Source organism: Heptranchias perlo, chromosome 1, assembly GCF_035084215.1.
Source record: "Heptranchias perlo isolate sHepPer1 chromosome 1, sHepPer1.hap1, whole genome shotgun sequence".
In the NCBI taxonomy this organism is placed as follows: domain Eukaryota; kingdom Metazoa; phylum Chordata; class Chondrichthyes; order Hexanchiformes; family Hexanchidae; genus Heptranchias; species Heptranchias perlo.
The window spans coordinates 167717495-167789583 of NC_090325.1; positions in this window are offsets into that span (position 1 = coordinate 167717495).

The window sequence follows — 72089 nt, forward strand, 5'->3', positions numbered from 1 at the left end:
AGGCCCCAGCACTGATCCCTAAGGCACCCCACTAGTTACAGATTGCCATTTTGAAAATGACCCTTTTATCCCGACTCTTTGTTTTCTGTTAGTTAGCCAATCCTCTATCCATGCCAGTACATTACCCCCAACACCATGAGCTCTTATCTTGTGCAGTAATCTTATATCGAATGCCTTTTGGAAATCCAAGTATACTGCATCCATTGGTTCCCCTTTATCCACCCTGCCCGTTACTTCCTCAAAGAACTCTAATAAATTTGTCAGACATGATTTCCCCTTCATAAAATCATGTTGACTCTCCTTGATTGTATTATGAGTCTCCAAATGTCCTGCTTCTACTAATAATACTACTACTAATACTACTAATACTACCTGGTCGAAGGATTAGAGGGGAGTTGAGGGGAAATTTTTTCACCCAGAGGGTGTTGGGGGTGTGGAATTCACTACCTGAAAGGGTGGTAGAGTCAGAAACCCTCATCGCATTTAAAAAGTATTTGGATATGCACTTGAAGTGCTGTAACCTACAGGGCTACGGACCAACTGCTGGAAAGAGAGATTAAGCTGGATTGCTCTATTTCGATCGGTAAAGACACGATGGGCCAAATGGCCTCCTTCTGTGCCATAAATTTTCTTTGTTTCCATGTTTCCATGACACAGCTTTAAGGTATTTGGCAAAAGAAGCTGAGGCGATATGAGAATTTTTTTACGCAGCGAGTTGTTATGATGTGGAATGCAATGTTTGAAAGGCTGGTGGAAGCAGATTCAATAATAACATTCAAAAGGGAATTGGATAATACTTGAAGGGGAAAAATTTGCAGGGCAATGGGGAAAGGGCAGGGAAATTAGACTAATTGGATAGCTCTTTCAAAGAGCCGGCACAGGCACAAAGGGTCAAATGACCTCCTTCTGTGCTGTATCATTGTATGACTGCATGATCCTGTCCACTAGTTTTTGGTGATTTCTGTACATGGACCCCTAAATTGCTCTGCTCCTCGACAGTTCCCAGTTTCTCACCATTTAGACAGTACTCTGATCTATCTATCTTAGGTCCAAGGTGGATGACCTCACACTTTCGCACGTTGAACTCTATCTGCCACAGTTTTGCCCACTCACTTAATCTATCAATGTCCCTTTGTAACTTTCTGCTCCCATCTACACTACTTACCGTGCCACCTAACTTATTGCCGTCAGCAAACTTGGATATATGGCCTCTATTCATTCACCTAAATCATTTATAAATATAGTGAAAAGCTGAGGCCCCATCTCTGAGAGACATCTCTAGTCACATCCTGCCAATTGGAATACATACCCATTATCCCTTCTCTCCGTTGCTTAATCAATTCCCTACCTAAATCAAAAGGTTGCCTCCAATTCCATGCACTTTCACTTTTCCTAAAGTCTCTTTAAATATGCAAACTAGGCTCTGATGACATCATTGGGGCCGAATCTGTATTTTAACATAAGGCCTGAGCAGGGGAGCAGTAATGGCTTTCCCATTAGGCCAAACCTGTCAGGAGCTGCATTGAAGACCAGAAGAGATCTAGTAAGGTAAGTTTTAAAAATGTTATTAAGTTTTCTTGTGGGCCAGGAGAAGCAGGAGGAAACCTTGGGCCTCCTTTGCCCCGGGCTTCCCCCATCCCCTGATCATGAACCTTTCTGGACACCCCTCCCCCCAGTAGTTGCTGTAAACTACTTAACATCATTGGTAGATCTTCCATGGCTTTGCTCAAAGATTGTCAAAGAGAGTCAGAATGGATTTATGATGGGTAGTCCACATCTGTCTAACGTAGTAAAAAAATTTGAGGAGGTCACTAACATGGTGGACAGGGAGTGTCAATGGATTTTGTCTATATGGACTTGCAGAAGGCGTACATACGAGCATACGCATTAAGAGCAGGAGTAGGCCATTTGGCCTCTCAAGCCTGCTCTGCCATTTGATAAGATCATGGCTGATCTGATTGTGACCTCAACTCTGCTTTCCTATCTACCCTCTATAACCTTTGACTCCCTTGTTAATCAGGAATCTATCTAACTCAGCCTTAAAAATATTCAATGACCCTGCCTCCTTCGCTCTCTGGGAAAGGGAGTTCCACAGACTCACGACCCTCTGAGAGAAAAAATTTCTCCTCATCTCGTCTAAAATGGGAGACCCCTTATTTTTAAACTGTGGCCCCTAGTTCTAGTCTCTCCCACAAGGGGAAACATCCCCTCAGTATCTGCCCCTTCTAGTCCCCTCAGGATCTTATACGTTTCAATAAGATCACCTCTCATTCTTCTAAACTCTTTGATAAGGTTCCACACAGGAGATTATTAGCAAAAATGAGAATGCATGGAATTGGAGTAGCCTTGTGACATGGGTTGGTAATTGGTTGGGAGATAAGAGACAGAGAGTAGGGATAAAGGGATTGTTCTCTGATTGGCGGGATGTGACGAGTGGGGTTCCCCAGGGATCTGTACTTGGGCCTCAGCTTTTCATTATATTTTTCAGTGACTTGGATGAAGGATTAGAGAGCCATATGTCGAAGTTCACTAATGACACTTAATTAGGTGGCACAGTAGTAGTGTAGATGGGGATGGAAAGTTGCAAAGAGACATTGATAGATTAAATGGGCGGGCAAAACTGTGGCAGATGAAGTTCAATATGTGAAGCACGAAGTCATCCACTTTTGACCGAAGAAAGTTAGATCAGAATATATCCTAAATGATGAGAAACTAGGAACTGGAGGACAGGTTCAAAAAATAATTTTAAAAGTTAATGGAATGTTAGCTTTTATCTCAAGGGGGCTGGAATACAAATGGTTGGAAGTTATGTTACAGTTGCATAGAGCTCCAGTTAGTCCGCATCTGGAGTATTGCTTTCAGTTCTGGGCACTGCACCTCAGCAAGGATATATTGGTCTTGGAGGGGGTGCAGCGTAGCTCCGTCAGATTGATACCAGGGCTTAGTGGGTCAAATTATGAAGACATATTGTATAGACTAGGCTTGTATTCCTTCGAGCATAGAAGATTAAGGGATGAACTAATTGAGGTGTTTAAGATGATTAAAGGATATGATAGAGTAGATAGAGACTAACTCTTACATCTGGTGAGCAAGTCCAGAATAAGTGGCATAACTTTAAAATTATAGCTAGGCCGTTGAGAGGTGATGCCAGGAAGTACCCCTTCACACAAAGGGTAAACCTGGAACTCTCTCCCTCAAAAAATTGTTGAGGTTAGGTCGATTGAAAATTTCAAGAATTAGAGTGATAGATTTATGTTAGGTAGGGTATTAAGGGAGATGGAACCAAGGAAGGTCGATGAAGTTAAGGTACAGATCAGCCATGATCTAATTGAATATCAGAACAGGCTCGAGTGGCTGATTGGCCTATTCCTTTTCCTATGTTCCTACATATATCAAGGGATCTGGATCGAAGGCGGGTAATGGAATTGAGGTACAAACCAGCCATCATCTAAATAAATGGCAGAACAGGCTCGAGGGGCTGAATGGCCTACTCCTGTTCCTATGTTCCTATGTGTATCAAGGGATATGGATTAAAGGCGGGTAAATGGAGTTGAGGTACAAAGCAGCCATTATCTAATTAAATGGTGGAACGAGTGCAAGAGGCTGAATGACCTACTCCTGTTGATGTAAATGTATACAACCACTTAACATCATTGGTAGAAGGCAAACAATCCCATCATTCCCTATTGCCCGTGCACCCTGTTCTCTGGGTCGTAACCACATGGAAACCTGTTATTTTATTCTAGCGCATCAAGTCATTGTAACCTAAATGAAACCCAAGGGATTGCCGTCTACACTACTTATTATGCCACCGGCCTTTGTGTCATCAGCAAATCTGGATATATGGCTCTCCATTGAGTTATCTATATCATTAATAAATATAGTGACTACTGGAGGCCCCAGCACAGATCCTTGTGGGACACCACTAGTCACTTCCTTCCACTTTGAGCACATACCCATTATCCCTGCTCTCTTGTCTTCTACTGCCTAACCAATCTCCTAATCGGGTCAATAATTTACTTTCAATTCCATGAGCTTTAATTTTAGCTAACAGTCTCTTGTGTGGAATCTTATCAAATGCCATCACTGCCCATTGCCCACGCACTCTGTTCTCTGGGTCATAACCACATGGAAATCTATTATTGCATTCTAGCTCATCAAGTCATTGTAACGTAAATGAAGGCCAAGGGTTTGCCAAACACTGTTTCATCAAGGTGAGCCTCCTTTAACTGGACGGGTCAAACCGTGACATCACAGGGCAAGTCTCACCCTCACACTGTGCATCACAGTGAGGTCAGACATCACAATAGGTTTGTAAACTGGGTAAATTTGAGGCAGGAGGCTGCACAACCAGCTTAAGTAAAGGAAAGGGAGCTGCACTGACTGTAACTAACTGGCTGATCTATCTAAGAGCGAATGCGGTGGGGTGGAAGATCTTAACAGCTTTGCTTTGTGAAAGGAGCATGAACAATGGAAATATCGCCAGCCAGCTGACACTTAGAAGGTTGTTGCTGTAGAAGGTTTGTTTATACCCACAGTTCCAGCTGGTATCATTTCCTGCGGGAGTCAGACTGAGTTACAGTAAAATCCGCAGTGGTGAACGTGCAGATGAAAAGAATCAAATCCTGGAAACTGAAACCAATCTGTACAAAATGTGCAGGAAAACAGCAGTGGGAACGAAAATCACAATTCCACAGCTACGGAATCCCAGCCTGGCCTCAGGGCAGCCTCAACCAATTTTCCTGAGCCACAAAACTCAAAATTAATTTTCCTCATTGGAAAACCACCTACAATGGTTCCACTGAGCCAGCAGAGTGGAGAGAATAGAACATTTGGAGAGGGAGAGAAGACATTGATAGGGAATAGATAAAGAGAAAAAGAAAAGAAAGACAGACAGAGAATATGAAGAGAGCTCAGCTATTGCAACAAATAGGTACTGTACCAATTTCTTCCATTCTTTTGAGCTGTGGGCAATATTTTAAACACAGAAAATACTGTATTCTGGGGTGGGGTGGGGGGGCGGGGAGATAGTGGCTGTTTTAAACAGAAAATGGAAATATTGCTCCTGAATTATTTTGTTCTGGAAAAGTTTATTTCATTTGTAAAAAATATAGACCTTGGACTTAGCCTCAGACAATGATATTGAAGGAGTCGGGGAGAGATTCTCGACCCAGGTGTTACTGGTGTCGTCTGGCCTTGCGAATCCCTGGGTCCAAGCCAAGGACCTCCCAGGTCAGCTGGCTCAGGTACTGCCTAAAGTACTCTGATAGTGTCAGACAGCTCCTTTCGTGCCAGTGATCCTGGTTCATTCACTTCATGGCATTGCAGCCATCCTGGACCTTCTCTCTGATTCTGAAGAAGGTGTCAGTTGTCCAACTCCAGAATCAGTGGAACCGTCTGCCTTTAATACTTGGGTGGCATCATAATCTGTGGCCAGTAAAGTTACAAGAAAAGAAACAAGTCGATAAGTTTTGCACCCAGAATCTGCATTAAGTATTTACTGGTTAAATGGTTTATGGGAGTTATGAAATGCCTATAGTTGTCCTTGTTGCAAACCAGTATGTTTGTGTGTAATATCTTCATCTGCCGCAGGTACTTGTTGGTACCAGGATGAGTGAGAGGAAATGTTTTTTTTATTAAACTACCCACAGACCAAAGTTGTGAGGAATAAAACCACAAAGACAAGATGATCTCATACAAGAGAAAAACAGTAGAGATACCGCATAGGAGGGAGCAGTGCAACTGAAATTCTCCTCACGCTATCCCTGTATGTCCCATCCATTTCTCAGTGCCAACTCTACATCGTTTTTTAATTTGTTTTTTATTGACGACCAACAACCAACCCTCCACAGACCCATCTAAATGCACAGCCAATGGATGAAGATTGTGTTAAAGCAGTCTCTCCCTTTTCATTCTTTTCCATTCCAGATACACAGTTCTAGCAAAATTTAAGGGTCAACCCACCAGGTCTACTTTGCGCACCTCCCAGGATAAAATGATTAAAATAGATTCCAAAAAATGAGCAGAATCAAATAAAACAAAAATTAACACTACAAATAGATGTCAGAGTAAGGAACTAATTGCAAAATTTAAAGTTGGGAGCTGGTTTATTGGTTCTGATAATTCAAGCTGATTAAGTGCCCAGAGAGAATCTTAACCCCTTTCTCGATTGATTATGCCTCATCCTCAGGCCCATCCCCCAATCTCATCCAGCTGTCAGCGCTAGGACTATTTCAACTGGAGCAGAGGAGCCAAGGGGAGATTTAATTGAGGATTTTAAATTATGAAGCGTTTTGATCAAGTGAATAGGGAAACACTATTTCCTCTGGTTTGAGGAGTCACTGATTGGGTGGGGGGATGGGGGGCAGCAATTTAAAATGATCACTAAGGGTGAGAAGAGAGGTTAGGAGAAATTTCTTTAGAGTTGTTTGGAGCATGGAATACTTTGCCACAGGGATTAGTTGAGACAAAGACCATTGCATCTTTTAAGAGAAAATTGGTAAATATTTGAAGCAGTGGAAGATACTTGTTAGCCAGATTGCAGGGGCTCACAGAGGCCGCCAATAGTCCGTGGGTTGGAGTTTTGGACACTAAGGTCACTGGATCCTTCATCTCTGCCACAGTTTCGCCTTGACTTATTCTGACATCTATTTGTATTGTTAATTTTAAAATTTGACCCCTCCCCCCCAGGCTCATGTACCTGCATCGACATCAAACACCAACCCTGCTCCAACTCCAGGCTCAGTTCGGCACTGCTCAGGGTTAACTGCACTGACACTGGTTAGGGCCCAGTCCATACAGTAATCTCCAACCGATGTCAGCTGGGGGTCCACCTTGGTACTGAACAGGAAAGTCTCAAGGGTGTATGCTCCTGTTGTTGCCTCGATGGTACAGAGTTGGACGAGCTAGTTAAAGTCACTCACCAACCAGTCCCTGCCATCCCCATCTACACCATTGGGTGAAGCACCGGTACCAACTTGTACCGAGGACTCCCAGACTAAAGAGGAAGAGTCCTCCTCTGGCACCAGCTGGCTTTGAAGGGTCCTTGCCTACTGGCACCTGAACGAGATTGTTTCCCCCAAGCACCGCCAGCTGCTGTTCGTGAGTTCTTCATCAGAGGCATCAGTCATCCCTTCTGGTGACACCAACCCAGCCTCAGGACATTGGTCTCCAGTCGGCGTCAGCTCATTTGGGGGCACTACCATGAGGACTCAACCCTGCCCAGGATCACCTATGCTGCGGGTGAGGGCAGTTGCAGGTCTCTGTTCGCTTTTTATAGATCTGTCTTTCACCCGCCCCTCACCACTATGGAGCCACCTTCAGGCACTCACTCCCAGGGAGTTTATGTGTGATGCAGTAGCACCTCCCTGAGTGGCAGGGGCTCTTGTCTTGAGGGTTTAACTCAATCAGCTTTTGTATTCATGAGCTTGTAGCTAATATAGCCGTCCTCACCCCTGCTCCAAGGCCATCCGTATCAAACCTCCCTGCTGGTTCAGCCCAAGGAAGTTGCCCGGAGGTTTCCCTCCTTCAAAAGCCAAGTTGGGAGCCTGAGTCAGACCACGACCACCAATCGCTGAGGCTTTTTCATGTATTCAACACAAGGGTGACCCAGAGTCTGAAACTGTTGGTTCCAGAAGTCAGTTATGGCCAAGGTAGACAGGATCCATAGTGCCACCGCCAATCTGCTTCACACCTTCCAGTTCGCTGTCCCAACTGGTGAACTTCAGTCATGAAAGCATCAGAAGGAAGGTTACCTCCCAGGAAACTAGTCCTGTTCCACCCACCAGAATCCAAATGGTGGAACATGTGGGTCTGGTGGACCATCCTGCAGAGTTTGGCGCATGTCTGTATTCCCTACTACCAAATCCACTGGGGCTGGCCATTCCTGACAAAATGACGTATTGTTTCCCATTGTTGCTTGAACCCAGGGTGATTTTTCTTGGTGCCACATTTGGCCAGGGTGAACAACACAACAGTTGGCACACTCAGCTACTCTGTAGTCAACCCTGATGATTGGATGATCCACACTGAGACAGTCCAGAATATCTTCAGGACTAGGGGAGTTACCAAATCAATCAACTTGCTCGCATCACCAGACAATCACCAATCTGCTTGAGGACCACAGGCAGTCAGGGTGGAAGCTGGGACAATCTTTCATTCTTTTGTTTCTAGATTCTGTTACTCAGGTTTATCTGATCTCCAGGATGCTACAGAAATTTGCAGCAGAGAGTGGTTCTGGCTTCAAACTGTGCTTCTCAAACACCCTGGTGTTGAATACTGCCAGTCTGACTTCAGGAGCCCACCAGAGAACGCCAAGTTATTTGAAGAGTAGAGACGAGTAAATCTTTATTCTTCATTCCTACATCTTCCACACACTGCTGGACACTGTCCAACTGATACTCTGGGTGAGAAGGGCCGGTCCTGCAAGGAAACAGACTCTGGTTCCCAGGACAAATAGATCAAAGTGAGTGTAATTCACGGGTGCTAGATCCAAACAGTAAGCTGAACCATCAGGATCTGGATCTGGATCCTGCCAGCTTCTAATTGATGGCCTGGCTGTTGAGATGGAATGCCTGTCAGATTAGGGTATACCAACAGTGTGACAACTAAAAAAAAGTCTTAAAAGGAAGATTATGCCTTAAGAAATTTTCCCCAGACAAATTGCATTGATGCATCCCCATGATTCAATTCACATTCTGACTCATTTTGCCTGTCAATGTTTTGGAGCTGATGTTTCACCCAATCACTGCTGGCTCAGTAATTGAATTACAATCCACTGAGCACAGCATGGCCTAAAGGAATGGGATCAGTTCCTAGTGAATTAAAGGAATGGGATCAGCTCCCAGTGAATTAAAGGAACGGCACAGCTCTCAGCGAATTAAAGGGTGTTACTGTTGGCATTTTAAAAAAAGGATTGGGACAGTTTTTGTTCAAGCTGTAACGACACAGAACAGGGAACTCTGGACAACCCACCGACCGGTTTCAAGTCATCACCGAATGCCCCGGGGACTGTCTGCTGGTACAGAGCTGGACTGGCGATCATTGGAGACCAGGCTCTGAGGCCCTGTGTTCAGATGGTGTCCACAGATTTGGAGTGGAAAAGCAATCACCTTGTAATGCATGGCCTTATCAGGGCCAGAGTGATCTCCTGGACTAGTTTCGATCACCCAAGGGGATCGGAGAGGAATTTCCCAGATTTTATTTTTCCCAAACTTGGTCTGGGTTTTTAATCTGGTATTTTGTTTCACCCAGGAGATCACACGGTCTCAGGTGGGATGGGGAGTCTATATATTGTGATGCACAAGGCATCACAATTGTGTGGGACAGGCTGGATCAACCAGAGGGTCTTTTCCTGTCAATCATTTTTCATATGTTCATATGTTTTAAGAGTCACGTTATTTCAACAACTTAAATGTGAGAAATCTAACATCTGGAAACAAATGTGGAAGGAAAACTAAGTAACTGTGTTTTCTGATTTGTGCATGGATCATAGCAAGGAACAGAAAGGGGGAGAGATGAGTTTTTCAGTGGGAGATTGCAGACTGGGGATTGTCTGGGTGAACTCTCTGAGCCACACACCAGCCCGGGCCCAGATACAATCCCCAGTCTGCACATACAAATGTACAAAAAGAAGAGCAAGTAAAGACTTCTAGGCTAATCAAGCTCGCCCCATCCAGTAGACAGTATAACCTCGCATGCTGCCATCCCATCTCCTAGTAACACTATCTGTTGAAACAGACGAATAAACATGGCCAATTCAGGATAAACTCTGGGCAATTCCTTTCCCACTCCCTGAGGTTCCAGGAGAGACACATCACAATCTAAACTACCCACTAACTCCCTGTAACTGTCAATGTTCTCTCAAAAACTTGTCAAATTCCCTTTTAAAGGGCTGTAGTGACCCCACACTCGCCACATGTTGCTTACATTTGTTCCAGAGGGTGATGAATCTGTAGCAATTAATGCCATCTGGTATCTATAGGCACAGCCTCCAGTCCTACCATCCCTTCCATTCCAAATATCCACATTGCATCCAATCCCTTCATCATTTTAAAAACATCAATCATATCCCCTCTCAGCCTGCACTTCACCAAAGTAAATGACCCCAACTCTCACAGCCTATCCTCATAGCTAAGAGCTCGAAGATTTGGTATCATCCTATTACCCCTTCTGCTTCCTCTTCAATGTCTCAATATTCTTCATCAAGTACAGGGTCCAAAACTGGTCGCAATATTCCAAGTGCGGATGTAGCAAAGCCTTGTGTAGACTAAGTACAATATTCTTCATTTGCCCTTAATGGTCCCACCAATACTACTACTACTACAACAACAACAACAACAACAACAACAACAACAAACAACGACAACAACTTGCATTCATATAGCGCCTTTAATGTAGTAAAACGATCCAAGGCACTTCACAGGTGAATTATCAAACAAAATTTGACATCGAGCCACATAAGGAGATATTAGGATAGATGACCAAAAGCTTGGTCAAAGAGGTAGGTTTTAAAGAGTGTCTTAAAGGAGGAGAGAGAGGTAGAGAGGCAGAAATGCTTAGGGAGGGAATTCCAGAGCTTAGGGCCTAGGCAGTTGAAGGCAAGTTTGCCAATGGTGGAGCGGTGAAAATTGCAGATGCGCAAGAGGCCAGAAGTGGAGGAATGCACAGATCTCGGAGGGTTGTAGGGCTGGAAGAGATTACAGAGATAGCGAGGGACAAGGCCGTGGAAGGATTTGAAAATAAGGATGAGAATTTTAAAATCGAGGCATTGCCGGACCGAGAGCCAATGTAGGTCAGTGAGCGCAGAAGTGATGGGTGAACAGGTGACCCCCAATTCTCACAGTCTATCCTGATAACTAAAAGCTTGAAGATTTTATATCATCCTGTTACCCCTTCTGCACCCTCTCCAATGCCTCAGTATCCTTCATCAAGTACGGGGTCCAAAACTGGTCTCAATACTCCCAAGTGCGGATGCCCTCAGTAGTCCCACCAATACAACCTAAAACACAGTTTCCTTTCCTTAATAGCGACCTCACACTGTTTGTGCACCTTTAACACCGATCAACTACTACCCCTAGACCTCTTTCCTGATCTGTTTCATTTAGTGGATACCTTTGCACAGTATAGTCATTCCTGGACTTTCCTAGCCCCATTTACATGAAATTGCACTTATCCATAAGTAATTAAAATTCTGAAGAGGTTCAATAGGGTTGACGTAAAGAAGATGTTTCCACTTGTGGGGAGAGTCCAAAACTAGGGGCCATAATTATGAGATAGTCACCAATAAATCCAATATGGAATTCAGGAGAAACTTCTTTACTCAGATCATGGGGAGAATGTGGAACTTGCTACCACATGGAGTAGCTGAGGCGAATAGCACAGATGCTTTTAAGGGGAAGGTCGATAAGGAGATGAGGGAGAAAGGAATCCAAAGTTATACTGGTAGGGTGAGATGAAGTAAGGTGGGAGAAGGCTCATGTGGAACATAAACACCAACATAGACCTATTGGACCAAATGGCCTGTTTCTGTGCTGTAAATTCTTTGTAAAGTAACATCTGTCCCACACGGGCCCATTCACCAACTAATCTAAATCCGCCTGCAAGCTATCGACTCATCAACATTGAATTTTAGAATATTATGTTTAGTCCTCTTCTGGATCAATATTAAACAACAGTAATAGATCCTCAGGAACTCCACTCATAACCGGGACCCAATCAGATTCATGGGGGGTAATTTTAATGTTTAAGAACGGGTGGGTTGGGGGCGGGTGGGTAGTTAAAATCATTGGCTTTTGTAGCGCAACCGCAACCCGGCTCCAACGTGCCCACCTCCGGGTTTAACGTGGGCACATTTGAACGGGCACGTACAGCCGAAACCCAGAAGTCACATCCACAATTACTGCCGGCGGGTGGGTAATAAGTGCGTCAATTGAGATTGTTGAGGTAGTACAGGTAGGTATTTTATAATTGATCCTTCAACAGAAACAAATTTAACATCTCCTGCATGGGTTTCCCGGGCCGTCTGAATCTCGCCAGTGAAACGGAGGTGAAATTCAGCCGAAGTTGATTTGGGCTTTCAAACCTGTGATTGACACATCTCATTAAGAGTTCAGGGATTGCAGCAGGTCTCTCACTTCTCTCAGACAAATGTTTTTGGCTGAGAGTTCTTGTGTTGAGACTAGGAGTTCTTTGTTGAGACTGAGAGTTCTTGCATTGAGACTTCTTCAGCAAAATTGTAGAGCGTCTCAAATGGACAAGATCAGGATGGGGTGATGCAATGGATGTATTCCAGAGGACATCTGAGAACCATGTCATGCTGTGTTGGGATCTTCAGGTGTGCAAGAGAGTGGTGCGCAACAAGGATCTGGTCGAACAGCAGAGAGGGGACCAACAGAGGGGCCGACATCACAGGAGGCACTATCATGTGAGATGGTATACAGGCAGAGGCTCAGCTTCCTGGACCTCTCTGAGCAACAGTGCCTACGCAGGCTCAGATTGAATCGGCAGGTGGTCGCACACATCTACAGCCTCCTTACGAAAGAGCTGCTCCCTGCTGGACCTGGTGGCCATGCATTGCCCGTTGCAGTAAAAGTAACCACTGCCCTCAATTTCTTTCCCTCCAGATCCTTCCAGGGCACCACCGGTGACATCTCCATGGTGTCTCAAACGTCTGCACATGAGTGTATAAGGCAGGTGACGGATGGGTTGTTTGCCAGGGCGTCTGATTACGTGAAGTTCCCTTGTGACGACAACAGCCAGAATGAGTTCTGGCTGGCTTCCCACGGGTGCAGAGTGCAATCGATTGCACACAAGTGCAATTGATTGCAATTCGAGGACCACCACTTGTGCCAGGAATCTTCATAAACCGCGGTAAAGGGTTGTCACTCCATCAATGCACAGCTGGTATGCAACCACAAGAAGATATATATGCAGGTGTGCGCCAGATTCCCTGGCGGCTGTCATGATGCATTCATGACAACATTCCAGACCTCTTCCAAACAGGAGATAGACTTAAGGGCTGGCTTGTTGGATGCAAGTGATACCCTCTGCAAACTTGGCTCATGACACCTGTGAGGAACCCCACCAATGAGGCACAAGTGCGATACAATCAAAGCCACATGACCATCAGGTGTGTTATTGAACAAGCCACAGGCATGTTGAAGCTGTGCTTCAGGTACCTGGATAGGTCTGGAGATGCCCTTCTGTACTCACCAGCGAGGATCTCCAGAATAATCGTGGTGTGCTGCATCCTGCACAACATAGCACAGCAGAGAGATTTACTGATAGGTAAGAACAAAGGCGTACTTCAATTATCCTCCGTTGGCGACAACATTGAACAAGAGGAAGAGGATAAGGAGGACAAGGAGGAGGAGCAGGAGGAGGAATATGATGATGGTGCGCCCATTGCCAGACCATTGCTGCCTGGGATGCCCTCATCTCTCACAGGTTCTCTTAATAACAGTGGCAAAAGAGAGACAATGAAATACTCAGGCCGGGTGGCACAACTATCACCACCAATACAAACTGCCTTTCCCTTGTACAAAACAATCCTTCAACCACGCAAACACCCATTTCAAATCCACCCAATGGGTACCGTCATGTATTGGCATTCATCATAAAGCAAATGACCATAAGACCATAAGAGATAGGAGCAGGAGTAGGCCATTCAGCCCCTCGAGCCTGCTCCGCCATTCAATGAGATCATGGCTGATCTGATTTTTACCTCAACTCCACTTTTCCATCTTTTCTTTGACTCCCTTGCTGATCAAAAATTTGTCTAACTCAGCCTTGAATGTATTCAATGAGTCAGCCTCCACAGCTTTTTGGGGTAAAGAATTCCAAAGATTGACAACCCTCTGGCAGAAGAAATTCCTCTTCATTTCTGTCTTAAACGGGCGACCTCTTATTCTGAGACTATGCCCCCTAGTTTTAGATACCCCCATGAGGAGTAACATCTTCTCAGCATCTACTCTATCGAGTCCCCTCAGAATCTTGTATGTTTCAATAAGATCTCCTCTCATTCTTCTAAACTCCAATGAGTATAGACCCAACCTGTTCAATCTTTCCTCATAAGATAACCCTTCCATACCCAGAATCAACCTAGTGAACATTCTCTGAACTGCCTCCAATGCAAGTATGTCCTTCCTTGAATAAGGGCACCAGAACTGTACGCAGTACTCCAGTTGTGGTCTCACCAGCACCCTGTACAGATGTAGCATGACTTCCCTACTTTTATACTCCATCCCCCTAGAAATAAAGGCCAATATTCCGTTTGCCTTCAGGATGACCTGCTGCACCTATATGTTAACATTTTGTGTTTCATGAACGAGGACACCCAGATCCCTCTGTACCGCAGCATTTTGTAGTATTTCTCCATTCAAATAATATTTTGATTTTTTATTTTTCCTCCCAAAGTTGATGACTTCACATTTTCCCACATTATATTCCATCTGCCAAATTTTTGCCCATTCGCTTAACCTGTCAATATCCCTTTGCAGACACTTTGTGTCCTCATCGCAACTTGCTTTTCCACCTATCTTTGTACCATCCCCAAATTTGGCCACAAGACACTCTGTTCCTTCATCCAAGTCATTGATATATATTGTAAATAGTTGAGGCCCCAGCACTGAGCCCTCCGGCACCCCACTATTGAAAGGGCAACTTAACACTCAGGACACGATAATGACCAAGACGTGGAAGTGGTGCCAATCAATTTGTTTAATGTGCCAATATAAAAAAAGAAACCTAACAATATAACATTTCCTCTAACACTCTTGTGCATACCCTTGGTGAGCTACAATTGCTTGACCTTACGCTTCCTACCTCTTCTACGTTGTGCATCCCCTGTGGCTTCAACAGAGGGAATGGGAGGCTGCTCAGATCCCTGCCCTGACTGCTGAGTTGCTCTTGGCCAATGACCTCTGGGTTTTGGAGCCCATGAGGGCCCTGCCAAAGACTGCTCCACCTGCACCTGTGCAGGGGCAGACTCAGCCATCGGGAAAGGAGGCAACATTTCGGGTATTGGTTGAGGGTGGGGGGGGGAATCAACGGGTGAGATGTGGGTGCGCTTTTTTCCAGTACCTCGCAAAGATGCAGCTGTACGTCAATCATTCTCATTCTCAACAATGGCTCCTGGGGTTCAGCATCTGTATCCAGCTGAGCAGAGATTGGAGAGATGTGCGCCCTCTGACATGGACTCTCGACAAATACCCCTGCCATCAATGTCTCGTTGTACTCGCTTGTGAGTTGTGAATCATCAGGTGACTACCCAACTAACTGGCAAAGATGACCCATTGAAATGTGAGTATCTGCACTGGTGCATGACTGTATGTCCTGTGACAGTGCACCCTCAGAAAAAATTAGATCCACTGAGGAATCAATGTCATCCAAACTTTTGGCTGCGAGATCTTTGTGTTTTCACTGAAAATTCTTACTTTCCACTCACAATTCTTCTTTTCACGCATATTTAACTACTTTTAGGACCCCCTCAAACTGACACCATCAAAAAAATTTTTTATTCGTTCATGGGATGTGGGCGTTGCTGGCGAGGCCGGCATTTATTGCCCATCCCTAATTGCCCTTGAGAAGGTGGTGGTAAGCCGCCTTCTTGAACTGCTGCAGTCCGTATGGTGACGGTTCTCCCACTGTGCTGTTAGGAAGGGATTTCCAGGATTTTGACCCAGCGATGATGAAGGAACGGCGATATATTTCCAAGTGGGGATGGTGTGTGACTTGGAGGGGAACGTGCAGGTGGTGTTGTTCCCATGTGCCTGCTGCTCTTGTCCTTCCAGGTGGTAGAGGTCGCGGGTTTGGGAGGTGCTGTCGAAGAAGCCTTGGCAAGTTGCTGCAATGCATCCTGTGGATGGTACACACTGCAGCCACTGTGCGCCGGTGGTGAAGGGAGTGAATGTTTAGGGTGGTGGATGGGGTGCCAATCAAGCGGGCTGCTTTGTCTTCGATGGTGTCGAGCTTCTTGAGTGTTGTTGGAGCTGCACTCATCCAAGCAAGTGGAGAGTATTCCATCTCACTCCTGACTTGTGCCTTGTAGATTGTGGAAAGGCTTTGGGGAGTCAGGAGGTGAGTCACTCGCCTCAGAAGTCCCAGCCTCTGTCCTGCTCTCTTAGCCACAGTATTTATATGGCTGGTCCAGTTAAGTTTCTGGTCAATGGTGACCCCCAGGATGTTGATGGTGGGGGATTTGGCGATGGTAATGCCGTTGAATGTCAAGGGGAGGTGGTTAGACTCTCTCTTGTTGGAGATGGTCATTGCCTGGCACTTATCTGGCACGAATGTTACTTGCCACTTATGAGCCCAAGCCTGGATGTTGTCCAGGTCTTGCTGCATGCGGGCTCGGACTGCTTCATTATTTGAGGGGTTGCGAATGGAACTGAACACTGGGCAATCATCAGCGAACATCCCCATTTTTGACCTTATGATGGAGGGAAGGTCATTGATGAAGCAGCTGAAGATGGTTGGGCCTAGGACACTGCCCTGAGGAACTCCTGCAGCAATGCCCAGGGGCTGAGATGATTGGCCTCCAACAACCACTACCATCTTCCTTTGTGCTAGGTATGACTCCAGCCACTGGAGAGTTTTCCTCCTGATTCCTATTGACTTCAATTTTACTCGGGCTTCTTGGTGCCACACTCGGTCAAATGCTGCCTTGATGTCAAGGGCAGTCACTCTCACCTCACCTCTGGAATTCAGCTCTTTTGTCCATGTTTGGACCAAGGCTGTAATGAGGTCTGGAGCCGAGTGGTCCTGGCGGAACCCAAACTGAGCATCGGTGAGCAGGTTATTGGTGAGTAAGTGCCGCTTGATAGCACTGTCGATGACACCTTCCATCACTTTGCTGATGATTGAGAGTAGACTGATAGGGCGGTAATTGGCCGGATTGGATTTGTCCTGCTTTTTGTGGACAGGACATACCTGGGCAATTTTCCACATTGTCGGGTAGATGCCAGTGTTGTAGGTGTACTGGAACAGCTTAGCTAGAGGGGCAGCTAGTTCTGGAGCACAAGTCTTCAGCACTACAGCTGGGATGTTGTCGGGGCCCATAGCCTTTGCTGTATCATGTGGAGTGAATCGAATTGGCTGAAGACTGGCTTCTGTGATGGTGGGGATTTCGGGAGTAGGCCGCGATGGATCATCCACTCGGCACTTCTGGCTGAAGATGGTTGCAATCGCTTCAGCCTTGTCTTTTGCACTCAAGTGCTGGACTCCGCCATCATTGAGGATGGGAATGTTTGCAGACCCTCCTTCTTCCGTTAGTTGTTTATTGTCCACCACTGTTCACGACTGGATGTGGCAGGACTGCAGAGCTTTGATCTAATCCGTTGGTTGTGGAATCGCTTAGCTCTGTCTATAGCATGTTGCTTCCACTGTTTAGCATGCATGTAGTCCTGAGTTGTAGCTTCACCAGGTTGGCACCTCATTTTTAGGTACGCCTAGTGCTGCTCCTGGCATGCTCTTCTACACTCCTCATTGAACCAGAGTTGATCCCCTGGCTTGTTGGTAATGGTAGAGTGAGGGATATGCCGGGCCATGAGGTTACAGATTGTGCTGGAATACAATTCTGCTGCTGATGGCCCACAGCGCCTCATGGATGCCCAGTTTTGAGCTGCTAGATCTGTTCTGAATCTATCCCATTTAGCACGGTGGTAGTGCCACACATCACATTGGATGGTGTCCTCAGTGCGAAGACGGGGCTTCGTCTCCACGAGGACTGTGCGGTGGTCACTCGTACCAATACTGTCATGGACAGATGCATTTGCGACAGGTGGATTGGTGAGGACGAGGTCAAGTAAATTTTTCCCTCGTGTTGGTTCGCTCACCACCTGACTCCCCAAAGCCTTTCCACCATCTGCAAGGCACAAGTCAGGAGTGTGATGGAGTACTCTCCACTTGCCTGGATGAGTGCAGCTCCAACAACACTCAAGAAGCTCAACACCATCCAGGACAAAGCAGCCCGCTTGATTGGTTGGTCTTGGTTCGCTCACCACCTGTCGCAGGCCCAGTCTGGCAGCTATGTCCTTCAGGACTCGGCCAGCTCGGTCAGTGGTGGTGCTACCGAGCCACTTTTGGTGATGGACATTGAAGTCCCCCACCCAGAGTACATTTTGTGCCCTTGCTACCCTCAGTGCTTCCTCCAAGTGGTGCTCAACATGGAGGAGGACTGATTCATCAGCTGAGGGAGGACAGTAGGTGGTAATCAGCAGGAGGTTTCCTTGCCCATGTTTGACCTGATGCCATGAGATTTCATGGGGTCCAGAGTCAATGTTGAGGGCTCTCAGGGCCACTCCCTCCTGACTGTATATCACTGTACCGCCACCTCTGGTGGGTCTGTCCTGCCGGTGGGACAGGACATACCCAGGGATGGTGATAGAAGAGTCTGGGACGTTGGCTGAAAGGTATGATTCTGTAAGTATGGCTTTGTCAGGCTATTGCTTGACTAGTCTGTGGGACAGCTCTCCCAATTTTGGCACAAGTCCCCAGATGTTAGCGAGGAGGACTTTGCAGGGTCGACTGGGCTTGATTTGCCGTTGTCGTGTCCGGTGCCTAGTGGTCCGATGCCGGGTGGTCCGTCTGGTTTTATTCTTATTATGACTTTTCGTAGCGAGATTTTACAACTGAGTGGCTTGCTGGGCCATTTCAGAGGGCAATTAAGAATCAACCACATTGCTGTGGGTCTGGAGTCACATTTAGGCCAGACCGGGTAAGGACGGCAGGTTTCCTTCCCTAAAGGGCATTAGTGAACCAGATGGGTTTTTACGACAATCCGGTAGTTTCATGGCCACCATTACTGATACTAGTATTTTAATTCCAGATTTTTATTTAATTAATTGAATTTAATTAATTGAATTTAAATTTGCCAGCTGCCGTGGCGGGATTTGAACTCATAACTCTGGATTTTTAGTCCATGCCTCTGGATTACTAGTCCAGTAACATCACCACTATGCTACCGTACCCTATTGATGGGGCGCACCATGGCTGCATTCGCAACTGCATCCGAGGACAAGCAACATCACCAGCCTCACCAGGCATGGCGTCCACCTCCGCCTCTTGGAGCTCCACAAAACTGTGCTGCACCACAGGCACCTGCACAAGAGCACAGAGGGCAACAACAGAGAGAGCGAGGTCGCAGGAGGCACTACCCTTGCCACAGGGTTTACAGACCAAGTCTCAGCTTCCTGGACCTCTCTGAGGAGCAGTGCATACAGAGGCTCAGATTGAGTCGCCAAGTGCTCGCAGACATCTATAGCCTCCTTCATGTCGAGCTGCTCCCGGCTGGGCCGAGCAGCATCTCCTTACCTGTCACTGTCAAAGTCACCGCTGCCCTCAACTTCTTTGCCTCCGGATCATTCCAGGGTGCCACCAGGGACCACTGCCGGGGTCTCTCAGTCATCTGCACACAAGTGCATAAGGCAGGTCACCGACGGCTTGTTTCACAGGGTCTCGCAGAATGTCAATTTCCCCATGGACCACCTCAGCCAGACAGAGAAGGCAGTAGGATTCCATGCTGTGGCTGGCTTCCCACGGGTGCAGGGTGCAGTTTGCAATCGATTGCATCTATATAGCAATACGAGCACCTCCATACGAGCCTGGAAGGGATATCACTCCATCATTATTCATCTTGTTTGTGACCACCTCAAAAGATTCCTTCATATGTGCGCCAGATTCCTTGGCAGCTGCCATGATTCCTTCATCCTGAGGGAATCCAACATCCTGCCCCACTTCCACGCACCGAACACCCTTAAGGGCTGGCTCCTCAGGGACAAGGGATACCCCCTGCACACGTGGCTCGTGACACCTCTGAGGAACCTGAACTGTTGATCACCGAGCAACAGCGTTGATATAACGACAGCCACATCGCCACCAGGTCGACAATGGAGCACACTATAGGGCTGCTCAAGATACGCTTCAGGTGTCTTGATCATTCTGGGGGAACGCTTCAGTACGCACCAGACAGAGTGGGACATATTATAGTTGTGTGTTGTGCCCTGCACAGCATAGCACAATGGAGAGGGGTGCTGCTTGAGGAGGCAGAGGAGGAGGAGGCCATGGAGGAAGAGGAGGAGAAGGAACAGGAAGAACCCAAGTGCAGATCAGCGGCTCACCTGGCTACTCGTGAGGCCAGAGAATCACTGATATGTGAACGGTTCTCCTAACTTCAGAAAGTCCAGTGAAGAGTCCAGTCCTCAGACCACCTGGAAAGAGCAGGGCCCACACCAGGCCGCGCACCCCACGCTGCACAAAACATTCTAGCAACTACACATATACCCACTGTAAAGTGACCCAATGGGTGGCATCAAGTGTCGCCATTCATGGTGAACCTCATGAAAGAGCCCTAATCCAAAAGCCAGTTAAGACTGGCCAAGACGTGGCAGTAGTGGTGACAATTGTAATATTTAAATGTGATTTTAACAAAAAGCAAATATAAATGAAAAACATGAGCAACTGTCAAACACCCTTGTGCATCCCCTACATGCTTACAAATCCTTCGCCTTTCTCTTGCGGCTACTTCTATGTGGTGCATCCCCTGTGGCTGCAGCAGAGGTAGTGGTATGTTGACTGACTGTGTAGATGCTTTGGGCCTACGCCATCTGGGTTTTCGCGCCTGTGAGGGCCCCTCCAAAGACTGCTCCACCTGCACCTGTGCAAGGGCAAACTCTCGGCCACCTGGAGAGGAGGCAGCATTGTGGGTGTTGGTTAAGAGGGAATAACGGCTGAGATGAGGGAGCACTTTGAGTGGTGTACCCACTTCCATGTCCCCACTTCCATGTCCCCTTTTGCTATCATCCCTCCCCTGGGCCAGGCCCACATCACTCCTACCACCCTGCTGGAAAATAGTATGGTGGACAAGTGTGAGACATTGGAAGGCAACTTTTAAAGTATCTGTCAGTTGGGGGGTGGAAGACGGAATGTAGGAGAATGAGTAAGTGCACTCACTTTGGCTGACCTAGTTAGGTCATTGAAGCGCTTCCTGCACTGGATCCAGGTGTGGGAGATGTTGCTGCTGATGGTCACCTCTGCCACCTCGAGCCAGGCCTTCTTGGTGGCAGAGGCAGGCCACTTCATCCTGTCCGCCAGGTAAAACACTTCCCTCCTCCTCCTCACCCCGTCCAGTCGCAATTCAATTGGTGCCACTTAACACGGCTTCCGGGTTTGCTGTCGGAAAGCTGCGCAGCGGGTGGACTGCGCACCCCCATCACAGGCTGTCAGCTGGAGGAGCTCTATTTAAAGGGCCGTTGCTCCAATGGCTTTTTCTGGAGCAAACACCCACAAACCACAATCGAGTAGCACCAGGGGCAAGGCTGCTCCAAGGTTCAACGATGCCTCACATTTTTTATCGGTCGGGTTACCCCCGCACCCATTCACCCGCCCCCCCCCCCGCCCCCCCCCCCGCTGCCATCCCACCTCCACTCTGATATTGGGGCCATGGAGTACAAAAGCAAGGAGGTTATGCTAAACCTTTACAAAACACTAGTTAGGCCTCAGCTGGAGTATTGTGTTCAATTCTGGGCACCAAACGTTAGGAAGGATATCAAGGCCTTAGAGAGGGTGCAAAAGAAATTTACTATAATGGCACCAGGGATAAGGGACTCCAGTTGTGTAGAGAGACTGGAGAAGCTGGGTTTGTTCTCCTGAGAACAGGGAAGGTTAAGGGGAGATTTGGTAGAGGTGTTCAAAATCATGAATGGTTTTGATAGAGTAAATAAGGAGAAACTGTTTCTAGTGGCAGAAGGGTCGGTAACCGGAGGACACAGATTTAAGGTGTACAGCAAAAGAGCCAGAGGCGAGGAAATATTTTTTTACGCAGCGAGTTGTAATGATTTGGAATGCACTACTTGAAAGGATGGTGGAAGCAGATTCAATAGTAACTTTCAAAAGGGAATTAGATAAATACTTGAAGGGAAAAAAATTACAGAGCTATGAGGAAAGAGCAGGGGAATGGGACTAATTGGATAGCTCTTTCACAAAGCTGGCACAGGCACAGTGGGCTGAATGGCCTCCTCCTACGCTGTACCTTCTAAGATAATATGATACTGTGATACAATGAAGCATCTGGGAACCTGGGTGCTGCCCTTGCTCTCTTCGATTCCGTACCTTTATTTCCTCCTTTCTTTGCCAAAATCCATTTTTGCATTGGCCCTTTAAATAGTGAACTTCAGATCGCGTCCTACTGGTGCGCAATATGCCTGCTGCGCAGCTTGGAGATGCAGAACCCAGAAGCAAAAATAATTGCCCACAATTAAGTTGCGATCACAGATTCCGATGCGCTCACTTCACTTCCGGGTTTCCCAAGTGAAAATCTACCCACCCACTGTCTTCCCGGCTCCAATTAAAAATCATACCCATTATCTTTCATAACAAAGTCCTTTTTTCAGATGTCAATCCATTACATTAAATTTCCGCTAATTTCATGAGATCTAATTTTTTCAATCTCCCTCTCACCAGCATCTGCACAGATCCATTCAGCAGGGCGGGATGGGGGTGGGGGCACAGGGGGCTGGATTTAGACAGTCAGTTTCAGGATTGCACAGTGGTGGATTAGTAGGGCAGAACTGAGCAGGAGCAAATGGAGGTGCTTGATGAGGAGCAGGAAACACCTGGGGAGAGAGCGGAGGAAAGAGATTCTGATCGCCGAGGCCCAGCCTTTAAAAGAAGCAGAGCACGAGAGATTGTTGGTATCATTGGCAGACTTGCACAGGAGCTTTCAACACATGACGGCAATTTGGAACAGTCTACATGCCCACATCTGTGGGGATCTTGTGCTCTGCACTGAAAGGCTGCAGTTAGCCTTGAAGCAAATGGCAGCTCAAGAGACATCTGCAGTGCAGCCCCTCATCGCAGATGCCAGTTTTACCCCTCGCTTGAATGCTCAGACTGCAGCCATACTCTATAATGCACTTCCTCCTATAACGGGAAAGAGCCATCATTAGAGGTTTCAATAATCAATTACATAGGGACATTAGGGATAGGAGTAGGCCATCCAGCCCCTGAAACCTGTTCTGCCATTCAATTAGATCATGGCTGATCTGCATCTCAACTCCATATCCCTTGATACACTTACCCAACAAAAATCTATCTATCTCAGTCTTAAAAGCTTCAATTGTCCCTCAGCATCCACAGCCTTTTGGGGGAGAGAGTTCCAGATTTCTATTACCCTTAATGTGAAAATGTTCTTCCTGATTTCACTCATGAATGGCCTAGCTCTAATTTTATGTTTTGCCAAACACTGTTTCATCAGTTGAGGCCCCTTTAACTGGAGGAGTCAAATCGTGACATCACAGGGCAAGCCTCACCCTCACACTGCGCATCACAATAGGTTTGTAAACTTGTAAATTTGAGGCAGGAGGCTACACAACCAGTTTAATTCAAGGAAAGGGAGCTACACTGATTGTGACTGACTGGCTAATCTATCTAGGAGTGAATGCGGTCAGGTAGAAGATCTGAACAGGTTTACTTTCTGAAGGGAATGCAAACAATGAAAACCAGCAGGTTAGACAGAATGTTGCAGACACTGGAAAATTTGTCTCAACATGTTTCTCTTGTATCATTATTTGTGAAAGTCATAACGAACAATATGAACAGTTTAACAGACCCAGTAATATTGATGCACAGTGGGGTGGAATAGTTGAATTTGATGTTATTAGTAGATCTTGCACGGCATTGCTCATAAGTAGTCTGGGGCCTGGAGCCTGGTAACTGATGGCAACTGAACTCCACTCTCAGGTCCTTCCCTATTGTCCCTCACTGACCAGCTGCCGCTAGTGCTTGAGTATGCTGCTCATTCCCTGTTCTGTAAATGTATACAACTGCTTAATATCATTGGTAGATCTCCCATGGCATTGCTCATAGGTAGTCTGGAGCATGGGCAATAGTTATAAATGTTTATTGGGTCCCATTCTAAAGTCCCAGGTGAACATTTACCCCCTGCTACCTGAAGGTACATAATAGAGCTTAACGGAACTGGTTCATCTCCCTTGGCCTTTCTCTTGGGTAAGGACTTGTTGAAATGTTTCAGCTCCAACATCACATAGAGCCCAGCAGGAATTGAATTCAGCTGCATCGTGGGCCCCCACCAGCACCGACAAGGTCTCCGCCCTCTCTGGCACCAACCCAGCTTCAGTTAGTCTTGATCAATGGTATCCGGCACCACCGAAGACCTGGAGTGCCAAGCTCTACAGCGCTCCAAACCCAAGAAACACAAACGCCATTTCAGAAGGACATTGGAGCATTGAAATCATCCTCCACCAAGAGAAGGGTGCAAGGAGAAGGCAAAACAATCCCATCACTGCCCATCGCCCGCGCACCCTGTTCTCTTGGTCATAACCATATGGAAACCTGTTATTGCATTCTAGCCAATCAAGTCATTGTAACCCAAATGAAGGCCAAGGGTTTGCTAAACACTTTCATCAAGGTTAGCATCCTTTAACTGGACAGGTCAAACCGTGATATCACAGGGCAAGCCTCACCCTCACACTGCGCACCACAGTGAGATCAGACATCACAATAGGTTTGTAAACTGGGTAAATTTGAGGCAGGCAGCTGCACAACCAGTTCAGGTGCAGGAAAGGGAGCTATACTTACAGTAGATGACTGGCTGATCTATCGAGGAGTGAATGTGGTCGGGTTGAAAATCTGAACAACTTTGCTTTGTGAAAGGAGCATCAACAACGGAAATATCACCAGCCAGCTGACACTCGGAGGGTTGTTGCTGTAGAAGGTTTGTTTATACTCATAGTTCCAGGTGGTATGATTCCCTGTGGAAGTCAGAGTGAGTTACAGTAAAATCTGCTGTAGTGACCGTGCAGATATAAAGGCTCAAATCCTGGAAACTGAGACCAGTCTATATAAAACGTCAAAAACAAAATACTGTGGTTGCTGGAAATCTGAAATAAAAACAGAAAATGCTGGAGAAGCTCAGCAAGTCAGACAGCATCTGTGGAGAAAGAAATAGAGTTAACTTTTCTGGTCTAAGGTGAAAGTTCTGATGAAAGGTCTTCGAACTGAAACATTAGCTCTGTTTTTTTCTCCACAGATGCTGCCTGACTTACTGAGCTTCTCCTGTATAAAATGTGAAGAATTTCCTGGAATGGTCTGTGGGACAACTCAGCCCAAACTGACAATTTAAACCGTCAAGAGCCTCTCTATTAAAACTGTTGGATTTCACAGGAAAAAGCAGCATATCCTAAATTAACCACATTCTTTGCATCACCACAAGAGACAGAAAACGACGAAAATTCCACCTCTGTTGATCAAAGTGCTTCTTCGAATCAGTTATCAGCTTCGACCTGTGAGGCACAAGATCATGGAGATCTGAAATGGTGGAAAATGTGCAAACACATTCAGAGGACCCTGAATCACAAAGAGATCACAAATTCCCTGATGCTTTACCAAGGAAAGCTATTACATCCACCTGAAAAATAGAGACAAAGTTCTCCGATCATGGCTTGTATTTTCTCAGTCTTCAGATAAAGTGTTTTGATTTTGCTGTGTTCTTTTTGGAAAAAGTGATGATGCAATTTCAAAGGACAGCTTCAATGAGTCAAAGCATTTTTCATCTCCTCTGAAAAAGCATGAGCATTCACTGGCACACGTGTGCAACATGAAAGTATGGCAGAATGTGAAAGCAGGGATCAGTGAAAACAACACTATCGACAATGTGAATATGGAGTTACTTACAGTCTACCGAGATTCGTTTGCATTGCTCGTCATTTGGCCGAATGGAATCTGGCGCTTCGTGGAATTACAGAAAAACTACATGATCATCGTAATGGAAATTTCTTTGGTCAAGTTGAATTGCGGGCAATGGTCGACCCTGTAATGAGTGAACATCTGAGGTGAATTGCAAAAAGGGAAATTGCTGATTGTTACCTCGGTAAAGATATTTAAAATTAATTGATTGCTCAAATGGGAAAGCACATCCTTCAGGCTTTGTTGAAATTGTGCAAAGTATTTTGGAGTGATCGTGGACAGACATCAGTTGTCAATTTCACTGCACATTGTTAATTGTCAATTATTGGTTGGTGCATTAATTTCAGAACATTTTATTGGATTTCTTGCTGTTGAGGCGATTACCAGTGAAGCCTTATGTGGTACCTTTTTGGGACATCTCAAGAACTTAAAAATCAATATTGATGACTGCAGAGGATAGGGATACGACAATGGAAGCAAAATGATGGGCAAAAGGCAGTGTACAACAGAGTGCTGGACATTAACAAAAAAGCCATGTTCATGCCCTGCGGCAGTGACAGTCTGAATTTAGTCATTTTGGATGCTGCTAAATCATCAAAGTGCTGTCTGTGACACATTTTGATGTGTTACAATGTATCTTCATTATCTTCAGTTCTTCTACTCACTGCTGGTCCATACTCAAACAATACGTTACCCCACATACTGCCAATCAACTGTCAGACTCTCGTTGGGAGTGCCATATTGAAAGCGTTAAAGAGCTTTGATATCAACTCAATGAAGTGCATGGTCCCCTTGAAGCACTGGTAGATCACACTGGCACGCAGCCCAGCACGAGCGATCTGTTTAGGACCCTTCCTAATTTTTCTTGTTGTATGATATGATGTTTTATTTCAAGCAAACTACTTCCGAGTCTTAACATAGTGATGGTTGCCCTTAAAAATTAAATGTATGCAGTGCTTAAGTGTCTACAAGATTATAATGAACATGGGTTTGCATCAGCTTATGTTTCTGCATGGAAAATGGCAAATCAGATGGACATTGAGATAAAATTTCCTGAAGAGAGAAGCAAAGGAGGAAAGCAATGTTTGAGTACGAATGGCCAGATGATGTCGCCAAAAGTCCTGCGAGAGATATAAGCAAGATTCCTTCCTTTCATTTGTTGATATTGCTGTAATCAGCCTGAACAAAGTTTGTTTAACTTTCTTTTTGGCATCAGAGAGATGGGGAAGGCCATAGATGTGAACACCATAAGTGAAAGTTGCAAACATTTGGCTCTAGAAATAGATGACATTGTTGCTGATGACTTGAATCTTGAGATTCGCTCAGCTATAAAATCCTTGCCAGATGGCGTGTCCAATTCACCTCTGGCACTATATTTACAAGGAAAAATTAGTGGATCTCTATCCAAACATTAGCATTGCATTGAATCTCCTTTTGACTGTGCTTGCAACTGTGGCACCAGGAGAGAGAAGCTTTTAACGTTTGATGTTAATCAAGAATTACTTGCATTCAACAATGGCACAAAAACATCTGAATGGTCTTTCTGAGATATCCATTGAGTATGATGCTTGTCGTAAGCTGGACATCGGTAAAATAATTGAGGACCTAGCCTCCACAAAAGCACAAAAGATCGATATCTAGGTGATTGGGTGAGTATGTCATGTTTCAGTCGCCACAAAATGTATTCTGAATTTTTTAGTGATTTGCTTATTTCTTACGTGAAAGTCCTTTTCCATGCAAAGTAGTAGTGGAAGTTATCCAAAGTACAGATCGGAGGAGGGAGGGGAGCGGTCCCCATGTGAAGGAACTCAGGTGGCTTAGGTGATTTTACATGGAGGGCTTGTTGGACCAGCTCTGTGGAGGCAAACAAGGTGACGGCAAACAGTGTGCCTCATGATTCTGGGAGTTTCACAGTGCAAGGAGGTCTGGATAGTGCAACTGGCCAAGCATACCAGAAGGCTCAGCGAAAAGCAGGCAGAAATCTCACCCCTCACCTCACAAACTGAGTTTAAAAGAATACTGTGTCCTGGGATGGTAGTTTCAGTTGCCCAGGAGTATTTAGGAAGCAGATCTGCACCATGCATTGTGCAGGAGGAAATATGTGTCTTAACTGCTTGAGCGGGCAAGGTCATGAGAGGCCACAAGGTACATCGCCCGGCTGGAAATAGGGCGCGCAATTCATTAGGCATGACTGGATAGGAGGAGGAAGCCCACGGTGGAACCCAGAAGCAACAACCAGCAACAGTCCCAGAACAAAACGGGCTGCATGGTGGATAGGCTGCAGAGGCCACACTGGCAATTTGGGGCTCCGCAGACAGTCCAGGAGTTGCCGGCCACATAATACATGAAAGTGTAGCTAATAAAAGAGGTCAGAGGCACCAGACAGAGGGATTGCTTGTCTTTCAGAAAGGTTTTTATGCAGCCCTTGGACTCCCAGAGTCCGAGGCATGGTGGCTCACCTAGTGGAGTCTTCATAAGTGAGCCATAGGGCTTACACATGAAGGACCTGCTTGCGAAAGAGGGAGCTATGTCACGCTTCAGGATTCTTTGAAAGTGGGCATCTGAGAATAGCATGCAATGGCACAGGCACTCTTCAGCCCCATGCAATCGGTGACCCTTCAGACTCTGATTGGCACAATCTCGGTGTAACTGCCAGGATTGCAGCCTGTGCATTTTCAGGACCTATATCTTTAAGTATTCATTGCCAGATATGGCTTGACCACATACAATGTCCTTCTCCTAACCTCCACAATCTCCAACTAAATACTGCACCTGCATTTTGTCTTGCGCTAAATCCCACACTCCCATCACTTCTATCCTCACTAAGCTTTACTCATCCTTGTGCCCAGGGGATTAATTGTAAGATCCGCATCCTCATTTTCAAGTCCCTCCATGCACTTGGGCTAGATTCCCAATCCCCTCAAGCCACACCTTCCCATATGTACCCTCTACCCCTCTAATACAGGGTTAGTTCTTGCTCCCCATTCCCTATGCTCTGCCATCAATAGCCATTCTTTTCAGCCACTATGCTTTTATTCTCTGGAACTCTCTCAAAATCCATCTGATTGCCTTCTAAATTACTTTAACTATGATTCACCCCCTCCATTTCTATTTATGTTCTTTCTCCTCAGTGTCCATCTTTCTTCCATCCTTTAAAGTGCTCTGAGACGTAATCCCTTGGTATCAATCTGCTTTTTTCTTCGACCAGGCTCCTGGGCCATTGGAGTCTGTTCTGCTTTGCCAGTTTTTTATGTTACCCTCCACCCCTTTAGCTATTCCGACACTCTCTGTGTCTCATCTATGTCTTTTATTTCTTTGATTTATCTCATTATGCATCTTATTGTCTCATGCTGATATCACTTCTGCCATTTAACCATCTCCTTTTCTCCACTTGAGCACTTTACAGGTCATTCTATTTCTCTGCCTATGTGTGTGGCTATTTTTTTTGGTTATTTTCCCTTTCTCCCTTGCCCTTGTTCTGATTATTTTTAAATGCTGTTCATCTGTAATATCTTCCAGTTCTCAGAAAAGGTCCATAGCTGAAATGTGTTGCTTGTTGTTTCCACAAATGCTGCCTGATCTGCTCAGTGTTACCAGCATCTTCTGTTTTTGTTTCAGTTTACCAGTATCTGCAGTATTTTATTTTTTGTTCTGAACTTCTACTCTCTGCTTCCTCCATTATAACCAGTTTTTAATTCAATTTGCTACCCTTTCTCTTATTCCACACTCCTTAATCTTTTCCAATCGTCTTGTGTGGTACCTTGCCTGATAGAGGTCTTTAAGAAGTCTTTAAGATTATGGAAGGGTTTGATAGAGAAGATGTTTCCACTTGAAGGGGAGACCAGAACTAGGGGCTATAAATATAAGATAGTCATTAATAAATCCAATAGGGAATTCAGGAGAAATTTCTTTACTCCGAGAGTGGTTAGAATGTGGAATTCACTACTACAAGGAGTAGTTGAGGTGACTAGCATATATGCATTTAAGGGAAAGCTAGATAAACACATGAGGGAGAAATGAATACAAGGATATGCTGATAAGGTTAGATGAAGTAAGGAGGGAGGAGGCTTGTGTGGAGCATAAACACCAGCACAGACCAATTGGGCCGAAAGGCCTGTTTCTGTGCTATAAATTCTATGTCTATGTCAAAGTATCTAACCACAAGCTGCAGTGTCCTGTGTCATCTGGTAAATCAATTTAAAGTTAGTGATGGGGATTGCTTTTAAAGCAGCCCAAATGCAGTATTTAATGGTTGGAGGGGTACAAAATGAAAGAAAGTATGCCAGGAAGATCAGCTGGAACCAGAGCGAGACTGCCCATTTGCACTATTATGTCACAAACTATCTATAGGATCTGGCATACTTGTCTGGCAATAACCTTTAGACAGAGGCATTTGCAGAGTTGAGGCAGTTAATGTAAGGACACCTGCAGCCAATCTGCATTATATGGATGGCACTGCAAGTGGTAGTCATGGTCAACATTGCCTTTAAGTTTTCTGCCTTCAATCCTTGCAGGATGGTATCGGAGATATCTGCAGTGTAAGCCAACTTGTTGCCCGCAAGCGCGTCAGAAATAGATATTTTGTTGAGCAGAACCAGTATTTTCATCTCCTTTCACACTAAATAGCAACAACAACAACTTGCATTTATACAGCGCCTTTAATGTAGTAAAATGTCCCAAGGTGCTTCACAGGAGCGATTATCAAACAAAATTTGACACCAAGTCACATAAGGAGATATTAGGACAGGTCAAAGAGGTAGGTTTTAAGGAGCATCTTAAAGGAGCAGAGAGAGCTAGAGAGGCGGAGAAGTTTAGGGAGGGAATTCCAGAGCATGGAGCCTAGGCAGCTGAAGGCAAGGCCACCAATGGTGGAGTGAAGAAAATATAATGCAGATGCTCAATTTAACCACAGTACTGGATTTCAAAAAAGTACAAGAAATCATTGATATGACCTTCTGGGCTGCCACTTGTTTCCCCTCACCTACTGCCACCACTTACCTGTGCACTGTCATGCCTGCTGCTGCCTCTTTGTGCTCACTATCTGCATCCTCTGAGCTGTGTGTAGTGTGCTGGTACTGGCAAATGTTGGCGACAGTTACACAGGGTGTTGTGAGATGCTGGCAAGCTGCTCTAACAAGCCTATAATAACGGAACAGGAGCATATGTTACAATGCTGGCACTAAGAGACGCCTTCAAACAGAGCTTACATTGCAAGATGCTGCAGCCTCTATTTACAGGCATAAACCAGGCATTGATTGCAAAAGTCAGCAGACAACTGTTAAAAGCTTGACCCTGAATTTCCACAGGGATTGTCCTGATCTCCTGCCATAATTTCAACAAGAGATCAGTGGAATCCTCCCCCCATCCCGCAAAATGGTGTAAACAGCTGAAAACGTCCATTTACGTCATTTCTCCAGGGGTTCCATCAATCTCCCACTGAAGTTAAGATGGGAGATTGGGAAGTACCCACAGACTTTCAGGCCATGATATCAAATAGCAACAGGTTTATGGCAGCAACTGAATATCTCGAATTAAGTGAGACAATTGGAGCAGAGTTACAGAGTTATTAGTGCCAATGGGTCCTTTTACAATAATATCCGACCTTCAAAACTTAAAGTAGAATTATAATGTAACAAAGAAACACAACATCAGAGCACCAATCATGTGGATTACTGCTGCTACATACTGGGACACAGATATATGGAGCTCAATTTTAAACTTAAATTGTGGGTGCGAGGGGGCGGAGGGGGGGACTGCAAAAATTGCAGAATGCAGAGTGGGTTCAGAAGCCGGCTCCAACCCGCCGACTTCAGGGTTTCCCACAGACGCACCTGTGCGCGCGCCAGCAATTAAAGCCGGCGGGATGATAGTTAAAGAACCAAATATTGAGGTACTTAAGGCACTTTACTTGTGACATATTAGGTAGTTAGAACGATTGGTAACTTACCTGTGCGGCTTTCCCACGGCTTCTGATTCATGCCTGGTGGAACCAGGCGTGAAGGGCCGGATCAGGCAAAATGAAACAAAGTCAATTAAATAACAAACCACTGCACAAAGTTAAAACACAAAATCAGCCTACCTTTCCACCCTGCTCCAATGTCCGATTTCGCCCTTTCAAATCTCCCCCTCTTCCCCCCCCCCCGATCTCCCTTCTTCACCCCCCCGATGGCCCCCTGATCTCCCCCTCTTCCCCCCCGATGTCCCCCTGATCTTCCACTCTCCCCCCTCGATCTTCCACTCTCCCCCCACCCCGATCTTCCGTTCAAGCGCCAGATGACGTCTCGTTCCCTCTCTTTCTCTTCCCCTGCGCACCACCCCCCACCATCGGCGTTGCAGCTCCTGTTGCAGCTCCGGCGCGAAACCCGGAAAGAACTTTAATCAGCACCAATTACATTGCGATCGCGTCAGAAATGGTAAGTTTTTTTTTTATTCGGGTTTGCAACGCGCACCTTCAACCCACCGTTGCAAAATTGAGTCCATGGTGAAAGAGTCACAGAGAATGAGATCAGATAATAAGATTCAACCTCAATAAAGGAAATAAGGAAAACTCAAGGCAATTAGTTGGAGCTATAATACAAGTACTGTACAGGTATGGATACAAAATGTGCAGTGTGACTGGGCCAAATAATTTAGCATGGTGTGCCATGCTACATCAAATCTTATGACAAACCTTGTATATTTCTACACTTAGCACAACTTGCTGCTCAAGTAATGCCATTTTTATATATGTCCCAGAGACAATGAAATGTCTCTGGGACATATATGAAACAATTCTGTGAGATAACAAATTATTACCCCAACAAATAATTTTCCCTAAAAATAACTAGAGTATTTGAGTCAAAACATTCCAAAAGAATTCTCTTACAGTACCGAATATAAGAATAAGGTATACTCCCAAACTTTTTTTTGTCTTAAGAGGCACTGCTGGAATTATTCTGATATAGTAGCTGAGTGTCTGTCCCTCAGTTTGGCGTAGGCATTTTATTAGGTCAAGGGGTATCAAGAGTGCTATTCAATTACTCTACTTCAATCACCAAATCCCCCACCATCAACATCCTGGGGTCACCATTAACCAGAAACTCAACTGGACCAGCTACATAAATACTGTGGCTACAAAAGCAGGTCAGAGGCGGGGTATTCTCCAGCGATTGACTCACCTCTTGACTCCCCAAAGCCTTTCCACCATCTACAAGGCACAAGTCAGGAGTGTGATGGAATACATTTCACTTGCCTGGATGAGTACAGCTCCAACAACACTCAAGAAGCTTGACACCATCCAGGACAGCGCAGCCTGCTTGATTGGCACCCCATGCACCACCTTAAATATTCACTCCTTCCACCATTGGCGCACCATGGCTGCAATGTGTACCGTCACTTTTTTATTCTTTCATGGGATGTGGGCGTCACTGGTGAGGCCAGCATTTATTGCCCATCCCTAATTGCCCTTTAGAAGGTGGTGGTGAGCCGCCGCCTTGAACCGCTGCAGTCCATGTGGTGAAGGTTCTCCCACATTGCTGTTAGGAAGGGAGTTCCAGGATTTTGACCCAGCGACGATGAAGGAACGGCGATATATTTTCAAGTCGGGGAGGGGAACGTGCAGGTGGTTTTGTTCCCATGTGCCTGCTGCTCTTGTCCTTCTAGGTGGTAGAGGTCATGGGTTTGGGAGGTGCTGTCAAAGAAGCCTTGGCGAGTTGCTGCAGTGCATCCTATGGATGGTACACACTGCAGCCCCAGTGTGCCGGTGGTGAAGGGAGTGAATGTTTAGGGTGGTGGATGGGCTGCCAATCAAGCAGGCTGCTTTGTCCTGGATGGTGTCGAGCTTCTTGAGTGTTGTTGGAGCTGCACTCATCCAGGCAAGTGGAGAGTATTTCATCACACTCCTGACTTGTGCCTTGTAGATGGTGGAAAGGCTTTGGGGAGTCAGGAGGTGAGTCACTCGCTGCAGAATACCCAGCCTCTGACCTGCTCTTGTAGCCACAGTATTCCTATGGCTGGTCCAGTTAAGTTTCTGGTCAATGGTGACCCCCAGGATGTTGATGGTGGGGGATTCAGCAATAGTAATGCTGTTGAATGTCAAGGGGAGGTGGTTAGACTCTCTCTTGTTGGAGATTGTCATTACCTGGCACTTGTCTGGCGTGAATGTTACTTGCCACATATCAGCCCAGGCCTGGATGTTGTCCAGGTTGTGCTGCATGTGGGCTCGGACTGCTTCATTATCTGAGGGGTTGCGAATGGAACTGAACACTGTGCAAGCATCAGCGAACATCGCCATTTCTGACCTTATGATGGAGGGAAGGTCATTGATGAAGCAACTGAAGATGGTTGGGCCAAGGAAACTGCCCTGAGTAACTCCTGCAGCAATGCCCTGGGGCTGAGATGATTGGCCTCCAACAACCACTACCATCTTCCTTTGTGCTAGGTATGACTCCAGCCACTGGAGAGTTTTCCCCCTGATTCCCATTGACTTCAATTTTACTAGGGCTCCTTGGTGCCACACTCGATCAAATGCTGCCTTGATGTCGAGGGCAGTCACTCTCACCTCACCTCTGGAATTCAGCTCTTTTGTCCATGTTTGGACCAAGGCTGTAGTGAGGTCTGGAGCCGAGTGGTCCTGGCAGAACCCAAACTGAGCATCGGTGAGCAGGTTATTGGTGAGTAAGTGCTGCTTGATAGCACTGTCGACGACACCTTCCATCACTTTGCTGATGATTGAGAGTAGGCTGATGGGGCGGCAATTGGCCAGATTGGATTTGTCCTGCTTTTTGTGGACAGGACATACCTGGGCAATTTTCCATATTGTCGGTTGGATGCCAGTGTTGTAGCTGTACTCGAACAGCTTGGCTAGAGGCGCGGCTAGTTCTGGAGCGCAAGTCTTCAGCACTACAGTTGGGATGTTGTCGGGGCCCATAGCCTTTGATGGATCCAGTGCACTCAGTCTACAAGATGCACTGCAGCAACTCGCCAAGGCTTCTTTGACAGCTCCTCCAAAACTGGCGACCTCTACCACCTGGAAGGACAAGCGCAGCAGGCACATGGGAACACCACCACCTGCACATTCCCCTCCAAATCAAACACCATCCTGATTGGAAATTTATCGCCGTTCCTTCATCGTGGCTGGGTCAAAATCCTGGAACTCCCTTCCTAACAGTACTGTGGGAGAACCTTCACCACACGGACTGCAGCGGTTCAAGAAGGCGGCTCATCATCACCTTCTCAAGGGCAATTAGCGATAGGCAATAAATGCTGGCCTTGCCAGTGACGCCCACATCCCATGAATGAATAAAAAAAGATCTGAAAATACCAGGATGTAATATAACAAGAATTTGCTGGGAAGTGACGTTACCAAAAAAAAGCTCAGACGGATAGGCTGAAGTAATGCATTCAAGGACAATGATAATACATTTGGAAATGGAAATTTGTGCAAACCTGGAGTTATGAGGAGGCACACAACTAAGACCTTTGCTGAAGAGTTGAATCTTAATCTCTGCGGTCGCCTCATTAAATCTCTTAAAACGAATCGGCTCAAATGGCATAAGCTCTACCATTAAATCTGTCAAGTTTGTAAGATTCAGTGCTGAACTTGACTTTCCACTTCCAGTAATGACCTAGTTATCTACAATCACTGCCAGCTTCCAAACATATCATTCATATTCTAGTTCATGCCTGCTGTTTTTAAGATAGTTTCCCAAGAAACATTGAACTGGAATGTCCCAAGTGAGCACACTGGATCGTTTGCGAACAACAATATCCTGCCAGATCTGTTCTATTTGTAGACATTCCCATATCTTATGTATTAATGTGCTCGCCAGTCTCCAGCACCTCCCACACAACTTATCACCAGACAAGCCAGCTCTGTGCATTTTGACAGGATTGCAATAGTCTTAAAATGGACTACCTAACAGTAATTGGTTTAATATCTTTAAATTCATCTTTTAGAATGATTTCCCAGTTTCACATGGGAAATATATGATTCCAATTTCACATTCATAATTACCCTTAAACTATCTCTTTGTAAGCCAATTAGTTTGCAGTATATTTTCAGTGCAGTGCAGCTGATAGCATACCGAAGAAAATATAACTAATCTCTTTGCAGTCTGAGAGGATGTTCTTCTTCCCTGAGGTGAAACAACTTGCTGTTGCACATAATAGGTCAGAACTGACAGAAAAGTTGTATATGACATCAGGACAGCTATATCAATACAGGCAATGCAAAATGCAAAATGGGGTTTCAATAACAATTTAGATATATGAGGGTATTGCTACCATTTGTGCCATTTCCCTGGGTTTCTGGCAATCTCCCATTGAAGTTATGGCATTAGATCAGAACAACCCCCTGCAGAAATTCAGAGTCTCACCATCTAGGGTTATAGATGAAGAATGTCCACTTGGGTGAAGCATTGGGGAATGGCTAGTTTTTTTAAAAATTCGTTCATGGGATGTGGGCGTCGCTGGCGAGGCCAGCATTTATTGCCCATCCCTAATTGCCCTTGAGAAGGTGGTGGTGAGCCGCCGTCTTGAACTGCTGCAGTCCATGTGGTGAAGGTTCGCCCACAGTGGTGTTAGGAAGTGAGTTCCAGGATTTTGACCCAGCGATGATGAAGGAACGACGATATATTTCCAAGTCGGGATGGTGTGTGACTTGGAGGGGAACGTGCAAGTGGTGTTGTTCTCTGTGCCGATTGTCTTTTTAAACGATTACCTAGCTTGATTCAGTGCATTCAGGTGAAGAGGGGAACACTGGGAGAAAAAAATGAACATTTTTCAATTGGTAGTCAGAAAATCTTGCAGGGTTATAGCCTTTTAACACATTGAGCTAGTTTCCTTTCCCTGTAATTATACCCTTGGATTGAAACTCAGAATTTTTAATCTTATATTTTTCTCCTCTCAATTTTCTCTATTTTCTCTTCCATTTAGTGATCTGGCTGCAACTGACAAAACTCTTCCCAAGTGGACCAATCTGAATAGCAGACGGCTGTAGGACCTGAACTTAAAGGGATTTAAATTGGGCCGTGAAGCGCCCATTTTTTAGGCGTTATGCGGCCAACTAAATCTAAAAAATGGGGTCCGAGATGTGCACACACATCCGACGGGAAGTGCGCAGGATGCCATCTTGGTAAAGGGGGTTGCATGCGTGCCCAATAACCACTGGCAGCATGAAGAGTAGGGAGATTATGACGCGAGTCAGTATGTAACGCTGATTTGAAGCCACTGCTGCCATTTTGCAACTCCATATTCCACCCAACGCCCTATCTTAACCTCGCACTGCTGAACACGACGTTAAACGGCATGAAGAATCCCCCACCAGCGCTATTTCAAGGGATCATGAAGTACTTACAGGTTAGTTGCTGGATTATTTCTTCTGGCTGCTGGTGCGATTGTATGCGTTTTTGGAAGTTTCCATACTTGGCAAAAGTTTAAGTAAGTTCTCTACAGGGAGTGGTCTGGCTGGTCTTGCCGTACCTTTTGTGTCATTTAAAATATTATGCTGAAAAAAGTTGCTTCCAGACATGGGTGGTTTGGTAGGGCTTCCTCTAGGAATTGAATGTGTCTGGGAGAATGAAGAGAGGCCACGCAGAGCAGGACAAGCTACTAGAAGAGGGAGGAGGACGAGAAGGAGGATGAGGAGCAGGAGGAAGTACAAGAGGAAGTGGACGAGGAAGGGAGGCTACAACGTAGACAGGCCTTTTCTGCCAGAGCTTTACGTGATCAGATTATTCATGATCGACACCAGTAACCTCAACTATACCTCCCCATTCACCAAAAGTCCCATTCTCCTTACCTTTCCTCTATCACTGACCATCACGTCATCCTGTTTCTGACAACACATATTGGTTCCTCCCTCAGTTCACCGCAGAAATAAAAATCACTACCAAAACCAAATGCAAATTCAAATCCAAATTTGTCAATTCACTCGTTAAATAATGCATACAAAGTGAAACTATTCACTTCTGTGCGTTTTCTTAGTGCCTGATTTCCGTGTGCCTTACCTCTCCTAGTGCTTCTCCGGTGGCTGCAGCATGGGTGGTGGAAGGCTGATGACTTTCAATTGAGGAGACTGCAGATAGCCTTGGAGGACGACCTCGAGCAGCTCCGGGCCTAGAGGGCCCAGCTTCAGACTGCACCATCTTGGCCTGGGCTGCAGCAGTCTGGGCTGACTGGCTGACAGGCAACAGCAAGAGCACTAGCAGAGTGGCAGGGGTGGGAGCAGAAATGCAGTCATCCACTCTCCCGGGGCGGCGCCTCAGCATTCCTGGTGATCTGTTGGAGAACAGATTGCTGGACTGCTGTGACGCCCTGGAAGTCCCTTTCAACAGTGGTAGCCAAAGCCATGACGGCAGCAGCCTGAGCTTTCAAGGCAGCAGTCTGAGATTCCAATGCAGTAGTCAGGCCTTTAATGCAAGCTGTTTGTGCTGCAATTAAGGATGTTTGTGCTGCAATGGAAGCTGTGACATCGTTCATCAGATGCTGCATCTTGGTGGGTTCCACAGATGTACTGATGGAGATGACCACCCGTTCCATGTTGGAAGGGATGGGCTCCAAGCTCTGCGTAAAGCCCTGTGCCTAGTTGGAGTTGGACTCCTCCATAATACTTGACATTGTGCGTAGGATTTCTGGCAGGCTTTACAGTGCCCCAAGCATTTGGCGGTGTACGCCTATCAACCTTCTTCTGTAGCCTGGGCCATCAACGTCATCATCTGAATCCACTGCAGCAGAACTAGTGTGCGACCTCGCCCTCCAGCGAGCTAGCACCTACGGTTTCCTTTCCACCCGCCCCGGCTTCTTGTGCCCGGTGTCTCACCACGTGCCAATCTCTCCTCTATCCTAACCTCCAAAGTACGTGCAGTGTCAGTCTCTGAGCTGGTGGCTGCGAGTATAGAATCATCCTCTTCCTCCTCTGATTGGGAAGGTTCCAGTTCTTGAGTATCTGAAATGAAAAAGGGACATGGGTTGGGTTGTGGTGCAGGGAGAGGAGAAAGTATTTAGTGCGTGCTTACATCATCTGCAGCACATGATTCAGAAAATATTGTGGAATGAGGGAGAAGTGGGAAGAGAGAAGGCGGATTCAGTATGCAGCAACCCTCATCATCGATCCCGCCAGCGCTGCCAGTGGCCATGGCCTCAGCAATGCCCCTTCCCGTGATGACCAGCACTGTATTCTCCATGGGGGTTAAAACGTGTAGGCATGATTGTCTTCCTCCAGTTGTTTGTTGCTGCCTCGTGTTATGGCGCCACCTTCTCCTGCAAGAAAGAGGGAAGTGTGTCAGTAAGTGTCTTGCAAGATGTTTGGGTGATGTGGCTGTAATGGATGAATAGCTGCCAGTGTGTGTAAGCTGTGAGTTGTGGGTGTGAGGCTTGCAACAGTGCTAAATATGTGAGGGTGAGGTAAACGATATGAATTGAAGGGTTGAGTACTAACTGATAGAGATTGTTGGTAGGTGGGTGATGGGGGTGTAGTGAATTGAGCAGTGGATGAGGCTAGTGGTGCAGTTGGTAGGAAATATCATTCGAAGATTGAACTCATTCACTTTGGCAACTCGTGTCAGATCATTGAACTTCTTCCTGCAGTGCATCTATGTTCTTGGAGCTAAGCTCCTGGCATTTACCTCCTCCGTTACTTCCTCCCACTACCTCCGGAGCATACATGTGGAGAGCCTCCTGTGCCTCCTTTGGATTCAGGACGTCCCTCGTCTCTCCGCCTCTTGCACCAAGGCCTCCAGTGCATTATCAGAAAACCTTGGTGCAATCTCTCTCGCACGTTCAGCCATTCTTCAATATATTACAGCACAGATTCAGTTCACAAAGGACTCCCATCGCTTCTTGCAGCCACAGTGCACCTCCCCTTTAAGAGGTGCCAGCTGCTTTAAGAAGCACTGGCCACTTGCGATATCAGGGCCCCTTCTGATGCCTGCAGCCAATGAACAGTGCAGGTAGTGCTGGCTGCACATAGCAATCGTGTAGATCACGTAAACAGCAGGCAGCACCAATTTAACGTACTGCCTGCAGCACAATGAACGGGTGTGGATTAATTGCATACCCCGATCCCCACTTTCGGGGGTTGCTAGCGATCGGTGTTCAGCGTTACTGCTACCCTCCCTGATAATATTTTTAAATTTTAAGGAGACAACTTGGAAAAATAAAAGGAGAATAATGTGCAGGTGTGACTTAAAAATAACTCATAATGCCTATAAAAGAAAATTCATCTCTTAATGCTAACTTTACTTGTCTTTGAATTAATTTAAATTGGGAGCTATCTTACATGACTTCTTTAAGAACGTGGTGTGGCTTTTATACAAATGATTCATGTCACGCTTATTGTATTCTTACAAGATTGCATGCATCATTTCTTTCATGAAGGCTGATATTTGTGTGCAGTCTCAGGGACAAACACATCTGACAGACCTGAAGTCAACCCTTGGGAAATATTTGATGTTTTGAAGTTTATCTAGACAGCCTCCATTGGTTTAAAATATGTCTGTTTATCTCAGCTCTCCTTGAAACATTTTAAAATCTAAACAAACTTGGCATTGTAGCCTGACCAGGCCCCCCAGTTTCTGTAAAATGGTTACTTATTTTTCTAAGGTATCAACCAGATAGAAGGATAGGAATCCTGAAGGGATGTTGTTACATTATCAAGGAGTTTTCAGTTGGGCTAATTTTCTTAATAATCAGAATAGTCCAGTCTGATAACTTAGCCCAGAATGTAATGCGCTGGCCCCGTGGTAAGCATAAACCCAGCAAATGCTATATTGACTATATTGCCAATATATAATCTAACCTTATCTTGATTACCCAATATTATTTTCAAATACATTTGAAAATAGTGGGGACTTGCATGATTACCAATTCAAGGATATCATTGCATCACGAACCCTTCCATTACCCTTAGATCTGTTTATAAACTGAGTCAACATATGACAATGTCCCTTTAAACTAGTAGATATACCAGTGTATAGAGAGAGACTTTGGGCCGAAATTCTGACGGTGCCAGCGCATCATCGGAACTGAGGTGAAACGGACTTGCCTTCAGTTCATGGCACTAACCCGACAGTAAATTGTGTAAATACAAGCCTGTAACGCCTCAAATGCTTGAGGGGCGGGAGTAGTGCAGAGGCAGGAGGTTAGACCCCAAGTGGGCCATGAGGAGAGAGGGGTCAGAAAATACCTAGGGGTTGTAGGTGGGTGAAGTGGGGGATGGGAGAAGGAGCAGGAGGTGTGGAGAGGGAAAGAGATTAAAGGGGCAATGGCAGCACTGGAAGAAGCAATCCGGGTGACGAGGATGGCAGCTAAATAAAAGAAATGGGCAACAAACTTCACGAAGCCTAACCTGCATGTCCTCATAACAGAGCTAGAGAAATAGGCTGTTTGGGATTGGGGGTCAGACTCATTAAGCATGTGGTACACAGTTTGTAGAGGGAAGTGGCTGCGGCATTGAGTGCCACCCCCTTGAACCCTAGGACTCCTGTGCAATGCTGGAAGAAGTTTAACAACATCACCAGAGCAGTCAAGTGGCTACCTGGTCCTCCTAACTCTGTGCAGTCTCATTATATGTGTGGCATTCCTTCATTCATTACCCTCAGGGTGCCAAAGAAGTCAGAGGTGAAAGTGAGATCTGACAGTCCGCAGAAGTCAGCCCTGGCTCCCAAGCCCATAGACTCAGATCTCCAGGGACCTGCTTGAAAAAATGGATACTGGTTGAGCATCACATTCACATGGAGGCACTGACCATCTCAGAGGACCTGGGACAGGTAGCAGGGTTCACGGCAAAATTCAATGCCTTCCTCAATGCCAATATTTGAGAAGGATTTGACATAATACAGCTCTACCTGCAGGGAACGGTGGCACCGTGAACATCTGCATTTGTCTTCCCCCCTCGACAGAGAGGCCTCCAGGCCAATCGGTGCATCCAAAGTGAATGCTTTGACCAATGGCCTTCATGCCTTGGGGAACTGTTTGAAGAGTACAATGGAAAGTGCCTTCTGAGCATTTTGAGGCAACATCTAACTGATACCATTAGGTCTGTCCTCACTGATCAGTGGGTACTCAGATCCAGGAACGTGAATGAGTAGCGTGACTAGAATCCGCCTTCATGATGCCATCCTCTCTCCTGATGACAGCTCATGTGACTTTTCCAGCCAGCTTTTCCAGCCAGCTGTGCAGAGAAGCATCAGGGGTAGACACAGTAATAAAAAGAAGCGTGTTATAAATATATATGTATGCAGTAAAACCATTTTGTGATATGAATTCTAATGTTCTGAAGTCCGTTCTTTGCTTTTTGTGATTGAGAGGATGTTTTGAGGTCTGTTTACAAGAGAAGACAGAGTTTCTTCTATGCCTCCTTACTGAACTGTTGCTTCCTTAAGAAGACCTTTTCTGAGACACCATCGAGCTGATCTTCTGCTTTGGCGTAACATATCCTGTGTGACTCTCTCATTTCTTCTTTCGCTTGCCGTGGCCATAGTGAACCCCGTAGTAAGGGCTCCATGACAGAAGTGTGGGAAGAACAAGATTTCCCTGTCTGAAATTGCTGAAAGGCAGTTTGCAGAATCCTTTCAGCTGAGAACAGATGTTTCTAATTGTTTCAAAGCTGACGTTTCAGACAAAGAATGTGCACATTCAAAGCCTGTGAACTCAACCATTTCCTGGTTTGCTAAGTCATGCAGGTAACATACCCCTCTTTCTTACAGGCTTAAATTAAATCTGGTTCAGTTTTGGTGTAACTAGTGGAACTCTTGGGCAGCAGCTTTTGCCCTGATTATCCCATCATTTACATATATGCACCACTTCGGGGGCAAGCACATCTTCAGCCAGCAGCCAATTCTACCAGAATTTAGCCTGTAATTTAGAACGGATCTATCTGCCTTAAGACCCAAATTCTGGTCATTGCCAGAACACTTTTGCACCAAAAAATTGTTATTTTGGGCCTTTTATATGCATATTGTAAGAATGTGTATCAAAACATTCAGCTAACATTACCATATCTTTCAACGTGATATAATCATGCTCTGAAATGGTTGTTGGATGAGTGAGATTACTGCACCAAGTTTCTATCTCCTTAAATTCCCATGAAATAGAGAGTTCAGTTATAACTAGCTCTAATGTTTCCTTGTTTAATCTTTGACAGGATCTTTTGATCTTAGTAGAAAAAACCTAAGCTTAATGTGAAACGGTAATTCTAAATTTGGAGACCACTCACTTGGGTAATTTTTCTCCGCTGGGGTTGCTGGCTTTTATGAGAATTTGAGGCTGAATATATCTAAGATAAGGATAAGTGAACTCTTTCACTTATTTGCGGGTATCATGATTAGAGAAAATGCAAATTTAAGTAGTCCAAAGTGCTATAGGCCTTACTGAGGCTATAAAGTTTCAGTCAGACCTTACTTCCTGCCGTTAATATTAGTGACATGAACAAGGGACTGATAGGTCTTGAAAACATTTTTTGTTTGTTTAAATTTACTGTGGAAGATAACTGATAAAAGGAAACAACTAGTTAAGGCCATGTTAGTAATCACAGTGAAATGCTGCTTTGTCAGTATCCAGCTTTAAATCAGGGTAAGGGAAGCTTATTTTCAATAAGGGAGTAATATTAAGCAAAAATAAAGATAACTTGGTTTGAAAAGGTTTCAGTGTAGCACAGGATGTAGTGCAAATGATAACAAATAGAAATCAAATGATATTCAAAACAAATTACCAGTCAGCAAAGACAGCAGTCTGGATGTTGAAATGCAGTTGAAACCAATTAAGCAGGATATCATTAATAAAGACAATCTTTAATAGAGGGTATTTTAGAAAGGTTCAATTGATTCCCAACATTTCTTGCTTAGATCAATAGGAATGGATTTTGCTTGGGCCATTTGGTAAATGAGACAATTGAAAAAAAAAACTCACCAGCAGGATCAATTTCAAAAACTGAACAACTATAAAGAACTATGATCTTCTTGTTTTGTTCTATCATGGTTGATCATTTCTCTGAATATTTATCTTTACACTGAGTGCTAATTCTATCAATGGGGGTACTGACTTCAAAATATTACAAGATGAACAATATGGAGACCTGAACTACTTCTCAAGTACAGAGATGTACACACCCAGTCAATGCTGAATCATTTCTGGGCTTATGATTCCACCTCTAATGTTGGCCCAGAAATTGCTTAGAGCGGTGAACCAACAGTGCTCGCCACTCCATAGATTTATACTAACCCACTAACTCACTGTGGTCTTTACTGGGGGCACTTCCTCCAGTAGGAAGCAGAGAAGAGCCCAGCGTTAGCTCCAGTGAAGCTAGGACCCATAGGAGAAATGAGGGGAGCGAGCTCTCCCCTCGACCAATCAGATTGCAGCATTTTTGACACGCTGTGAACAGTTTCTGCAAGCTGGAATGTAAAATCGAGGATATGAAAGGTACAACACTAAAATCATTTGTAAAAACAGCGTGGGTAAGAAATAATCAAATTAAATAAAAGAGACAGAAGGAAAAAGTAAAAAAAACTTTTTTAAATTTAAAAAAAAATTTTAATGATCAAAAACTATTAAAATATGTTAATTTATAGTTGTTTGGAAATCACTAAGATTTTACCGTGCTGTTAAAACTGTTATGTGCCGATATTAGTTTCTTTCCAGCTGGGCAGATTAGCAAGTTGCCGCTGGTCCAATATTTCCACTGATTCCAGCCGGTAATATCCGTTTAATTCAAAGCTGTCATATCGCTGGGAATCAGGAGGAGCATGATTTCCGTGTTCTACTGCGCATGTGCGAACGTCGGAACTTGCTCCTCCATTTCACCACTAACAACAGAGACCGTTGTTGAGCTCACCGTTCTTTTATAAGCAATTTCTGGGCCAATGAAGATTCAGCTTCCTGACATTCAGTCTCACTACCACCTACAAGCAGCACCTTTAACAGTATCTCACCCAATTACTTAGAACCATAAAAGTTTACATCACAGACATAATTTGGCCTATCTTTGAAAGAGAAAGCCAAAACTAACTCCATTACCTTGTTCCTCTCCCCATTGCCCGCTTTCTGCTTCAAGTATTTATCCAATATTCCCTTAAGAGAAGTAATGGGGCTAGAAGTTTGTTTGCGCCTGCACAAACTGTGCACAGGGAACAATCCCTACACTTTAATAAGTAGGCCCAAGGCGCACCTGATATTGAGCTTCAAGCCTCATTTCAATGAGACCTGCAAGCTGTGGACAACTGCTGAGCATCCTCAGGTACCTTGTTGGCGAAGAGGCTTTGAATTTCAAGCCACTGCATCGCTAGCAGTGGCCCGCAGGTCGTTAAAGGGGAAGTGGATGTGATCGGAAGGAGGGGGGCGACTGAGAAAGGGAGGGCAATCAGAAGAGGGGGTGACCGGGACAGGATCGATAGGGCAACCGAGATGGGGAGCCATCGGGACATCAGGACGGGGGGCAATCGGGATGGGGGGACGAGGTGGTGATCGGGAGGGGAATTGAGGTGGTTATCGGGATGGGTGCGATTGGTGGCCGGCAGTGGCCCACAGTTTTAATGTGGAATCGGGAGGAGCACTCAGGTAAGTATTTTTTACAAATGTACCTTTTTGTGGTGGCCTGCAGCAGTGCATTTAAGGACTTTGTTTTCCTGAACGCAGGGGGGAGCTCAAACAGGCGTTCGGCCCATTATTTGCAAATGCAAAGAGCCTGATGCCTGTTTCAGGCGCAGGCCCTAGATGTCTTTTATTTTGCCTTTACCAATAAGCCAGGCTGTGCACTTTTGGCTCGAAATAAGTGAGTGTTTCCTGCCTGTCATATTGGAGGCTTAAGTACTATTTAGCGCCTGAAAAACGGGTGTGGCACCATCGAATTTCTTGGCCATTGTACCTGCCTCAACCACTCCCTGTGGCAAAACATTCCATGGTATAACAGCGTTCTGTGTAAAGAAATTTCTCTTCTCACTCTCTTAGGAATATAAATCAAGGCCTTACAACAGAACCTTACATGATTTTGAATAGAAAGTCTTGTTGTATATTTTACCAGGGCTCTTTATGGAAAGTACATAAAGTATCTTAAAATACATTATGATCAAACAGCAAAGAATATTTTGCAGTTCTTGTAATATAGGTCATCGGACATTTATTTGCCTACAACGTCAAGAAGTGATAAAATCTGCCCTTAACAAAACATTTGTTCATTGAAGTCAAGGTTTGACTTGGCACCCTAGGAGTAAAGTAACAAGCAATTAACAAAACATACCAACAATCTGTGAAAACAGTACTTCGACTCTGGAAAAAAAGAATCCTTTCTTGATAGCCTGAGATAGCCATATAACATTGTTATTGGAAAAAAGCAGAATTAGTAATCCTGATTTTTTCTATGCACCAATGTGATGGTTTAGTCAACAATGTAGACTGTTTTAGGCTGCAATAAGAGACCAGGATATAATTAATACGCTTTCATCTGTTCAAAATGGCCATAAATATTACCTGATAAAAATATTGTACATTTTTAAGCATTGCAATGACCAACTTTTGGGGTCTTCTTCCCGTCTCAACCATAACATTAGTTATGGGGAGGATTTGCTTATGTTCCATAGCACTATTGGTATGTTGTAAACAATTTTACAACACCAAGTTATAGTCCAGCAATTTTATTTTAAATTCACAAGCTTTCGGAGGCTTCCTCCTTCCTCAGGTGAACGATGTGGAAATGAAATCCTCGAAATGAAATCGCATTTATAATTCACAGAACATTGCTTGGTGATTACAGACAGTTTTTTCAACTGCCCGTTGCCAAGGCAGCGTTGGCCTTGGCCTTGGCCTTGGCAACGGGCAGTTGAAAAAACTGTCTGTAATCACCAAGCATTGTTCTGTGAATTATAAATGCGATTTCATTTCGAGGATTTCATTTCCACATCGTTCACCTGAGGAAGGAGGAAGCCTCCGAAAGCTTGTGAATTTAAAATAAAATTGCTGGACTATAACTTGGTGTTGTAAAATTGTTTACAATTGTCAACCCCAGTCCATCACCGGCATCTCCACACTATTGGTATGGTAGCTTAATGGTTATGTTACTAGTACAAGTAATCCAGTAGGCCTAGACTAAATAAATCCAGAGTCATGAGTTCAAATCCTGTCACAGCAGCTGGGGAATTTAAATTCAATTAATTAAATAAAATCTAGAATAAAAAACTAGTATCAGTAATGGTTACCATAAAACTACTGGATTGTCGTAAAAACCCATCTGGCTCACCAATGCCCTTCAGGGAAGGAAACCTGCCGTCCTTACCTGGTCTGGCCTATATGTGACTCCAGACCCACAGCACCATGCCTCTGAAATGGCCCAGCTAAACCACTCAGCAATACAATCTTGCTACTGGAAGGACCAGAGTGGCCCTGGGAGTCCTCAACATTACTTTGGACCCCATGAAATCTCATGGCATCAGGTCTGACATGGGCAAGGAAATCTCCTGCTGATTACCACCTACTGCCCTCCCTCAGCTGATGAATCAGTCCTCCTCCATGTTGAGCACCACTTGGAGGAAGCACTGACGGTAGCAAGGGCACAGAATTTACTCTGGGTGGGGGACTTCAATATCCATCACCAAGAGTGGCTCGATAGCACCACAACTGACCGAGCTGGTCGGGTCCTGAAGGACATAGCTGCCAGACTGGGCCTGTGGCCTGTGGCAGGTGGTGAATGAACCAACACGAGGGAAAAACCTACTTGACCTCATCCTCACCAATCTACCTGTCGCAGATGCATCTGTCCATGACAGTATTGGTAGGAGTGACCACCACACAGTCCTTGTGGAGCCGAAGACCCGTCTTCACACTGAGGACACCATCCAACTGTTTTGCAGCACTATCACCGTGGTAAATGAGATAGATTGAGAACAGATCTAGCAGCTCAAAACTGGGCATCCATGAGGCACTGTGGGCCAGCAGCAGCAGCATATTTTTATTCCAGCACAATCAGTAACCTCATGGCCCGGCATATTCCTCACTCTACCATTAGCAACAAGCCAGGGGATCAACCCTGGTTCAATGAGGAGTATAGAAGAGCAAGCCAGGAGCAGCACCAGGTGTACCTAAAAATGAGGTGCCAACCTGGTGAAGCTACAACACAGGACTACATGCATACTAAACAGCGGAAGCAACATGCTATAGACAGAGCTAAGCGATTCCACAACCAACGGATCAGATCAAAGCTCTGCAGTCCTGCCACATCCAGTCGTGAATGGTGGTGGACAATTAAACAACAATGGGGAGGAGGAGGCTCTGTAAACATCCCCATCCTCAATGATGGCGGAGTCCAGCACGTGAATGCAAAAGACAAGGCTGAAGCGTTTGCAACCATATATGGCCAGAAGTGCTGAGCAGATGATCCATCTCGGCCTCCTCCCGATATCCCCACTATCACAGAAGCCAGTCTTCAGCCAATTCGATTCACTGCACGTGTTATCAAGAAATGGCTGAGTGCACTGGATACAACAAAGGCTATAGGCCCCGACAACATCCCGGCTGTAGTGTTGAAGGCTTGTGCTCCAGAACTAGCCGCACCTCCAGCCAAACTGTTCCAGTGTAGCTACAACACTGGCATCTACCCGACCATGTGGAAAATTGCCCAGATGTGTATTCCACTGAGGAAAAAAGGGTGTAAAAGAAATGACAGCCAGCCGTGGCTAAGTAAAGAAATTAAGGATAGTATCCGACTAAAAACAAGGACATATAAGGTAGCCAAACTTAGTGGGAGGATAGAAGATTGGGAAGTCTTCAAAAGACAGCAAAAAGTAACTAAAGGATTGATTAAGAAAGGGAAGATAGATTATGAAAATAAATTAGCAAAAAATATAAAAACAGATAGCAAGAGTTTCTATAGTTATATAAAAAGAAAAAGGGTGGCTAAGGCAAACATAGGTCCCTTAGAGGATGAGACCGGGAAATTAATGGTGGGAAACATGGAGATGGCAAAAATGCTGAACAATTATTTTGTTTCAGTCTTTACGGTAGAGGGCACTAAGAATATCCCAACACTGGACAAACAGGGGGCTCTAGGGGGGGAGGAGCTAAATATGATTAAAATCACTAAGGAATTGGTACTCAGTAAATTAATGGGACTCAAGGCGGATAAATCCCCTGGACCTGATGGCTTACATCCTAGGGTCTTGAGGGAAGTGGCAGTAGGAATTGTGGATGCTTTGGTAATAATTTTCCAAAATTCTCTGGACTCGGCAAAGGTCCCGGCAGATTGGAAAACTGCTAATGTAACACCCTTATTTAAAAAGGGTAGTAGGCAGAAGGCTGGAAATTATAGACCAGTTAGCCTAACATCTGTGGTGGGTAAAATTTTGGAGTCTATTATTTAGGAGACAGTAGCGGAACATTTGGATAAACATAATTTAATAGGACAAAGTCAGCATGGCTTTATGAAGGGGAAGTCATGTCTGACAAACTTGCTTGAGTTCTTTGAGGACATAACGTAGAGGGTGGATAAAGGGGAACCAGTGGACGTAGTGTATTTAGACTTCCAGAAGGCATTCGACAAGGTGCCACATAAAAGATTATTGCTCAAGATAAAGAATCACTGGATTGGGGGTAATATTCTGGCATGGGTGGAGGATTGGTTATCTAACAGGAAGCAGAGAGTTGGGATAAATGGTTCATTCTCGGACTGGCAACCAGTAGCCAGTGTTGTTCCGCAGGGGTCGGTGCTGGGTCCCCAACTCTTTACATTCTATATTAACGATTTGGAGGAGGGGACCGAGTGTAACATATCAAAGTTAGCAGATGATACAAAGATGGGAGGGAAAGTAGAGAGTGAGGAGGACATAAAAAACCTACAAGGGGATATAGACAGGCTGGGTGAGTGGGCGGAGATTTGGCAGATGCAATACAATATTGGAAAATGTGAGGTTATGCACTTTGGCAGGAAAAATCAGAGAGCAAGTTATTATCTTAATGGCGAGAAACTGGAAAGTACTGCAGTACAAAGGGATCTGGGGGTCCTGGTGCAAGAAAATCAAAAAGTTAGTATGCAGGTGCAGCAGGTGATCAAGAAGGCCAACGGAATGTTGGCGTTTATTGCTAGGGGGATAGAATATAAAATCAGGGAAGTATTGCTGCAGTTATATAAGGTATTGGTGAGACCACACCTGGAATACTGCATACAGTTTTGGTCTCCATACTTAAGAAAAGACATACTTGCTCTCGAGGCAGTACAAAGAAGGTTCACTCGGTTAATCCCGGGGATGAGGGGGCGGACATATGAGGAGAGGTTGAGTAGATTGGGACTCTACTCATTGGAGTTCAGAAGAATGAGAGGCAATCTTATTGAAACATATAAGATTGTGAAGGGGCTTGATCGGGTGGATGCGGTAAGGATGTTCCCAAGGATGGGTGAAACTAGAACGAGGGGGCATAATCTTAGAATAAGGAGCTGCTCTTTCAAAACTGAGATGAGGAGATACTTCTTCACTCAGAGGGTAGTAGGTCTGTGGAATTTGCTGCCCCAGGAAGCTGTGGAAGCTACATCATTGAATAAATTTAAAACAGAAATAGACAGATTCCTAGAAGTAAAGGGAATTAGGGGTTACGGAGAGCGGGCAGGAAATTGGACATGAATTTAGATTTGAGGTTAGGATCAGATCAGCCATGATCTTATTGAATAGCGGAGCAGGCTCGAGGGGCTGATTGGCCTACTCCTGCTCCTATTTCTTATGTTCTTATGTAAATCCAATCCGGCCAATTACCGCCCCATCAGTCTACTCTCAATCATCAGCAAAGTGATGGAAGGTGTCATCGACAGTGCTATCAAGCGACACCTGCTCACCGATGCTCAGTTTGGGTTCTGCCAAGACCACTCGGCTACAGGCCTCATGACAGCCTTGGTCCAAACATGGACAAAAGAGCTGAATTCCAGAGGTGAGGTGAGAATGACTGCCCTTGACATCAAGGCAGCATTTGACTGAGTGTGGCACTACGGAGCCCTAGTAAAATTGAAGTCAATGGGAATCAGGGGGAAAACTCTCCAGTGGCTGGAGTCATACCTAGCACAAAGGAAGATGGTAGTGGTTGTTGGAGGCCAATCATCTCAGCCCCAGGACATTGCTGCAGGAGTTCCTCAGGGCAGTGTCCTAGGCCCCACCATCTTCAGCTGCTTCATCCATGACCTTCCCTTCATCATAAGGTCAGAAATGGGGATGTTCGCTGATGTTTGCACAGTGTTCAGTTCCATTCGCAACCCCTCAGATAATGAAGCAGTCCGTACCCGCATGCAGCAAGACTTGGACAACATCCAGGATTGGACTGAGAAGTGGCAAGTAACATTTGTGCCAGACAAGTGCCAGGCAATGACCATCTCCAACAAGAGAGAGTCTAACCACTTCCCCTTGACATTCAGCGGCATTACCATCGCCGAACCCCCCACCATCAACATCCTGGGAGTCACCATTGACCATAAACTTAACTGGACCGGCCACATAAATACTGTGGCTACAAGAGCAGGTCAGAGGCGAGTGACTCACCTCCTGACTCCCCAAAGCCTTTCCATCATCTACAAGGCACAAGTAAGGTATGTGATGGAATACTCTCTACTTGCCTGGATGAGTGCAGCTCCAACAACACTCGAGCCGCTCGACGCCATCCACGACAAAACAGCCCGCTTGATTGGCACCCCATACACCACCCTAAACATTCACTCCCTTCATCACCGGTGCACCGTGGCTGAAGTGTGTACCATCCACAGGATGCACTGCAGCAACTCGCCAAGGTTTCTTCGACAGCACCTCCCAAACCCGCCACCACCTGGAAGGACAAGGGCAGCAGGCACATGGGAACAACACCACCTGCACGTTCCCCTCCAAGTCACACACCATCCTGACTTGGAAATATATCACCGTTCCTTCATCATCACTGGGTCAAAATCCTGGAACTCCCTACCTAACAGCACTGTGGGAGAACCTTTATCTCACGGACTGCAGCAGTTCAAGAAGGCGGCTCACCACCACCTTCTCAACAGCAATTAGGGATGGGCAATAAATGCTGGCCTTGCCAGCGATGCCCACACCCCATGAACTAGAAAAAAAAAGTTCCATTCACTTTAATGGGACCAGCACTTTAAAGCAGTATGGAAGCCGATCTGGAGCTGCTTGATCCTAGAAAAAACATACTACCGGCTGGATACTGCTGTTTACTCAGCAGAGAGCTCCCTGGAATTGGGTGGCTCCAGATTGACTCCAAGGCCAGCCCCTATTAAAGCAGATGGAAACAGTCTGGGCCCAATGGCCGGCTCATCATCTCTAATGACAGGACTTCATTATAATTTATTTCTTCCGTTTCCCGCCTGGCAGCCGGCCAAATTGACAGGCTGGTTGACAGCTGGGTGGGAAAACCAGCAGCAGGAGGCCGCAGCCGGGGACAATTAGGGATAGTCCACAACATTCGCGGTCGCAGGTCAGGCATCAGTTGGGGTGTTGTCAGATTGCGGGGCAAGCTTCAATTCGGGGGGGGTCGACAGATCGCAGGGCAGGGTTCAGTTGGGAGGCAGATCGCGGGACAGGCTTCAGATCGGAGCTGGTTGGGGGGAGCGGGGGGGGGGGGGGTGGTGGAGTCGCCCCCGCAGCAGGAACTTGAGAGAGGCCGTGGAAGGGAGTCCGAAGATTTGCTTGAGGGATCAGGGGAGAACTCTTGCTCCTCCTAACCCACAAGGAGTGCTATAAAAAGCAGTTACCTTCTGGAACATGCAGCTCCCACCACCATCTCACTGCCGGGATTCCCGGGCCCTGGGAAACTCGGCCGGCAGCTGTTAAATTTAAATCAGGCTCTTAATTGCACTGTGGGAGCTTGATTTAAATATGATAGTGAAGTGTCCCGCCTCTCCAAGACAGAAGACTCGCACACCTCGTAGTTCTCCGCCGTAAAAATGGCAACAGGCATGTACATGACGGGTTGCGGATGCGTTCCTCTTTTTTTAAGGTTAAACCCCCACCCCCTTGACCTTCTCCATCTGTTGTGGTGATGGTGGGGGAGGGGGGGTGGGGTAACATCGAGGCCCTTCTCTCCCCAGCAGCAACTTAGAACTTTAATTGTACAGTCGTCCCCGACTGAGCAGATCATCTGCCCATTGTAGAACCCGTCCAATTTTAATTTCATTGCAATCAATTGAATGAAAACAGGGTGGGTTCTACAACAGGCGTGTGATCCCTCTGCCAGATTACCATGAGGTGAAGACAAAAATTTACCCCAGTGTGTCTGTCAACTGCTGTATGCACACGGGCTCCAATAAAGAGATATTAAAACATTACTATTTTAAACTCCAAAACAGACCTGCTTCTTTTCAGAACCCATTGCCACCATGTAAAAAACAACAGAAATTGCTACAATACCAACCGTATTTGTTTAATTTTTTTTCATAATATTTTACCTTGCAACAGTTTTAACAATTGGTAAAACCTATAGCAGAGCTCTCACAGTGAGAGACTGAAAACAATTATCCATAATCGATATAATAATAATACTATGAAGAAACACCAGTAAGCTGGAGTAGCAGGGCAATGGAAAAGTACAAACAGGGTAGAGTAGTATTTTTTTCATATTATTGAGAGTTATTGTGGTGCTGGCTATTTGACTGACAATAGATTCACTGCTGTCAAATATTATCACAGAAGAGATTGTAATAATAACATTAATATGCAAAGTAAATTGCCAAGAGTAGAATGTCTGTGTGTAACCATGAGTTGTGAACTAATTAAGAATTAGGAGCAGGAGTAGGCCATACGGCCCCTCGAGCCTGCTCTGCCATTCAATAAGATCATGGCTGATCTTCGACCTCAACTCCACTATTTTAAAATATCTATTTTATCAAAGGTTATAAATAAACTGAAAGCTGAGCTCCACACTTGCAATACATTCCAGTGCAGACATCGTAGTTACAGATAGATAGCAATAGAGTGAAACGTTTTAGAGACATCTCAAGCTGTTTTAACACAGGGGTTTTTTGTCAACAATAAAACAAGATTAAAAATGGACTTCCTAAGACTTTTTTTATAGTTTGTTTTCCACCAGTTGCTATTGTACTACTGTTGTACTACAGCTGGTATGAAGCCACAGTGGTGTGAAATTACCTTTTTGATGTGGCCTCATGCCACTTGACTAAATTGGATTTGGATGACTTCACACCTGAGTTATACTACACATTTCTCATTAATGCAAAACCTAAATCTATTTGGGTGAAAAAAACTTGTGCCTGCTTTCCCTTCTTACTCATAACTTCTTAATTACTTACTTGCATTCCCTGATATTTGAACCCTTTGTCATAGGGAGTAATTTGCATGGATCAGCTTTGACAATTTTCTTTCTTATCTTGAAATGCCCTTGATAATCTTGAGGTTTAAGGTTATAGTCAACTTTCCACCTTTCTACAAAATCTAATCAAAACTAGAAATTTACTGATGGGACAGTTAAGTATAAATTGAGCAACATGTCAGAATCAAACATGGATTCCAAGTACAATGAACCAAGTTTCCGTAATGTTTCTATAAAGTAATGGATGGATGGTCTAGCAGGCGTTGATATTATATGCAAGGAATAAACAAAATTAAAGCTGACACAATACTCGTACTTCTGTTCTGGTAGAAAATGTTTGGCAGTTTTACGGTTAACATATTGACTTCTCTCGCATGCATGGCTTTGCATCGAGCATAAAACAATCCATGGTAAATTCATCATGTGAGAAGAATCCAAAGTGTCCTTATTGATTTTATAATGGTTTTGTTTGACGAAGGACCTGATATTTCTAACCAGCATGTCCTGAAATCCATAGTCTAATTATACAACTGCCTGTGTAGTTTTATATTTACTCAGATCACCACCTGTCTCATAACCCCTCTAGGAAAGCAGTTAATGAATTCAAAGAAAAATGCTAGCTATTCCACAGTGTCATTTATCTAACTAAAATTATAGTCTAGCGTAAAAACAGTTAAACTGTCACATTACGTTTTTACTGAGATAAATAAAAGGTCATGTCAGTCAGCGTTCATGCTGTGCCTTTCCCCCCAACAAAAATGCAATTATAGGAAAAGACAGCAGACTGAGAGAACTAAGTTACAAATATTCTAATGAAATAATTGGTACTCTCACCTGAACTCTCTTTTTACAAATAAATAAATGAGTCAATTAATAGATACAAATTCATAGATAGATAGGCTTCAGTTTCCACCATATCCTTGTTCTCAGTACTATGTGGAAAATCTTCAAGGATTTTTTTAGATTTATTGTCCTGATTCCTCCTCAGCTTCCTTTCTGGATCCCACTGCTTGATTAAATACTGCATTGAAACCAAAAAAAATAGTTGCTGATGAATCCTGATTATCAACTGAAAGATGGTGGAGGAATTTCTACAGAATACTTATTCTACGGAATGGAGTCAGGAATAAAACTGGAACACTAAATTAAAATGCTCAGTATAACCCACAATCTCCATATTACAAATCCCTGAGCAGGAGGTGGATTGTTTACTAAAACCTTAGTTGTCTCCACTGTACTATAACGTGCTTTACTGATAGTTTAATAAAATTGCTGACAAAATGGGGTCGATTTTCATTATAGGTGGACATTAGGTGGGCCTTGGGAAGAGCAATTGAGCCGTTCACCCAATGCCTTCAGCGAGAGGCCGGAGCCACTTTGATGGTCAGATTTCAGTTATATGTGATTGGTGAGCTGCAAGTATTGACCCAGTGCTCACAGGTAGTTCATTGATCAGGGAGAGGGAAATCCAGCAACTCCACTACAGACCCGGACCAGAAATGAGAGATTAAAGGGGGGAAGGCAATCATGGGGGGTGGTGGGGAGGAAAGAGGGACCAGCAGAGGGTGTGAATATTGTCGTGGAGCCAGGAGGAGCAGTGATAATCCCCCAGACCCCACAAAAAACAATAGGAAAATGGAAACTAAACATTTTTGTGAGTGGCTTGCAGCAGTCCCTTCAAGGGCCTCTGGTTAGGCCGTTCTATATCTAGTACTAATGGGCTGAATGTGTATGTCACAGGACCTGGATTTGCAACCTTAATGAGGCAATTGCCTGAAACAGGCTTGTGGTTTGGCGGTTCATTTCCAGGACCAGTTAGAAATGGTGGTGGGCAGTTTGGGAGCGAGAACGGGAATGGTAAGTTTAGTGTCACAATTTTCAGAGCGCTACCGCCTCATTCCTGCAGGCAAAGGCAATGAAAATCGACCTCAATAGGAGTAATGTTCTCATTTGTATGATGACCTATGTTAAAAGTTCTCTTTTAAAGTTTTGCTGGTCAAACTACAGCATTTATATTGTTGCAGTTTAAATTACATGGTTCAATATCACTGCAGTTCAAATCGTGGAATAATATCACGTGACTCAAGATGGGAGCTTGTAAGTTGCTTCTATCTGCTGTGATGCCATCTGGCACAAAAGAAAAACTAAAACTTATCTAAACCAAATGAAATTTATAAATAATGACCCCGATATTTCCGGGGTAGTGGGGAGGGAGTGGGGGCTCGTGTCAGCGGCTGTGAAACCCGGAAATACTGGGAAGGCAGAGGTCCTGCCGAATTAAAGGCAGGACCTCATTAGAATTTTTTAACTCCATTTGCCGTCTGGCAGTCGGCCAGATTGAGAGGCTGGCCCGGCTGCTGGGCAGAAAAAACAACGGTAGAAGGCCGCAGCCGGTGACCGCTGGGGATGGTCCATGGCAATTGAGAAGATCGGGGATTGGGTGGGGCGGGGGAATGGATGGGGGGTGGGGACTCAGAGAGCAGCAGTGAGGAGGGAGGGAGGGAGAGATTGTGGGGGTGGGGGTGGGGGGGGGGAAGAGATCGAGAACACTGGGGGGGAGGTGTGATCAGCAGATCGTGGGAGGGGAGTCGGCCAAGCGTAGGGAGAAAGAGATCACGGCAGAAGGTATGCTTGAGAGGCCGAGGGAAGCATTCCAGCTCCTCCTGGTCCACAAGCAGTGCTGAGAAATCACTTATCTGCTGGATCCAGCAGCTCCCGCCTCCCTTCAGCTCCTGGAGTTCCTACGCCCTGGAAAATTTGGCCTGCAGCCATTAAATTCAAATGGTTGCCAAAATCTGAGGAACGGAGCCTCATTTAAATATTATAATCACTGACCCACCTCTCCAGAGCGGGTTATTCTGAGCCCCCCAAACCTGCAGCGGTAAAACCGGAAGTAGGTGCGTTCGTGGCGGGTTGGGGTTGGGTTTCACATTTTTAATAATTTAACCCCCCCCCGACCCTCTCCCGCCCATCATGGGGTGGGGGGGAGGGTTTAAAAGTCCCCCCAATATCTCTGTGTAATATAAAGTATAACAAAGAATGAGGTATGTTACTAGGTAAAGACTCAACATGGGAAATCAGATGATGTTGATCAACCACTCGAGTTGTGCTTGTAGTTTGTGATGTGTTCCAAACCTTTCGATGAGTTGCTGCTTTGTAACTCTCAGGTCTCTATGTTATCCTATTATAAAGAATGACCTACTAACACTGCAATAAGATCAGTCATGTACCTGTTACATGATACTGTCCCACTGAAAGCAGCAAAACTAAAAAACTGGTGGACAATGTGACCTGAATATCAAAATTTAATGATAAAATGGAAGATTGTAAGTTTACTGAAATGGAAAATCCATTGGTGTGAATTTCTATCTCATTGTTTACGTTACCAAGGGAATTTTTTGTTTTTATTACAGGATAACAACGCAAAGTGATGTTAGATGGAAGGGCAGAGGCGATGTCATGAACCATAAGAGCAAAGCACAATCAGTTTATTCACATCAGTACAACGCTGTGATGTCTAACTGCTTTGGCCACTCCAATGTTTGTTGATCTGCAAATGATATGGAAACTCTGTAATTTCCTACCATCTTCACGTTTTGTTGTCGGTTGGGAAGTAGTGGGCACAGCAATGGCTGATAAATTCCTAAGATGGGTATCGTGCAATGAGATAAGTAATGCTATATTGTCATGTGATTTGACAAGTAGTGACTTGAGCAAATATTTTACCTACTATTATAAGAATTATAAGAATATCATACCTTCTATATATTATATCCTCATAAAGCTACTGCTTCATAGAAAAATGGATGAAATTGCAGAATTTGATTAACAAGGCACCAGTAAAAATCCTGGAATCCCATGTAATAAAAACATGACTTGTTCCGTCACTGTAAATTAATTGTTCTGAGATTCATAACTCATTCCACAGCAAATCTAGTGTAGGTACCAAACCTTCATTAAATACTAACCAGTCACAGATTCATATTTGCTTTAAGAACGTGCGGTCTACACAGAAAGGGAAGGAAAATCAGAAGGAGAATCCGCCAAGCTACTCTCAAACACCTCCGAACTGTCAATTATCCAGTTGCATTGGCAGGTAAGATGAACGAAGACTAAAGAAGGGAAAACCCTGAAGAAAAATAAATGAAAATATCTGTTTGGTCATCCAGTAGTCTATTTCCAGCAGTCCATTTCCTTCTGATTTTGTTATTAAGAGTTCTCTTTCTGCCTGTATTCTATTTCCTCTAAGTATACATCCATTTATTTTTCTTTCTGACAATCTTTTTTCACTTGTCATTTAATACCCTGTTGCCTCTTTCTTAACACAAAACATTCTTGTACGTGTAAAGCTTCTCTTATCAAAACATACAGATGCAGAGTCAGACAATGTTTCCAAATTCTTCCCAATTGGTAACACCATCCTCTTGGTACTCCTGAAGCCAGGGAATGTAAACATAGGTTCCACTTTTGTTTTCAGTGGAGCAGAATGAGGTGCTGGAAGCTGAGGCTTTTGTGATAGACCATTATGTTTCTGTGGTCTATATTTGGCATCTTCCCTCACACACTTTCTGAGCTTTTCTTCTCCATGAGACCCTCCTCCCACCCTCTTGACCCCATTCCCACTAAATTGCTGACCACCCAACTTCCCTTCCTGGCCCCATGCTAGCTGAGATTGTAAATGGCTCCCTCTCCTCAGATATTCATCCCTTTCAAAAAGCCGTTGTAACCCACCTCCTCAAAAAGAAACTCTCGATCCTTCTGTCTTGGAAACTATTGCCCCATTGCCAACATCCCTTATCTTTCCAAAGTCCTTGAATGTGTTGTCACCTCCCAAATCTGTAAACATATTTCCCGCAACTCCATGTTTGAATTTCTCCAATCAGGTTTCTGCCCCTGCCACTGCACTCAAATGGCTCTAATCACGGTCAGAGACCATGGTGCACTATTCCTTCTCATCCTTCTCAACCTCTCTGCAGCCTTTGATATGGTTGACCACACTATCGTCCTCCAATGCCTCTCTTCTGTCGTCCAGCTCACTGCTCTCACTTGGTTCCATTCTTACCTATCCAATCATAGCATCTCCAGCAATGGCTTCTCTTCCTACCCTGCAGAATTATCTTGTATCTCGCAATAATCTATCCTTGGCTCCCTCCTCTTGCTCATCTACATGCTGCTCCTCGGCGATACATATGAAGGCAAGGGGTGATGCTGATGACACTCAGCTCTACCTCTCCAACGCCTTTCTTGACTCCACCACTACCTCTGTGTTGTCAGATTGCTTGTCCGGCATCCAGTCCTAGATGAGCCACAATTTCCTCCAGTTAAACTTTGGAAAGAATGAAGACATCATGTTCCGCTGTGCTAAAAACTGCGTATCCTCGTCCCTGCCCAGCCACTGTATCAGGTTTAACCAAACTTTGGCATGCTATTTGACCCTGAGCTGAGTTTCCAACCCCATATCCCCTCCATCACAAAGACTGGCTACTTCCACCTTCATAACATCACCCTCTGCCTCAAGGCATCTGCAGCTGCAACCCTCATCCATTACACCCTCCGTAAACTTGAGCTTATCCAAAACTCTGCTGCCCTTATCCTAACTCGCACCAAATCCTGTTCACCCCATGACCCTTGTGCTCGCTGACCTACTTTGGCTCTTGGTCCTGCAATGCCTTGATTTTAAAATTCTCATCCTTGTTTTCGTACCCCTCCGTGGCCTCATCCCTCCCTATCTCTGTAACCTCCTCCAGCCCTACAACCCACCAAGATCTCTGACCTCCTCCAATTCTGGCCTCTTGCACACACCTGATTTTCATCACTCCACCTTTAGCAGCCATGCATTCAGCTGGACCCTAAGCTCTGGAATTTCCCTCCCTAAACTTCTGCGCCTCTCTCACCTCCTTTAAGATGCTCCTTAACACCTACCTCTTTAAGCAAGCTTTTGATCACCTGTCTTAATATCTCCTTATTGGCTCGGTGTCAAATTTTGTTTGATAACGCTCCTGTGAAGTGCCTTGGGACAGTTTACTATGTTGAAGGCGCTATATAAATGCAAGTTGTTGTATGTCACCTCCAGACTCAACTATTCTAATGTTCTGCCGGCTAGCCTCCCATCCTCCACTCTCTGTGCTCATCAAAGCTCTACTCCCCATAACTTATCCTGCACCAAGTCCCACTCACCCATCATCTACATTGGCTCCTGGTAGTCCAACACCTCCAATTTAAAATTCTCATCCTCATGTTTAAATCCCTTCATTGCCTCACCCCTCCCTATCTCTGTAACCTCATCCAGTCCTACGCGATCTCTGGTCATTTCTGCATCTCCCACTCCCTTTAACCCACCAAGGAGCATCTTCTGCCACTTTAATGAATAGTTCACTGAAAAGGGTGAGTGGATAACCCTCCTTTTACATGTGCCGTGCATGCTGCGGTCAGTTTTATCAGGTGAAAAGCAGCTAAACCAGCCATCTTTAAAGGGACCGCTGGAGGCTGCCAGCAAAACGGTAAGTACACTTTTTAACCTACTTGAATATGGATCCAGGAGGAGCAGGAGTATATCTCTTGGCTCCAGATTAATATTGCGGGCAGCTGCCAGCCACCGCTCACCCGCTTGCCGACCTCTCTCCCCTCGGACTCACTGTGGGCATGGTGCCGGTGTCGCCGCCGACCGACTCTCATCCTCTTCAGGACTGGCGCACTGCATCTTGGGGCGAGACTAGTGTCCCCAGCATGCCACTTGCGTTGTGATGATGTATGAAGACCAATTTTGCATGGTCCTCTTGCGCATCAGTTTCGGTGCAACGGTTCGTGGCCACCATCAGGTTCACACCCAAAGTCTGGCAAGAACCAATTTCTAGGCCACAATCTTTATGATTGGAATAAAGACCTGTATGTTTTAAGCAAACTTTGAAAGAGAAGGCCACCATAGGGCCTAAACTTGTAATATTCACTTAAACAAATGAAACAGTTTACACGTCAATGCAAATTATGCATGGCTGATAGGAAGCAGTAGGTTCAAGAGGCCAGATGGCTTTTTTCTTATTCAATGCCTTATGTTGAGTGAGTATTCATTGTTCTCTGAGTGAACCTAAAAGCCAAAAGTAGTCACTGTTAAAAATGACTGATTTAGTGTGCTGTAATTTTATTGTAACACAATTCACCTTGAATGTTTCTTTTAGGATGATGACATCCTATGGGGCGAATGGCAAATTATGATTGTCACTTCATGCCTATCAGCACCAAAATTGACAACAACAAGATCCCTGCAATCTAAAATAAATGCTGCTATTTGTATTCAGTCACTGCGACTGGTGATGTCTCTTCCCCTGCTCCTTTAATGAATAGGTCACTGAAAAAGCGGAGTGGATAACCCTGCCTTTACTTGGCATATTGAATGTAGCCTGCACTGAATCTGATCACTTACACAGCATCTTCATGTCCCTGGAGTAAGGCATGTGGTGGGTTGTATCAAATAACTGTCTGGTGCACGCACTGGGTTGTACAACAGAGGCAGAAATCTAGTGAGGGATTCAAACCAGGTTGTTTGCACATGTCTGACCCAAACTTACTGTGATGCGCAGTTGGTTTAAACCCAGCAGAGTGCAATTTTCCTTTTCCTTTAGGAGTAAAAATGGAATATACAAGTTTGCATGCTGTATTTTAACAGGGAAACAGATGTAGGTTTAATACAAAACCAAATTAACAGCTGCTCTGTTAATGGAGGTCTCGATTGCTTGCAACTATATTGCGGAAAATCGACGACATCGGCTGCCAGAAAGTTTAGATTTAAAAATATCTGAGTAGAAAACATATGGATCAAATGATTTTCACCCCCAAAATCATAAACTATAGTGAAATCCACATAAGAAGCATCAAGGATTTCAGGATTCACAGAAAGTTAGATTTCATTTGATGTGGGAACTGAATTAGTTGTCTGGTGTCACAACAGCACCCTCTAGTGTTCACGATATGTAGTGATGCCAAATGACACAACTGCCAATCCTGCAAGGTATAAGAACATAAGAACATAAGAAATAGGAGCAGGGGTAGGCCATACAGCCCCTCGAGCCTGCTCCACCATTCAATAAGATCATAACTGATTTTCGACCTCAACTCCACTTTCCTGTCTGATCCCCATATCCCTCGAGTCCAAAAGTCTATCGATCGCAGCCTTGAATATACTCAACGACTGAGCATCCACAGCCCTCTGGGATGGAGAATTCCCAGCTACACCTCTCTGAACATCACAGCAGTCAGTTTCTGAATTTCAGACATTTGGACCTTTGATTTTTTTTAAGGGAATCATTGTAAAGAACAATTGAAAAATATTCTGGCAATTTTCCATATGAACTTTTCATTTTTTATTTCCAAAAATGGCATTCTAATTATTCCCAGGATTTATTCAGTATTTTCTCTAATTTTCTAGGCGTATTTTGCTATATCCAATTTTTCTGCATTTTTCTGTTTTTTATTTTCAGAAGATGAAGCACATTTTGTAAATTACGAACTTCTGTGCAGCAATCTTATATGCGGTTAAACAATTCTGTTGCTCCCTGATGATTGAATGTCTAAGGGTGTGGCTTTGTATGAGATTCAGCTGTGCAACTCCATACAGTCCCAAGATCAGCCTCTATTAAATTTGTTTCAGCCAGGGAAAGGTCAAGAAATATATATGTATATGTTTGACTTTCTGGGATTTCTAATTTTTTTCAATAATATTTTTCTACTTATGCCTTATTTGATTTATGGTTATTTAAGTTTTTGATCAATGTTTTTTATATTCAATGTCTTGGTGTTATTCACTGTCTTATTTTCTGCCATTTTTCACTTCTCCCCTGGAGAATTAAAAAAAATATTTTTCTGTATTCTGGTATTGTCTGCTGTGGTTTGCATAGTTTCCCAAATTTTCCGAGTTTTATGTTAACACAGTAAATCCAGGTGAAATATATCAAATTCATTTTTAAGAGCTCTTTACATGCAGTTCCCACTTCAAGCAAGGCATGTGAAAAGAACAACTTTGACCTTTTTTGTTGGCAGCTCAGTGAATAAGTTGAATCACAGAAAGCCAGAACGTTCTCACCCTACTGGATATTTAACTTGTTTGCTCCACCAGAGAAAGTCAAAGAATTTTTAGCGTAGAAATTGCTGTTTCTGATAACAGCTTAATGTGACATTGCTCTGTCCACCATTTTAACAGAGGCACCAACCCATTTATTTTAGCTAGGCTAATGCCTCTATTAAAATAACACAGAGAGTAATATAATATGGACACATTAAGCATTCATACACTAATGTCACCAACAATAATTTCTAGTTTTGAATGTTTGCTTGTAAAGTGCTTTGGAGCATCTTGAGGATGTGAAAGGGATTATATAAATGCAAGTTTTTTCTTTTCTTTCTTTGGATCTTTGGGCTTATTGAGGTAGATTTTGACTTTGTGCAGGAGTGTAAAATGGGTGATAGCGAATCGGCAGCCTGTTTTACATCTCTCCCGATTCGTTAACACTCGATTTACACTATCGCACAAAGTCAAAATCTACCCCAGTGGTTCTATTTTTACTTTTTAAAATTTTCTGGGGGTTTTCCTTTAAGGTTTCAGAGGAAATTTATAGAAAATCTTTTTTTATATGACTTGATTTTTCTGTTCAGAGTCCCTTTTCTTTAATTTCTTGGGAAGTCAGTATTTTTTTTCCATTCTGGGTAAAGAAAAAGGTAGTGGTTGTTGGAGGCCTATCATCTCAGCCCCAGGATATCACTGCAGGAGTTCCTCAGGGCAGTATCCTAGGCCCAACCATCTTCAGCTGCTTCCCTCCATCATAAGGTCAGAAATGGGGATGTTTGCTGATGACTGCACAATGTTCAGTTCCATTCACAACCCCTCAAATAATGAAGCAGTCCGTGCCCACATGCAGCAAAACCTGGACAACATCCAGGATTGGTCTGATAAGTGGCAAGTAACATTCGCGTCAGACAAGTGCCAGGCAATGACCATCTCCAACAAGAGAGAGTCTAACCACTTCCCCTTGACATTTAATGGCATTACCATCGCTGAATCCCTCACCATCAACATCCTGGGGGTCACCATTGACCAGAGGCTTAACTGGACCAACCACATAAATACTGTGGCAACAACAGCAAGTCAGAGGCTGGGTATTCTGCGGTGAGTGACTCACCTCCTGACTCCCCAAAGCCTTTCCTCCATCTACAAGGCACAAGTCAGGCGTGTGATGGAATAGTCTCCACTTGCCTGGATGAGTGCAGCTCCAACAACACTCAAGAAGCTCGACACCATCCAGGACAAAGCAGCCCGCTTGATTGGCACCCCATCCACCACCCTAAACATTCACTCCCTTCACCACCGGCGCACGGTGGCTGCAGTGTGTACCATCTACAGGATGCACTGCAACAACTCATCAAGGCTTCTTCGACAGCACCTCCCAAACCAACTACCTCTACCATCTAGAAAGACAAGGGCAGCAGGCACATGGGAACAACACCACTTGCACGTTCGCCTCCAAGTCACACACCATCCTGACTTGGAAATATATCGCCATTCCTTCATCGTCGCTGGGTCAAAATCCTGGAACTCCCTACCTAACAGCACTGTGGGAGAACCTTCACCACACAGACTGCAGCAGTTCAAGAAGGCTGCTCACCATCACCTTCTCAAGGCCAATTAGGGATGGGAATAAATGCTGGCTTTGCCAGTGACACCCACATTCCATGAATGAATTTAAAAAAAGTCTTCCAGTATGAATTCAGCAAATAAAAGTCACTTTAATACTAGGCTTTCAAAAATGCATGTGCAAATTGATACTTTTATAGTTCCTCTTATTGATTTAAACAAAACGGTGCAGGAATTGTGAACTGAACTTGTTTTCATTGGAATAGAGAAGGTTTAGAGGGGACATAACCCAAGTTTTTAAAATGCTGAGAAGAAAGGACAATGTGTTACTAAATAGAGGCTTTGAATTTAAACATAACAAAGACAACTTGCTTTTATATAAGCACCTTTCATGTAAAAGGATCTCAAGGTGCTTCACAAATAGACATATTTGAAATTAGAAGAAGTGGTGAGGTGGCGAACCTAACCCGCCCATTTTACACCCTGCCTGATTTTATTTTCCGTCAGTTTCCCGCCAGGCAGGTTAGATTAAAATTATCCCCAAGGGCAAGGATTTTAAACTTAAGGTTTGGGGCACAGGGAACCATTACAGGTCAGCAAGGACTGGGTGTCAGCCAAGTGAGACTTATTACTTAAACTAGTAGTACTTAATAAGGCAAAATCATTGGCCGACACGCTGTATATCCCAAGATAAATAAAACTTCAAATGTTGGAAATCTGAAATAAAAACAGAACTTGCTGGACATACGCAGCTTGTTTATCATCAACTGAAAAGAGAAAAGGCAGGTATGTTATTTGGGCAGGGACTCTTCAAGGGTCTCTACCTGAAACATAAACCTGCCTTTAAATATTGCTGAGCTGATGGACTTCTTGTGTGGGCTCCATGCTTTCTGATTGCATAATCTCCCTCTTTTATGTTTTTTGCTGCAGTATTTAACCCTTGTACACATCAGGAAATATGAAAATGTTTAAAGAATTCTAGCAAAATGATAAAAGTTGCAATTGTTCACTATTTTAATATTGCAATTAATTTTCAGGTAATCAAAACAAGACTTACAACATATAAAGGAAAAGCAGAAAAATAGGAACACCAAATTAGTAAAAATGATGATGATAAAATGGTAGGAAATGACAAAGATTGGAAAGAAAGAAAATAATATGATTATTAAACTGAAAAGAGAGATGTGTAAAAATACATAAAACAACTCCAACATATAAATGAGAATATAACATAATAGCTATGGATTGTGAATGTGGACAATTACCTTTGTTCCCTTGCTCAGTAATTAACATCTTTTATTTATGAGAAATTGGTATTTGAAGCTCAGACAATTATTTTGTGGATAATGGAATGATACGGATGGGCCCTGGTGACGTGGCTGAAGAGGATAGCTGTGGGCCACTGCAGGTTTTGTCAGTACGTTTTCAAACCAATTGGCAACCAATTTTTAAAAAAAAATCTGTGCCAGGCAGGTTTTTGCTGTGTTTTTGCAAATTCCCACCTACGTAGGCATTTTTAAAAAAAGTATTAAATAAATAATTTTATGCACTGATTATCTATTTCTCAAAATGAGACCTGTTTCCTTATGTGTTCCTCATTCAGTTCTTCTTTTCAAAATAATCTATGCAGAACTATTGATTTTTCAATAATCAACTCAATGCATATTTGTGAAATAACTAACAGGAATCTCAATTGTTTCAATGATTTATTAGTTCATAAAAAGAAACTGTGACAAGGTACTTTGAGCAACCATTCAGTTTACATAGTATTTTGAGAAGATTCAGAAGAAATCCTTCAATAAACTCTGATTTAAAAGAGACATTCTTTCCCAAAGGGGGACATTTTAACCCTACCAGCCCAGTTCAAACTGGACAGATGGGCAGTTAAAAATGAGCAGATTATTTACCCACTCGTACCTTGACCTTTTCCTGCCATTTCCGATTTTAACCTGCGGGGTTTTGCAGGTGGATGAGGCAACCACCTAAAGCTGGTAGGACCCTCATGAATTTATGCAAATTGAGGTTCGCTCGATGATATCAACAGGATTCTGATTGCATTTTAATTGGGGCCTGAGAGGGGAAGCCGCTGCATCTTTCCTGCCAGGCTGAAGCAGGTGGGCAATTAAAAACGAGCAGGTTATTTACCCACTTGTACCTCGACCCTTTCCATTTCTGATTTTAACCTGCAGGGTTCTGTAGGTGGATGAGGCTGGGTTGTTCTCCTTAGAGCAGAGAAGGTTGAGAGGAGATTTGCTAGAAGTGTTCAAAATCATGAAGGGTTTAGATAAAGTAAATAAAGAGAAACTGTTCCCATTGGAGGAAGGATCGGGGGAATGGGACTAACTAGATTGCTCTTACAAAGAGTTCGCTTGGGCTCGATGAGCCAAATGGTCTCCTCCTGTGCTGTAACCATTCTATGATTCTATTCTAGGTCTGCAGACAGAAGAGGTCCTCCAAGATAAGTGTAAAACTTTTCTTTGTGGGGCCAGGAGGAGCAGCTGTGCTCCTCTCGGCCCCACAAGTAAAGTCGCTGCCTCCACTGCCCCGGACTCCCGCACCTTTCCCTCCTGTGAGACCCTCCCGAAACCCCATCCTCGCTGCTTACCTGCAAACTGATGGGGGGCCTAGGGCGGCCCAATCTTTCACTACCAGCAACTGCTCTAGATTCACTTCCCACCTGGGTGAGAAGTGGACCAGCGGCACTTAAATTAAACCCGGGAGTTAAAATACCACAGGCCTGAAACTTAGGCCAACTGCATTTTGTACTCGTCCTGGCCCCCACCTGCCCCAAACTCACTCGGGTTAAAATCAACCTTAAAGTGTTCACTGGAGATAGTAGGGGTTATTTTGGAGAACCCCGAAAAGGAGCGCTGGGATCGCAGTGCGTGATTAACCCGTGCCCATTGGTTGTGATGCAGGCAGCACGTAACGTTCATGCTGCCTGATGATTTGAATGATTGCTGCGTGCAGCCAGTGCTACCTGCGCTGTTCATTGGCTGCACGCACCCGCAGAGGGCTCTGAAATTGGGGGTGACTAGCTCTACTTAAAGACAGCCTGCATCTCTTAAAGGGGAGGTGCACTGTGGCTGCAGGAAATCCTTTGGAAAGTGTTGGAAGATATTGAAGAATGGCCACGCTTGGGAGAGAGCATGCACCAAGGTTCTCGGACGGTGCACTAGGGACCTTGGTGGAAGAGTTGGACAGATGGAGGGGCATCCTATATCTGCAGGGAGGCAGGAGGCCCTCCAGACATATGCTGAAGAGGCAGTGGGAGGCTGCGGCGGATGAGGTAAATGCCAGGAGCATCGCACCACGCACATGGTTGCATTGTAGGAAGAAATTCAATGATTTAACACGAGTGGTCAAGGTGATTGAATTCAACTGTCACGTGGCATATGCACCACTAGTCTCATCCACTGCTCCACGCACTACACCCCCCGTCACCCACCTACCAAACTCTTTCAATCAGTATGCAACCCTGAAAATTAGATGCTGCACATTACCACTCTTGCAAACTGCACACCCACAACTCACAGGTCACACACACTGGCAGCTATACAACCATGACAGCCACATCACCCAAACATCTTGCAGGACACTCACTGGCACACATCCCTCTTTCTTGCAGAAGGTGGCGCACAACACTAGGCAGCAGGACAGAACTGGGGGAGGACAGGCACGCCTACAAGTCCTCACCCCCATGGAGGAGACAGTGCTGTCGACCATTGGATGAGCTGTTGCTGACGCTGTAGCCACTGGCGGTGCTGGAGGGATCGATGATGAGGTTCTCTGCATACCTAATCCTCCTTCTCGCTTCCCACTTCTCCCTCAGCCCACAATCTTTTCTGACTCACGTGCTGCAGATGGTGTAAGCACACACTTCTTACTTTCTCCTCGCCCTGCACCACAACTCAATCCGTGTCCCTTTTTCATTTCAGATACCCAAGACCTGGAACCGGCACCGTGAGAGGAGGCAGAGGAAGATGACAGTGATGATGCAGACACACCGTCACTCAATCTTACACTCGAAGCCACCCGTTCAGATACTGACATGCGCGTACTTTAGCAGCTAGGATAAAGGAGGGATTTGCACGTGGTGAATCACCAGGCACAAATGCGCAGGAGTCGGGAAGGGGGGAACGGATACCGCAGGTGCCAGTTCGCCGGAGGACGAGGTCGCACACTAGTACTGCTGCAGCGGATTCAGATGATGACTTCGATGGGCCAGGCTATAGAAGGCGGCTGATGGGCGTACACAGCCAAATGCTTGATGCACTGGAAAGCCTGCCAGAAAGCCTGTGCACAGTGTAAAAGGGCACGGAGGAGTCCAGCTCTAACTTGGCACAGGGCTTTACACAGAGCTTGGAGCCCATCCTTTCCAACACGGAATGGGTGATCACCTCCATCAGCACACCTGTGGAACCCACCATTGTACAGCATTTGATCGTTGAAGCACAAACAAGGTCCGACTGCTGCTTTGGAAGCTCAGACTGCTGCTATCGTGGCTCTGGGTTCTATTATGGAACGGGGCTTCCAGCACAGCCCGATGTCACAGCACTCCAGCAATCTGTTCTCCAGCAGATCACCAGGATTGCTGAGGCGCCGCCCCATGCGAGTGGCAGTGGCGCTATAGAAGACAAACCTGCTGTCCTCTCTCAGAATGACAGCATTCCTGCTCCCACCGCTGCCACTCTGTCTGCCCTTGCTGTTGCCAGCTAGGCCAGACTACCGTAGCCCAGGCCGAGATGGTGCAGTCTGAAGCCGGGCCCTCCTGGCCCAGAGCTGCTCGAGGTCATCTTCCAAGGCCATCTACACACTCCTCCATTGAAGGTCAGCAGCCTCCCACCACCCATGCTTCAGCCACTGGGGATGCACCTCGTAGGAGCACTCGGATAGGTAAAGGCACACGAACAACAGGCACTAAGGGAATGCACAAGGGTGAATAGTATCAGTTTGTTTGAATCATTTCATGTGTAAATCTATAAATGTGGTTATGAATTTGTATTTGGTGTTGGTTTTCATTTCTGCGATGAGCTGAGGCAGGAAGCAATGTGTAATCATGAGGACGATTTGATGGTCATGTGGGAGAGGAAAGGTAAGGAGTGTGGGACTGATGGAAAATGGGGAGGTGTTGTTGAAGGTATTGGTATTGCTTAGTAATCATTTGATCACGCAGAGCCCTGGCGACAGGGCCTGTCTACTTTGTGGCCTCCCTGCCTCTTCCTCCACTTCCTCCTCCTCATCCTCCTCCCTCTTCTGGCAGCTTGTCCTGCTCTGCCTGGCCTCTCTTCATTCTCCAGTCATGTTCAATTCCCAGAGGAAGCCCTAGTAGGCCACCCATGTCTGGAAGCAACTTTAGTCAGCACACTGTTTTAAATGTCACTAACAGTACTGCAAGACAAGCCGGACCATTCTCTACAGAATATTGCAACTTTCTCCAAGTGTAGGAAACTTCCATAAACACACACAATTGTACCAGCAGCCAGAATAACTAATCCAGCAACTGACTTGTAACTCCTGCATGATCCCTTTAAATAGCACTGGTGGGGGGGTTCTTCATGCCCTTTAACACCTGTTTAGCTGTGCGAGGTTAGGACAGTGCATTGGCTGGAGCATGGAGTTCCAAAATGCTGCCAGTTGCTTCAAATCAGCATTGTACACTGATTTACCTCATAATCTCCCTACTCTACATGCTGCTAGCGTTTGTTAGGTATTTTTACCAAGATGGCGTCCAGCACGTGCACCTCCGACGCCATTTTTGGGGCTTAGGAGTCCACATAGCGCCTACAAAATGGGTGCTACATGGCCCAATTTCGCCCCCTCAATTTCATCCTGGAAAATTTTAATTGTAGCCCATACACCTTCACAAAAATACAATGCAATGTTGTCCAGATTCATGTTTTTCATTGTACATTTCCAGATTGTCACCTCAAATGTTTCTGCAACAATCCATAGTTTAAATTCTGTTCTTTATAGGACATATACTACATGCTGTCAAATTTCATGATGATTTTATTTAAGCTCGGTACTCTAATAGAGAGAGAAAAGAAATATCACTCTGGTCTGGATACAAACTTAAATCCTAAAAGTAAAAGGATAATGTTCTAACCAATCCATCAGCTTAGAAATTAGTCTGGGCCCGTTTTCGGCGCGAACTGCCGGCACTGGTCGCATCAGCACAGGCAGCTCGCCCGAGCGAAGACATCAATGTCGGGCCATCTGCCTCACCGGCAGCGACCCTCAGGTAAGTCCCGGGAGGGGGTATTGGAGCGGGCTACAGGGGGGAAGGGCGATCGTGACTTCTGTGGAGTTGGATATGGCTCCACAGGATGGGTTTTTTTATGAAAAAAAATGTATCTTACCTGGAGTTGCCGGCCGCAGGGGCTGCTGAAGAATCCTGAGCCGGGCTGGCCTGGCGCCTGCCACGCTTATCAATGACTAATTTCTTGTTTGGGTCCTTCAACAGGCATCAGGCCCCTTAATTAAGTAAATTAGGGCCTTAATGCCTGTTTTAGGTGTCTGCCTGGGACACCTTAAATAAAATTTTACACGATTTTAGCAATGCTTGCACAGATTAGGTGCAGACCATCCCACTGTTAAATTGGTATGCTTTTCGCCCATTTTACACCTGAAAAACAGGTGCCATGCATTTCAATTTCTACCCCATCAATCCTATTGAGGAAAGGTTTGGTCTTTGACTCTGACCAGCATTTTGTATAGAATATATCAGCAGGATAAATATTCAACGCTGCAGTTTTAATACAGGTTAATTTTAAAATAGATTAATTTTTACGCTTATATGAAATTTATATTTCAGTCATTCTGGAACTACTAACCTATGAACAGTTTATAAATGTTTGATTAGGTGATGCAGTATGAATTATTAATTTGCAATAAACACTGGTTATGAAGCGTTTAAAAATATTCAGCTGTGATAATTGCATCCACTATCCGTGGTTGACCTCTTCATTCTGAATCGTGAAGAAAACAGGAAACATCACTGAGTAATGAGTAATTGCATCTGAGATGTACTGGCGCAAATCATTCCAAAAAGGCAATCCCTCATTTTAATTGCCCAATATATTATCAAAACCAATCTATAATATGTTTAAACAAAATTCACAACATGGTACTAAATTATTTGCAATAATGTATTTGGCACTTAACATGAATGGATGTCCTTATATAATGATTTAATGGCAGCAAACAAGAAAGCTACATATTTGTAGTGTGTCATAGGCAGTGTTTAGTAAAAATTATGCATCCACTGCTTTAATGGAATGTTACCAGTGGATTAGCACTCATGGTCTAACATTTGAAGAAATGTCAGCGTTCAGTCTAATGTGACCCCAAGGTACATCGGATACTCATAGTGCTCGAGGATTGTACCATCCCACGTTATCTGGAGTTTTTGTTTGGCCTGACGGTGTGTCAAGCAAAAGGCACACACTTGTATTAATTGAAAGGCACAAGCACATCTTGCAAGGGTTGCCATTCAAGGACTATG